Source organism: Nicotiana sylvestris, chromosome 2 (genome assembly GCF_000393655.2).
Source record: "Nicotiana sylvestris chromosome 2, ASM39365v2, whole genome shotgun sequence".
Lineage (NCBI taxonomy): Eukaryota > Viridiplantae > Streptophyta > Magnoliopsida > Solanales > Solanaceae > Nicotiana > Nicotiana sylvestris.
In genome coordinates, this window is record NC_091058.1 from 84,052,603 (window position 1) to 84,124,691 (window position 72,089).

At 40.0% G+C, this 72,089-nt stretch overlaps 3 protein-coding genes and 1 non-coding gene across 5 annotated transcripts in view; 1 reads left to right on the forward strand and 3 right to left on the reverse strand.

Annotated features, from left to right (window-relative positions):
* LOC104245000 (mitogen-activated protein kinase 7-like) overlaps window positions 1-42 on the reverse strand; it is a 3,745-nt gene extending 3,703 nt beyond the window's left edge. Inside the window, exon 1 of one of the 2 annotated variants that reach the window (XM_009800546.2) lies at window positions 1-42. This exon is cut by the window's left edge and continues 496 nt beyond it. The gene's annotated coding sequence lies outside the window, so the exon portion shown is untranslated. The other variant, XM_009800536.2, reaches the window with a different exon arrangement.
* Window positions 43-23,782: 23,740 nt separating this feature from the next.
* Window positions 23,783-24,409, forward strand: LOC138885167 (uncharacterized). Its single transcript, XM_070166074.1, has one exon. The coding sequence runs from the start codon at window positions 23,783-23,785 to the stop codon at window positions 24,407-24,409; it is 627 nt and encodes a 208-aa protein (XP_070022175.1).
* Window positions 24,410-38,799: 14,390 nt separating this feature from the next.
* Window positions 38,800-40,227, reverse strand: LOC138885168 (uncharacterized). Its single transcript, XM_070166075.1, has 3 exons — window positions 39,892-40,227; window positions 39,395-39,538; window positions 38,800-39,132 (listed from the first exon to the last, which is right to left on the reverse strand). Exons 1-3 carry the CDS (start codon window positions 40,225-40,227, stop codon window positions 38,800-38,802), a joined length of 813 nt encoding a protein of 270 aa, XP_070022176.1.
* Window positions 40,228-55,958: 15,731 nt separating this feature from the next.
* Window positions 55,959-56,030, reverse strand: TRNAH-GUG (transfer RNA histidin (anticodon GUG)). Its single transcript has one exon. It is a non-coding gene; the product is annotated as a tRNA-His (tRNA).
* Between the last annotated feature and the right edge of the window lie 16,059 nt (window positions 56,031-72,089).

The window sequence follows — 72,089 nt, forward strand, 5'->3', positions numbered from 1 at the left end:
AGCTTTCATTATTTCTTCCTAATCCTCTCTCACAATTTATATAGCACAATTTTCTTTTTCCAGCATTTCAAAATGCCTAACATTTTTATTTCTTAATAAAGCTGCCTTTTTAAAATTATTATAATATTTTTTTAATATTTTACTAATATGATATAAAATTAAGGTCTAACATCATCTCATATTTGTGAAATTTTCATCACTTTTTAAGAATTCAATTACACTATACTATTAAATTCTTAAACTATGATGTGATATTTTCCTTACTAACCAACTCATCAATATTGTGTTGATTTCTGTTTCACGATCACAAACATTAGATGTTGGTCAAATACAATGACACTAAACCAGGTGTATGGTGCATTGTTTAACTTGGGTCAAATGAGTGAGTTGGGTGAGATATTTAAGCCGTTAAGCAACTTTTAACCTAAGTGGAGTCTAATGTCTATCCTTTTGGTTGTTGTAATAATCAAAGTGAAGGGGATATGCTTATGGGAAGATGCCAAATTAAGTTGGAAAAGGGGTTGCTTTGTGGAAAATCAAAGGTCGTGGATCGATGTTTGAACAAAAAGTGGAGAGACATTCCATAATGGGAGAGTGTGTGTGCTTACGATGACGGTGCCTTAAGCTAAGGGGCATTCCGCGGCGAAATGACCCTACTATCCCCCTAGTTGGGGTGTCAATGGTTTGGTTCGGCCGGTTATTTTATAAAATTTGTACCATACCAATTTTTCGGTTATTCTATTATGTATAACCAAAATTAGACTTTTCGAAACCGTCCCAATCATGTCGATTTCTCTTCGTATCGGTACGGTTCGGTTAATTTTCGGTAATTTTTTAATATCATATAAAAATCACCAGTAAAAGTAGAATTGCAATAACATACGTTCTTTTATAGGACTTAGCAAAATTCTCTAGACATTTTTACTGTTTAAAAGGTGATGAATTAAAAAAAAAGATGGCTAGAGTATAGATCCATCAACTATTCTACAACAGCGTAAAAGAAATCAAACAAAGACAAAGAAAATATTAATCACACGAGTTGAAAGATATACCAAGCTGGGATTCATGAATAAAGTCAATCGAAGATTAAATATTCAAAAAGATAATCTAAATTATATGAAAGGAAACATATTCAATACATTGTAGTTTGCTAATCATAATCGCTAGAATACTTTGTGTCTTGCTAATAAAGATACTTGAAATAACTTAGTTTAAGTAGAGGTAGCATAATAGGTTTTAGGAATTAGTATTTTGAGTTTAATTACTTGTTGGCTTGTAATAGTTTTCATAATTCCAAGGCTCAAAGAAAATTTAATGCATTATTATTTTTAAACTTACTAAATAAATATAATTTCTACATGTAAAATTTATTCGGTACGGTTCGATATTTTTTCGATTTATTTTTATAAAATAAAAAACCTACCCTAATTATCGGTGCGGTTATATATTTATATAAAAACCTACGGTTTCTTAAAAAGAAACCTAAAAATCGGTTCGGTGCGGTACGGTTCGATCGATTTAGTCGGTTTTCGAATATCTATTGACACCCCTACCCCCTAGGGGGCCGCTGCTTTCTACTTGCAGTCGTTAATATGGCCTCTAACTCATTTCTTTTTTCTTGAGAAATATATAGTTTTAGCTGTTTCTAAAAATAATAATCGATAAAAGGTATAATTTCTTTGTATATATGTATATTGTATACGTATAATATATATTTTATACGTAACTTTTTTAGTCAAGTTTTGGGTGATCAACCAATTTTGATGCTTTACCCTTTTCTTTTTCTTTTGTTATATGGACTTACACAAGATATTATAAAATCTCGTGATTTTAAATGTGACATCTTATTTTTAAAACAATAACATACACAGATCTTATCCCTATCTTGTGAAGGTAAAGTTACTATTTCTGATAAATCCTCGGCTCAAAAGAAATATCTAAAAGCACGTTTGAAAAAAAAATTAATAGTGAAGAAGCCATGTTGAATAATGGAGACAAGAATAGTAAGAACAGTAGAGTAACAAAGCAATAAGATAATCAAAACAATGAGAATAATAATAATAATAATAATAATAATAATAATATTGTTATGGCAAATAAGGAATAGATACAATGTTCCAAACTCGAACCTCCATATCCTTTTATCTAGGGCCATGTCATGGGTAAGTTAAAGATGTGTCATGTACTGTCTAATCACATTTTCTCAATATTTTTTCAGCCCACATCTACTTCTCCTTAGACCCACAATTATCAACCTCTCACACCTCCTCACTTGGGCATCTATGCATCTCCTCTTCACATGCCCAAGCCACGTTAGCCTTGCTTCCTATTTACCCGTAAAACGGTACAGTTGAATTTGTTATGTGGTTTAAGACAAGCGAACTGATTTGATCCAAAAATAATAAATAAGCAAGACTAAAAATAAGACTTAGCGGTTAAAATCGAAGAAAATGACAAGCTTGGCTCTGAGAGCAATGCCTCCGAAGACATAAATAAAAACAATGTAAAAGAACAAATAAAGTTATCTGATTAAGCTTGAGAATAAAATATAGCATAAGTTTTGCCAAGAATTTCATGTCTTATAATGGCTGTTCAAGGTGGGAAGTTCTTGGAGGGAAGGATGTCGGGGGTCTATTTGGAAACAGCCTCTCTACCCCAGGGTAGGGGTAAGGTTTGCGTACACACTATCCTCCCAGACCCCACTAAGTAGGATTATACTGGGTTGTTGTTGTTGTTGTTGTTGTTGTTGTTGTTGTTGTTGTTGTTGTTGTTGTTGTATAATGGCTGTTCAGCCTACTATTTATAGCTATACCTAGGAAAACAAGATCCTGTGATCAAGCCCCTCTTAAATTAGGGGCCATTTGTGAATATGTAACGACATGCTATGAACGCAAATATTCTCTGCAACGGCTTCCCATTTACTTGATTTACTTTCTACTTGTCTTCGATTCTACGTGTCACGCTATTATTCGATTATTTAATATAAATCAATTTTACCCTATATAGATAGTCCACATGTTTTCCGGTGGCATATCTTTGTGTCACCGAGAAGTTGGTGAAGAACCCTATCTTGGCGGAAAATCTTCTGAGAACCTTCTGAACTGTCTCTGACGCTTGAAAGGATGTACATCTTCTCGTATTTAATACCCCGAATACATGTTGCCCCACGATTTAGAAATATTTTTGCCAATTCTCGAGTTAATCATGCCCACGATTTTTGCCGTCTATATGTCACGCCCCAACCTCGGAGAGCGCGACCAGCGCGCAACCAAGTGAACCTGGTCGAGCAAGCCTATCCAGCCTTTCCTACCTGACTTGTTCATAATCCGGAGAAGGAAACGCATCACCAATTATTAGACGTGGGAGAGATTAATTATATAAATATATAATCGTTGCTAGTTCTTTTTTACTTAAACACAATATGTCATAGTTAAGTTTCCAAAAGTACATACAGTTGATAATCTAGTGGAGAAGAGTTTCAAAATACAACGTGATCCAATAACCACCCCGACACCCATACATGACCCACATAAACATTTACGGAGCCTCTAAGGATACAAAAGACCAATATGACAATGCAGGCAACAAGGCCCTGACTATACCTCAAAATATGAAAATTTATACAAAAGAAGAACTACATAACCCCTGGGAAAAATGGGGGCTCACCAAGACTGCTGTAAGGGGAGAAAGAGAGCACCACTATCTGCGATCATCGCTATCTACGATGAAACCACCTACATCCATTTAAAGATGTAGCGCCTCCGGCAAAAGGGACGTTAGTACTGTCGAATAGTACTAGTATGTAAGGAAAACATAAATCTTGGTAGGATGAACAGGGAAACGAATAGAAGGCAGTTATACAAATCAAGAAGTACTTCATAAGATTACAAGGAAACACCAAATAAGGATCACATAGTTCCGATTCAATCTTTCCATCTCATTAGGTTAATAATCTTTAGTGCCTAGTGCCTAGTGCCACAACTCATAATGCCACTGTATTTTTACACGGAGTTTGGTCTCGGCCCGTGGCTAAGTCATCCCAAGTGAGACATATCCAAATTCACAATGATAATCAGAAATCCAACATAAATGCCACCATGTGTACAACATGGCGTCCGATTTCGGCCCGATCGGCTAAGCCATATCACTTGGGACATAACCTCTTTCAATTATTCATTTAATTCATATTTCTTTCCATCTTCCATTACATAACACAAACAACCCCATTTATTAAGTAGTTCCTGGCACTTGGACACATTTTATAATTCAAATCTTTCCCTTTATTATTTGTTCAAATAACGTCATCATTCATGTCAATGAGTGTTATCATATAAGGCATGCATACATAAGAAAAGAAAAAAAACAGCTTGGAGAACATAATCACATTTTTAAATAGCATAATTTCAGGGTAAACACTTAGAATAATTATGGAACATAAATCTTTCAACCCGACACATTAATGTACTCCATCTAGTATGATCAACTCGAAACTCACACCAATTATTCGGACATCAAGAGTTTAATACTAAGAAGAAGAGGGTTAGACATACATACCTTAATTGAGTCTTTCCCTAATTCCTACGACAAGTTTGGAACTTTTAGCACCTTCAATCTATATAACAATGTAGCACAATTGAACTCATTATTAGGAAAGTGATCATAGCCCTAGCTCACTTGAGCATTATATCAAACATTATGTGTTTGTTAGGATCTCATGCCCCCTTTTAGTGGAAGTTTTCCCCAACTCATTCCCCGTTCTTTTCTATCTTTATTTTAGCACTCCCCCACATACCTTAGGATCACATGCATGCAAGGTAATCACCCTAATACCCATGAATTACCTCGCTAATGATCCATTTTAGCTATAATATGGAATTGAGAGGTTGGGTGATAGAAGCTTACCTCTTGGAAGGGAGACCTAGGTGCCTTGATTGTTAATCTTCAAGATGTTTAGGCTAGGATTTGATGAACAGCTGATGGAGACCCACTTCCCCTCTCGTTGATCCTCCTCTCTTACTCTAATTATCAGGAAAAATGTGTTGGAAATGGCCTGGGGGTGTTTTAATGAAATGGGGGTCGGGTTTTAAATTAAAAAAATGGGTGCCCCGACACAGGTTTGTGGTCGCATGGTTATGCGGTCCGCAAAGTGACCACAAAAAGAGCCTCAGAAAGTTAGGTTTTCTGACTGAGTATGCGACCGGTATGTGGTCCGCATATTTGTTCTGCGGTTGCATAATGCATCGCAGAACTTCCCTTGGCAAAAATTCAAGGCAGATATGCGATCAACACGTGGTCCACATAGCGATTATGCGATCGCACAATTGGGCCGCATAACTGGCCTCAAAATTGGCCAACTTTCTGTTTCACTCTGCGACCATTATGCGGTCCGCAGAGTGATTATACGACCGCATAATGGGCAGCAAAAACGCGTTCTTTTTGAGAAACATTTTCCTCTAAGTCTTTAGGGTACTATTCAATCCAAAAAGTCCGAACTCGGCACCACAAAATCTCGAGTTTTGGTTAAGAATTTTTCGGGTCTTTACACTATACCTTTACTTATACTCATCATTTTACCTCTTTCACTTCCAAAACTTACATAAGTTCATCATCTTCTTTGCACTTAACCTCCTTCTACTTTCATCATTTTTCTGAATTTTCTTCAAAAAACTCCACTATCTTTTACTACCATGACTTTTTTTACTGAATCTTTCAAAAATTCTAGTCTTCTCTTTGGTGGAGGCCCGAAGAGAAATAAAGATAAAGAGGTTGATGTTAATACCGATCCTCTCACGGTGAGCACCATTATACCTAAACACCTGAGTATCATCAATTACTTCCAAGAGAAGTTCCCCTATGCATCTTCAGGGACTTGGGCCGTTAGTAGGTACCCCTCCTCCATTCGCCCTTCCAGTATTCCTTCTGTGAAGGAGGACTGCAAGTGCCCAGACCTTAACATCCTTGCTCTAGTTTTGATAGAGAGGGTTGCCTTCACCAAGGAAGGTTTTACGTATGTCTATATATACCCCTTCACCTTGGGTCTCTTTTCTTTAAGCGGATGACTCGACCCTGTGATCTTGAAGTTCTACCATCGGTAACAAGTCTGCTTGGCACAAGTAGGCCCTTCTATATGGCAAATGGTGGCTTGTCTACGCCATCTGTGGATAGTGACTAGGAAAACCCTAACCCTGGCACACATGATGAATCTCTACTCCCCCTAAATCTTCCGCAGGGGATAATAAATTTCAGTAAATGTGGTCACCACACCCTTCTCACCAGCATGGATGATGACAAAGACCGTGGATGGATGGAACAGTTTGTTATCATTGCTACCAGGGATATCATTGCGGCCACAACTCCATCTTTTCTTGAATCATGGAATAGTTCATGTAAGTTTGTAATTTATTCATCTGTTTCCTTCGTAAAAAGACTGTTTCCTGTCATTGTTGACCTCTTTGTTTCCGTTGTTTCAGCTACTCGGTGGACACCACCAAGGGTTGAAGGCCTAGACCAATGAGTTCAGAAGCTTCTAGATATTACAATGCCAAAAACCCGTTGGTGGAAAGAGATGGCCCCAAAATATGGGTAAAAGGCCAAGAACCACGGTAATTTCAGTCCTTCTTCCTTCTGCCTCCGTATGTACACAAGTAAATTTTCTAACTATATCTTTTGCTTGATTCAGGACTCCCATAGGCTCTATCACCTGCCCTGAGGTCGATGTTTTGTCTGACCCCACGGAGGCTACGAGATTGTTGCAAAGTGCTTTCGCTCGAAGCGGTGCCCTCGAATCTACTTCCAGTGGAGGCACTTCCTCTCGAAGTCCCTAGCCATAGAACAAGCAACCAAAAAGGCAACGTTCTTTCTCGGTTGGGGATAAGAATAAGAAAATAATAAAGGCCACAACCGAGCCGACCATAGTCACAATAGTTGTAAAAGATGACAGGGAAGACAGTGATGGAGAGGCTTCCCTTCAAAAGAGACAATGATCTTTATTAGCTCAACCGAATGCTTAATGAGAGAGATTAAAACCCCAACTGAAGGCGAGGTCCCAGCACTTTGGGGTGAAATGGATATATTAAAGGATGTCATTTCTCGCTTTCCGACCCCTATTTCTATTTCTGGTCCTAAGAGGTCAGACCCTGGGCTTTTTCTGCCTTCGGTCGATGAGTAACCAATAATCAAAGTTGCTCCTATTGCAGCTGCTTCTCAACCTTCAATGCCCACAACTTCACGTCCCTCTACACCAGATGCACCTTCACCACCAATACCTACTACATCTCCTCCACTGACAATAGACGCTCGACAGGAGGGTATTTCTCCTCCCCAGTCTCCTGACAAGGGTAATTTGGGGCACAATTATTTACCCCTTCTCCAGATCCCTAAGGGAGGAGGAATGCCACTCTTTCGGTTACGAAGGGGTGCCATCTGCTGTCCAGGCCGGTGGAGCTCGCCAACTACCTGAAGCCACTGGCTTCATAGAAAGAAAAGAAGAAAATACACTCTCTTTCAGGGGAATGTCTGTTGAATAATGTAATGCATAATGCAGTAACAGTATTGTACTTGCTCTCTTATTGCTTGTTTTCTACTTATCTATTGTAACGGGGTTTCTAACCTCGATATACTTTTTACAGGTCAACTTCCTTGCTTCCGAGGACCTTCAGTATTGATTCTAGATAAAGAAGGACGTGTCCCCAAACGGGATAAACTGTTGGCTGAAAGAAATCAACTCACTCTATGTCTCCTGGTGCTGGAGGCAAAAGCTGCTGAAGTGGGAGAGCTTGAGGCCCGGTTGCAGCAAAGTGAGCAAGAAGTGATAGCCCACAGCCAAGAGGCCATTCAACTGCATGCACGACTTCAAGATGCTAAGACTAAGTAGGCTGAGCTTCAAGATGTTGAGCTTGCTACCGCCGAGCGTGAGTCTTCCTCCGTTGAATAGGTGAATAACTTAGAGGCAACTTTGAGCTCCAAAACCGAGGAGGGTAGTGCAATCAAGGAGAAGAGGGCCATGTTAAAGGAGAGATTCAAGAAGATCATGGAGCAAAATTGGCTTCACATTTCTACAATCTGTGATCTCGATTCTAGTCTCATTGTCACGAAATTCGAGAGGGATGGCCTTCAGGCCGAGGTTCACAGACTTAAGGCAAAGCTCCAACACCAAGGGGATTTCCTCGTATTTGAACAGACGTATGCTATGTATCATATAAGGAGAAACACTTTGGAAGAGGCCAAAGCGGGCATCGATGATATCGATGATTACATTGCCAATGCGCGAGCCTGGAGTTAACCGTTCGAGAACGTCTCCCTGATCAGCCTGACACAACTGACTTTTCGAGCACTAGTTTTGAGTATTCGGGAACCGAGGATGAACCTAGATAGAATGATGATGAAGGACCAGGTCCCGAACCATCGGCTGATCTACTCACTTCCCCCGGGGGGCATAGAAGCCTCTTTCCCTCGAGTTCCGGTGGCGATAATGTTTAGATTTTTTTCCGTTTGTACTTTTGTATTTATGCCATTTACTTTTGCTTAAGTATTGCACAAATTTTATGATTTTTGCATCAAATTAGATAAGGCTTTGAGTGTATTTTCATGCGATAGCTTCTTGTTCCGGGCATAAACTCTTTCGGAATCAACCCTTTACTATGAAAGTTTCATAAGAGAGGGCCCTCTTATGTTTACGGTACTCTTGAATAGGACATCTCTTGTTCATTACGGTACAAGCATTTGATGTTTTATATTAACTTTCAAATGATAAAATTAACTCATTGTTTGGACATGAAAAAAATAAAAAATAAAAGGACTTTATTTTATTCCTTCTATCTTTAAAAGTATATAAGCATTCGATTGCTAAAAAAATTGCCAATACATGTGGCTAACTCGTACAACTTATTTCTACGAGGCTGGTCATGTAATCCCCGGTCCCGATGAGACATTATTGTTCCCGAATCTCGTAGTCCTAGTTCTCGTGGAATCCTTGCTGCTGCATCCAATATTATTCCCCCCCAGTGTTCATATGCGAAGTATGCAAATTGGAATATTGGAAGTCTCGCTTCAATGCCTATTTGACCATCCCATAGTGGTTTATGATTTCAATGCCTTGTCATTTAAAGGTCTTAACTTTGCTGATGACACTCCCTTCGTAATATCCATTACTACCTCGATAAAAACCTTGTTAGAAAAACCCGATTGGGAGAAAACTAGTCGAAAAAGGCTAAAACACATACTTTCAGTATAGGTAGGGTCCATCAGTAGTAGTACCTTTTGAGGTGAGCCACGTTTCAATTTCTGGGCAATTTGACTCCATCTTTATTATTCAGCTCGTATGACCCTTTGCCCGTGACAGCTAAAATTCGGCAGGGGCCTTCCCACATCGGACCTAGCTTCCCAACATTGGTTTCTTTTCTCAAAACCAAGTCTCCTACTATGAAGTAACGGAGATTGGCCCTCCAATTATTGTTTGTTTCTAACCTTTGCTTCCGAGACACCATCCTCACGAGTGCCAAGTCCCTGCATTCATTGGGCAGATCCAGCCTCACCAGCAATGCCTCATTATTTTCTTCTTCGTATGTTCAAGAAAACCGTAAGGTTGGTTCCCTTACTTCCACCGGGATCAGAGATTGCACCGTATACGAGAGAGAAAAAGTGTCTCTCCCGTGCTTGATTTTGCTGTTGTCCGGTATGCCTGGTAACTCTTCGAGCCACTTTCCTTTTGCAACTTCTAACCTCTTTTTGAGGTTTTGGATACTCACCTTATTGGTTGATTCTGCTTGTCTATTAGCGCTCAGATGGTACGGTGAGGATGTAATCCTTTTGATTTTCAAGTCTTCGAGAAACTTTGTGACTTTAGAGCCTATGAACTGTGGTCCATTTTTGCAGGCAATTTCTTTCATTATTTCGAATCGGCAGATTATGTGTTCCCACAAGAAGTCGACCACTTTGCGCTCACCGATCTTTTGGTAAGGACCTGCTTCAACCCATTTAGTGAATTAATCAGTTAAAATTAAAAGGAGACACACCTTTTTGAGACCCGATGGCAGCGGACCAACTATATCTATCCCCCATCTCATGAATGACTATAGGAATAGTACCGAATGCAGGAGTGCCAGTTGGTGCACCAACTGTGCATAGTGCTGGCACTTGTCGCATTTTTGAATGAACGTCTTTGCATCCTGTTCCACCAGGGCCAGTAGTATCCTTCCCAAACCAGCTTTAGTACCAAAAAATCTGCACCAGAATGGTTCTCGCAAATTCCTTCATGGACCGCTTTCATCACGTACTCCGCCTCCGAGGCTCCTAAACATCGGGCCAACATGCCTATGTATGATCTCCTATATAATTTCCCACCCATGAGTCAGTAATGAGCTGACTTAGTGCGTAGTGCTCGAGATGCCTTTGGGTCTTCAAGCAAATTTCCATGCCGAAAATATTCGACGAACTCATTTCTCCAGTCCTAGACTAGGTTGGTTGTGTTCACTTCACAATAGCTATCCACATCTAATCTGAATGTAGAAGTTGAACGACAGTACCAGAGTGAGATCCTTTCATCTCCTTAGATGACCCCAAATTAGCCAATGCATCTGTTTCAACATTCTCTTCTCTCGGAATATGTGTAATCGACCATTCCCTGAATCATGCAAGTAATGCCTGAACTTTACTCACATACTGCTGCATGCATTCCTCCTTTGTGTCAAAAATCCCGTAAACTTGGTTTACTACCATCTAGGAATCACATTTGATCTCAATGGACTTGGAGCCAAGTCCCCAGGCCAGTTCGAGTCGTGTAACCAAAGCCTCATACTCGGTTTCATTATTAGTTAACAGAATAATTTTAATGTTATGCCTCAAAGTTTCCCCTGAGGGTGTGATTAGAACCACCCCGAGCCCGGATCTTTTCACATTAGAAGCTCCATCCGTTAACAAGGTCTATACTCCTGATGTCATTTCCGACACCAGCATCGCTTTTTAGCAGCCATGGGCAATAACCCAAGATTTAAATCGGCCACAAATTCGGCCAAAACTTGTGATTTGATTGTAGTCCTAGGCTTGTATTCAATATCAAACTTACAAATTTTTTGCTCATTTGGCCAACCACCTTGACAACTCAGGCTTGTGAAGAACATTCTGCAAGGGGAAGGTTGTCACAACGGCTATCAGATAGCACTGAAAATAAGGCCTAAGCTTTTGGGAGGCGACTACGAGAGCTAAGGCTAGCTTTTTGAGGTGCGGATAACGAGTTTCCGCTCTTGACAATATTTTGCTAATATAATAGACAGGAAATTGCATACCTTCATCCTCCCGGGCTAGAACGACACTTACCGCTACTTCTGAGACCGCTAGATATATTAGTAATTTTTTACCTTCCCCTAGTTTTGATAGTAGCATGGGGCTTGATGGATAACGTTTCAGGTCTTTCAAGGCCTACTAACATTCCGGAGTCCATTTGAAATTTTTCTTCTTATTCAGAGGTGAGAAGAAGTGATGACACTTTTTCGAGGATCGAGAGATGAACCTACTTAAAGCGGCCAATCTTCCGGTTAACCTCTATACTTCTTTTACGCTCATTAGCTGGTCCGAAATGTCTTCGATGACTTTGATTTTATCAGGATTTACCTCAATCCCTCTTTGTGAGACCAAGAACCCTAAGAACTTGCTGGAGCCAGCCCCGAATGCACATTTTTCTGGGATGAGCTTCATGTTATGCTTCTTTAAGATATCGAAGGTGTCTTGGAGGTGCTTCAAATGATCATCTGCTTTCAAAGACTTGATTAATATGTCATATACACTTCCATTGTTTTGCTTATTTGCTTCTCGAACATCTTGTTCACGAGCCTCTAATAAGTGGCTCCGACATGTTTAAGCCCAAATGGCATCACATTATAAGAGTATGTGCTAAAGTTCATTATGAACGAAGTTTTTTACTGATCCCCTTGATTTGATTTTACCCGGAGTAGGCATCAAGGAAACTCATTAACTCGTGCCCGACCGTTTCATCGATCATTTGATTAATGTTTAGCAGGGGGAACAAGTCTTTGGGGCGTGCCTTATTTAAGTCTTTGTAATCTACGCATATTCTAAACTTGTTAATACTCTTTGTAACTACAACTACATTATCTAATCATTTAGGATATTTTACCTCTCATATTGAAAAGATATCGAGTAGTCGAGTTACCTCTTCTTTAACAAACCTGTTTTGACCTCGGCTATTAGATATTTATTTTGCCTTACCATAGGGAAGCTCGGGTGCATGCTTAGCTTGTGCACGACCACCTATAATGGGATACCTATCATATCCGAGTGTGCCCATGCAAAACAATCAACTTTAGCTTTAAGGAAATTAATAAATCCTGCCCTGAATTCGGGGTTGAGTCCGGTTACCAAGTGAAACTTTCTTTTCAAGAATTATTCAAACAAAGCCAATTTCTCGAATTCCTCTATGGTGGATTTGGTTGCGTCTGTCTCTTCCTGTACCTAAAAGTATCTTGGTACTTGGTGGGATTCTGATGACTCCTCGCATTTATTATCTTCATTTGGGATGAGAGCGGGCGTCAGTTCTTGTAATTGCTATTTGCTGAGCTCCTTCCCTTTACTACTGGAAATCGATAATTCATTCATCTCTCTTACTGCCGGTTGATCTCTTCTTATATGCTTGATTCTCTCCAGGGTCGGGAATTTCAGCAGCTGATGATATGTTGAGGGTACGGTCTTCATCTCATGTAACCATGGCCTTCTGAGGATTATATTGTAACCCATGTTACCGTCTACTACTTCAAATAAGGTGGTCTTGATTATCCCTTCAGAAGTCCTTGCCAATAGGATTTCTCCTCAGGTTGTCATATTTGCCAAGTGGAAACCAGCGAGGAGTTTTATTGCCAGAATGATGCTTCCAGTTAGCTTTGCTTATTCCAGTACTCCCTAATAGATAATGTTGACTGAGCTTCCTGGATCAACCAAAACACACTTAATTTTTAAATCTAAGACATTAAGAGAGATTACCAGGGCATCGTTATGCGATAGAAGAAGTCTGTCAGCTTCTTCCTCCGTGAAGGTGATGTCGTCTTTTGAGACTTCCCAGAATATCTTGTTATAGGTCACTTATATCTTTGTTTTCTTGGCCGCCGAGAAGGTTACACCATTGATTTTGTTCCCTCTGAAAATCAAGTTAATAGTCAACCGATGAGGGTTTTTTCCTATCTTTGAGGGCTCTATGTTATCCCGGCTGCAGCTGTAATTGTTCTTAGCCCGGTCGCTCAAGAACTCCTTGAGATGTCCTTTCTTTAACAACATAGCCACCTCTTCGCGCAGATGCCAGAAGTCCCCAATTCTGTGGCCATGAGTCCTATGAAATTTACACCATTAGTTAGGATCCCTCTGGCTAGAATTGGATCTAATTAGCTTCAGGAATCGTGCTTCTTTGATATTCCTCATCTCCGATACCAACTCCACTACATTGATGTTGAAATTGTAGTCTGATAACCTGGGTTATGTGGAATCTCGGGTCCCTGGTACTTCTTATTCTTGCAATGATATACTATTCTGGCATGGTCAGTTCTTCCATCGGGAGCGAACTTATCCGAGAAGGTTACGCCAGTTCTTCTGTAGGGAGCGAACTTATCCGGCATCTTGAACCACTTTAGAATTAACTCTGGGGTTGCTCGATTAAACGATAACTGAGTATATTTTTTTGAATCTGGGCCCTTCAAAACTAGTGGTGCAACCGAAATCTGATCCATTCGGGCGTGAAACTCTTTCGCATTCTAGTCCATTCACTCGTTCATTTCTCTCATAAATCTCATGATTTTGACTTTGAAGGGATCATTACAATTATCGTTACCAGATCCGCTTCCGCTTCCGGTCTCCCCTTCACCGTCGAAGCCGACCTTACCCCTCGGGGTATTGTTATCAAATCTTTGAGCCGTTTGACTTGCAGGAACACTGGGAGGAATAGGATCCCTACTAATTACATTGTTGGAAGCGCCTGACAATGCCTACTTCAATTTAGTGATGACCTGATCTTGCCTTGACAGACGGCCCATGATGGCTTTCTGTTTCTCTCTTAGGATCCTTACTGTTTCTGCAACGTGTTCATCTTTCGCGTCATCAGGAGTTGGCTCCCGTACATGTTGGGGTACTGTCCTCCGTAGACCGGGGTTGCCTCATCCCCCTCGTTACTAGTATCGCTGATTGAATCCTCATGTTGAGGTAGATTTTCATGTCCGTCAACATTATATGTGATGCTGACATCGTTAGCTACCATTTTTGATTTGCTAAGGAATAAAGAATCAAACAAGTTAGTAATAAACTCAAGGATCAACTCAATTACGCACCTGTCTAAGCCCTACAATGGGCACCAAACTATTTACCCGTAAAACAGTACAGTTAAATTTGTTACGTGATTTATAGACAAGCGAACTGATTTGATCCAAAAATGATAAATAAACAAGATTAAAATAAGACTTAGTGGTTAAAATCAAAAGATATTACAAGATTGGCTCCGAGAGCAATGCCTCCGAGGTCAGAAATAATAACAATGTAAAAGAGCAAATAAAGTTATCTGATTAAGCTTGAGAATGAAGTATAGCATAAGTTTTGCAAGAATTTTGTGTTTTACAATGATTGTGCAGCCTACTATTTATAGCAATACCTAGGGAAACAAGATCCTAGCATCAAACCCCTTTTAAATGACGAAAAAGGGGCCATTAGTGAATATGTAACGACAGGCTATGAATGCAAATATTCTCTACAACCGCCGCCTATTTAATGCCAAGGAATATTCTTCATTGAATGCTATCCGATGGCAAACATTTGACTTGCTCACATTGATCATGATCCCTTTGGGGTCTATTGTTGCTCTCGAACGCACATGCAAGTATACGTGGTCGACAAGTAATATAAGATTGTAAGTAGAGATATTGTACCCACAGAGACTTGTGATTAACTATTAACTAAATTAAACCAAACAATTGATCTATTCAAGCGAATCCTAACGTATGAATATTTAACTAAAATTAATCTAAAGTAACAAATAAGGAAATTAAAGAAAACAAGTTGGCGAATTATAGAGACGAATTCAATATGGGTGAATATTCCAGAGCTATGGGTTAGCTAACAATCCCGTTGAGTTTTCCACTTAAATCGTCTAATTAATTTACCTGGTTTATTGGTTGACATGGTTAATATTGCTCGTAGTCTTCTCCCGAAGTACAACTCGCCTATTCAAACTAACCTAACGCCTATATTCTTATGGAATTAGAATTAACAAGAACGCATTAATAATTCCTGTATAGTAACCAAGCAAGGCGATTATGTATATTCCTATCCTAACCGCAAATCCACCCCCTCAGAGTTAAGATCTTGCTCTACTCAATCTTATATACAATGTATAATTCCCTCTCCCGAGTTCAATCCTAGATTCGTAGATAGTATTCAATTGGTGATCAAGCAATCAAATAATTAAGCACAAGATTGAATAAATAAACCAATATGATAAAATAATAAGAACAATTCAAGTTTCAAACTACAATGTTCATGTAGCACCCAGAACTCTAGAATTAATAAACTATGAAATTAAAAGAAGAGAAGAGAAGAAAAACCAGTTAGAAGCCTCCTCCAAGCGTGGTCTGTGTTCCTCCATGTCTAAAGTCTATCCCCCTAGGTCTAAGATGTATTAAAAGTCCTCAAAATAACATTTTTATATGTAATTATATCAAGTAGGGTCGGACCCAGACGAAAACACCTTCTCCTGTGTGAAATAGGACTTCGGCTCTATAAAATTTGTACAGGCGCGCTGCACCCTGCGCTGCACCCTGCGGCGCGCTAATGGAGATTATTAGCATCCTTGCATTTTTCTTGTCAGTCCAGTTTTTATACTGTTGTGCCGTGCCTTGCAGTGCGGTAGTGCAAATTTGCGAAAATGCAAAACATGAAAGTTGGAGACCTTTCAAATAGCTTTCTCACGATATATTGTGGAGCCCAAACGGAGCTCTGAGCGGAAAGTGATTTGCATCTTATTAGATAATGCGTTGTATGCCCCCTCAATTCTTCGTTTCGTTCTTAACTATCATCCGTTGATCCCTGAACACGATCTCGAGTTAATTCCTTGGGCTTTTACTCAGACTTCAAAGCTCCAAATCACTTGAATTCATTCCATAACACCTACATAGATCGGAATCAATCCTACAAGGCATAAAACACATATTTAGTGCAAAACACTAACGATTAAAGCTCAAACTCAATTAAAGTGCAGTAAATTATAGTGTAATAAGCGACTAAAATACACAACTATAGCCTATCATCAACACCCTACACTTAAATCATTGCTCATCCTTGAGTAATCAAACTACATTTTATAAAGACACGACCTTTTTAGATAGCTCTCCTAACTCATCATACCAAGAATATTTGAAATAGACTAAGCATAAGGGTGTAACATCTTCACCTCAACGTTTGACTCACAATTACCACGCATTATTCACAACTCACCCACTTACTCTAACATAGAGGTCACTGACATTACCTTTCATTTATGAATCAAGTGCCCTCACACAACAAAAGAGAGTAGTTCCACACACAACACAAATTAAGAACAATTAGGAACTCAAGATAGAAAGAATTTACTCACTTTCAGAAATAACATTCATATGCCACAAAAGATGCACCATAGGCTTTCCCGTAGTGTACTACTATACTAATCGAGCTCATTCAGTCTAAGATCAAGTAAGATTTTATTTGGTTGTAATGTAGGCTGCAGGTCGGGTAGAATACATTAAAAAATAAGAGTAACTACACTTCCCTAAGCACTTTAATACATACACTTTAATATTGAAAACCCCACACTTATGTCAAACCATAACTCCACCTTCACATCAATATATATTAACTCCCCACTTCTTTAAGCACAAGTATATCACTAGCCACCACCATTTAGAATTATTTTTCACAACAATACAACTATTTTTTTTCTTTTCAATTCATGTGGCTCTTACTTTTTCAAAACAATGCACCTTTCTCCTTATTTCATTATTTCCACTCAAAAGCTAACCCAACCACCCCACACTTTAACTTTTACACAGTTTATAACAATTCAAGTACTCATGAGAGGTGAAAAGGTTCAAATAGATGGTTAATTCAAACAAATGGGTAAGGCTTGTAAATGTGGTTGCCAAAGAAACAGGATTATAGGCTCAAAGGGGTTAACTATGATACATAACAATTAGGTGGGTAAAATATATATATGGCTCAACAAAGAAACGCCTATATCACTTCCAAGACAGAACAAAACTACTATTTCACTTTGCAAACACACGAGGTAAGTTCTAGACATCAAATGCAAGGCACAAAATAACACAAAACCTTACACACACATGACACATAACTCACTCAGGATGGGACTCATCAAGACACTCTAGTCAAAGAAGTTAAGCAAAGTTAAGATCATACAATTTAAGGTACTTCTACAATAGTCAAAAACTGAGCCTAAGCGTCACCACCACAGTACTCTCTATTCTCAAGGAATGACAAAGTTAAAAGATATTGCTTCAATTCAAAACATAGCACAAGTTTTCCTAGTTCTAATAAAATAAAAACTAACTATACCCGGTTCAAACAAAACCCTTGGAAAAGAACCGCGGCACAAAGAAAAACCAAAGGGGAATTGCTACACTACATAAAAAAAATCTTTTTGTCCTTTTTCTTTAGACTTATATCCCTCAAGAAAACTGTCTAGGAGATCCATCGTCGGGAAAAGTCCATTTTTCTATTATTTGTTTTGACAAAAACTACTACACTAAGAACGAGTACTACAACTAAGCTAAAATAGCACAGAAACTCACCTAAACAATCTCCTAACCCCACACTTAAAATTGTGCAATGTCCTCAATGCACATTATAAATAACAAGAGGGTAAAAGAGACTCTTTGGTAGGCCAAAGGCCTAAGAATAAGCAGCTCACAGGATACTCAGACTTCTCCCAGGTATGATCCCTTGTGCGGGTACCTCACACTCAGTTTCAACCACCTGCTCGCTTTTGCACTCGCATATGGCTTTGACTCCATTCTCGTACTCCTACAAAACACAAAAATAATACTACAAAAAAAATTAACATAATTAAAAAAAATAAAATAAAAGTAAAAAGAAAAAATAGAATTGGGGTGCCTCTCAACAAGTGCTTGATTTAACGTCGCGACACGACGCCATCACTTTCACCACTTTTCCTTCCACTTTGAGGATATCAATTGCGCCCCTAATTTTGCATCAATTTTTTTGTCACGCTCTTAGGGTGGTGGTGCGAAAATAAAGGAACCAAGCAAATAATATCGCATCTTGCACTTCTTGGCTTTTAAGTGAGGGATGTCATTTTGTCTCCTCGACATCACAAATTTCAGAATATATGCACTTTGTTCCCCATCCATTGAATCCTCTATATGCTTGAATAGATCAATTCTCATGTCACCAACCAAACAGAATGTTGAAAAATGGTTTGAATGAGGTCCAATGCGCTCCAAATCTAAAAATGCTTCACTTTTGACATCCTTACTTTTGCGCACTTCGTCAACCTTGGCATTATTTTTGGTCGAATTGTTTGGATTCCTCTTTATGCTCCATAAGTTGACCAGTATCCACAAAAATTAGCTGTAGGGCATCAGACGCCTCAATCTTTTTATTCAATTGAGCCTGCAGGTCATGGATATCTGAGCCAAATTGGTCTATCTCTTGCTTGAGCTCAACTCTTTCGTCTATCAGCTTTTCTGTCATATTTGAAAGACTATCACGGAGAAACTCATGAGATTTTATCGGTTGAGCTTGTTCCTCTAGCCAAGATTGGTTTACTATATCTGCTTCTTCTAAATTATCTTTTGGTGGAAACTCGCTCTCTTCAGCCACTTCCTCCGCCACGGCCTTCATTCTCATGATTGCTGCACTAATTCTTTGTGTAGCCTTTCGATTTTCATCTTGTTGCTTGGCTACTTACCTTATCATGATATCATGTTGCTGGACTACTTGCCTCATTATGTCCATAATACGAGCCATGCTTTCTATATCCTCCACTTCCTTGCTCCTATCAAACTCATAAACATTATTAGAAACATTATAATAAGAACTCTGAGAGGGATAATAAGAATTAGGACAACCATTCCAATGACCACCTTGACCACCACACATATTGCAAAAATTCCACACATCAGATTGAGATGCACAATTTTGCCCTAAGTGTGGTCCTCCATAATATGGACAAGGATCACCAAAATAAGAATAACCAATATTCGACCAATTATCATTCCAAGATGCCATGTCAACAAAGATAGTAAATATTAACCTAAGATAAAAATTAAAAAAAAAAACTTGAATAGACAAAGAATAAAAATCTAATCTAGCAGACTAGCTAATTTCTAAGTCTCCGGCAACGGCGCCAAAAACTTGTTGCTCCCAAACGCACACGCAAGTATACGTGATCGACAAGTAATATAGGATTGTAAGTCCAGATACCGTACCAACAAGGACTTGTGATTAACTATCAACTAAATTAAACCAAACAATTAATCTATTCAAGCGAATCCTAACGTATGAATATTTAACTAAAATTAATCTAAAGTAACAAATAAGGAGATTAAAGAAAACAAGTTGGCGAATTATAGAGATGAATTCAATGTGGGTGAATATTCTAGAGCTATGGGTTAGCTAACAATCCCGTTGAGTTTTCCACTTAAATCGTCTAATTAATTTATCTGGTTTATTGGTTGACAGGTTAATATTGCTCGTAGCCTTTTCCCGAAGTACAACTCGCCTATTCAAGCTAACCAAACGCCTATATTCCTATGGAATTAGAATTAACAAGAACGCATTAATAATTCCTGTATAGTAACCAAGCAAGGCGATTAGGTATATTCCTATCCTAACCGCAAATTCGCCCCCCCTAGAGTTAAGATCTTGCTTGCTCAATCTTATATGCAATGTAGAATTCCCTCTCTCGAGTTCAATCCTAGATTCGTAGATAATATTCAATTGGTGATCAAGCAATCAAATAATTAAGCGCAAGATTGAATAAATAAACCAATATGATAAAATAATAAGAACAATTCAAGTTTCAAACTAAAACGTTCATGTAGCACCCAAAACTCTAGAATTAATAAACTATGAAATTAAAAGAAGAGAAGAGAAGAAAAACTAGTTAGAAGCCTCCTCCAAGCGTGGTGTGTGTTCCTCCACGTCTAAAGTCTGTCCCCCTAGGTCTAAGATGTGTTAAAAGTCCTCAAAATAGCGTTTTTATATGTAATTATACCAAGTAGGGTCGGGCCCAGACGAAAACACCTTCTTCTGCGCGAAATAGGACTTCGGCTCTATAAAATTTGTACAAGCGCGCCGCACCCTGCGGCGCACTAATGGAGATTATCAGCAGCCTTGCATTTTTCTTGTCAGGCCAGTTTTTACACTGCTGCGCCGCGCCTTGAGGCGAACCATGCGGTGCGATAGTGAGAATTTGCGAAAATGCAAAATATGAAAGTTGTAGCCCTTTCAAATTGCTTTCCAAAGATATATTGTGGAGCCCAAACGGAGTTCTGAGCGAAAGGTTATGTGCATTTTACTAGATAATGCGTCGTATGCCCGCTCGATTCTTCGTTTCGTTCTTAACTATCATCCATTGTTCCCCGAACACGATCCCGACTTAATTCCTTGGTCTTTTACTCAGAATTCAAAGTTCCAAATCACTTGAATTCATTCCATAACGCTTACATAGATCGGAATCACTCCTACAAGGCATAAAACACATATTTAGTGCAAAACACTAGCGATTAAAACTCAAACTCAATTAAAGTGCAGTAAATTAGAGTATAATAAGCGACAAAAATACACAATTATAGCCTAGCATCAACTATCCGATGTCAACTGCAACTGTTGTTCCCGGTACGGGTTGTTACTTGATTTACTTTCTACCTATCTTCGGTTCCACATATCACACTTCTATTCGATTATTTAATATAAACCAATTTTATCCGATACACTTTCCTCATCTCTACCACGAATAAGGCCACTCCTACCTTGTCTCGAATATCTTCGTTCCTAATCATATCTCTCCTAGTATATCCATATATTATCTTAGTATCTGTCATCTTTTGAGTATGAGAGTTCTTGATTGACCTTATTTTCAAAAGAATAATTAAAATAAAAATATTAGAATTAAAGAGTTCTGTAAATATATAAGGTATCAGTTTTTTTGGATAGATTAGAAAAAGTATGACCATCATACAAGAATGAAACGAATAAAATATGTGTCCATATATATGGAGTGAGAAGGGAAGGAGAAACCTCAAGCTAATGAAAAGAGAAACGGAAAGGTTTTTTTAAAAAGAACTGAATTTAGTCTCTTACTTGAATAATGCAAGGCAACAGTTTTAAGAGTGAGTTATCACTTAATGAACAATCCTCCGACTCGTTCCCCATTTTCTTCCATTCATATTCATGCTTGAAATCTTTTTTATTTTTTCGGTTCTATCTTTCTTAGTTGCGACTGTTCATATTCATGCTTGAAATTCATATAAATTTTGTTTTCGAAACGAAAGAAAGCATTGTCTATTGTGCACGACATATAGTTAGGTAGATCATCGTTTTATAAGGTTTGAACACTTGACTAATTTCGTTTTAGCTTCCCCATGTTGTGTGGGAAATTTAGATGAGAAAAATTATGTATATATATTGTGCATAAAAAAGTTGTTTTCGGAGGATAACCCAAAATGGAAATTTGTCAACTCCAAACAGTAGTTACATTTATAACTAAACAAAGAAAATTGTGACTTTAACTAGTAAATCAGTAAAAGTTACTGAAGTTTTACTTCCTTTACTTGGACGGCACCAACATCTTACGCAATCTCTGTTTGTACAAAACATTATTCTATTCGCGAAGAAGCATCATGATATTTATCTTTTCTGTATCCTACATGATCGAGATATTGCTAATAATAGCAATAATTCATACCTTAAAGATTTCTACTACTCCCCTAATTTCAATTTATGTGAACTCATTTGACTGAGCACGTAGTTTAAGAAAAGAGAAAAAACTTTTGAATTTATGGTGTAAAATGAGGCTAATATATCTTATGTGACTATAAATTATTGCATAAAGGTAAATTGTTTCCAAATAAAAAAGAGATCATTCTTTTTTGTATGAACTAAAAAGAAAATAACTTCACATAAATTAAAATAGAGGGAGTACTAGTTTCTATATATGGGTCGAACATTATAACCTCATAACTATTTAATCTTTGAATACCTTCACTTAAGTAACACTATTTACGTGAGACACATAATTACAATTTATATCGGTTCAGCTGCTTTCGAGTAATATTGTAGTTCACTGGTGTGACTAAATTGGTTCATATTAATTTGCTGATTGGATTTTCTCGGCAACTCATAGTGTATTGGTCTAAATTTGGGCGGCTTGATAACTGCAGATAAATCGGGTCGACCACGGCACAACAACAAAGAGTCGTCTTAAGAAGGATTATTGCCCAGGTCAAGTAAACAGAGCAAAGAAGTAACGGTAGGATAAGTTAAGAAATAGACATAAGGAATATTCCATTGAATATTCCTTATGTTGTTCTTTTTAGGGTTTCTTGGGGATATCCCTTATAAATAGGAAGAGATAAAGAACAGAGGAGGAAGGGGGGATCTTCACTTCTTGATAAGAACACATTGTAAAATGTTGACTACAAAGAATATACAAAAGTTTGTCTTATTCACTGACTATCTTGTTCAAGCACACGTTGTTTACTCTTTGTTTACAAGATCCAAAGATTCCTTATCCATCAATACCTTTCATTATTCTTCATTGCTGTTAGGAAGAAGAGTCACCCAAATCATCTAACATTTGGGTGATAAATTCCTTCGTATTACATTTATTGACATTATCTACATTTATTGTATGCTTCTATTAATATATTCATTGACAATCATTGAACATATGCTTGGCATTCATTGTTCTTGAGCACGGTCTCAACCCACTGATCCCCTTCAACCTTAGATCTAGGATTTATTATATTTAACTAGGATTCACCCTCTATCTTCTCATTAGTTGATTTAACAAAAATCTCAACACTTTTTGGTCAAACAATTTGGCGCCGTCTGTGGGGAGTTTCTAGTTAAATTTTTTAGTTTCTTCTAGATAAAAAAACGACAATGGCCATCTTTTTCTCGTCTGCACGAACTAACAATGGCAAGAAAAGGACATGAAAGACAGAAAGTAATAGTGGGCATCACTGCCAACCTCTTGAACACCATCAACGAGGGTGACAGAGAAGATGAGGAGAATGTAACACCGAGTGCTACACCCAGGCAGAGTGACTCACCTCCCCCTCATGGAAGTGAAACCGCTTCACACAAAAGGGGAGCCTCCACGTCCACAGCTGAGGAAGCGCCACCATGAGTGAAAAAATTACTGGAGGAATGGTTGACAAGTACCCTAAATAACATACTCGACAAACCCATTCAAAGGGCTAATAGGAACGTAGCACAAGCGAACATCCCGGCAATCGCCGACGAGCAACCTGCTCCCCAAACAGGTAACACTCATACCACCGTTGATGCAGGTAACGACGCACTTGCGTCCATTCTAAAGAAAATGGACGAAATGGAGAACGAGAATAAAGCGCTCTGCGACCGGATGAGGGAACATTAAGAAAGGGTTGATAAGATATCGGGCGCCCCAAAACTGTTAGCAAAACAGGACGTCTGCTGGTTCGTCGAACAACCATACAACGAGGAGGCGACCCCGCATGTCATACCCAAAACCTTCAAAATGCCACCATATTTGAAGATATACGACGGCACAACAAACGCCGAAGATCAAATCATTCATTACGTCACAGTAGTAAAAGGCAACGACCCTTCAAAAGAGCAGGTACCGTCAGTGTTGCTGAAGAAGTTCGGCGAAACCCTAATAGGAGGAGAATTAACATGGTACTCACAATTACCAGAACGATCAATAACAACGTTCGAAGAAATGGCCGACAAGTTCGTCACCGCCCATGCCGGGGCCAAAAAGGCAGAGGCCAGGGTGAATGATATATTCGCCATCAGACAATTACTTGGAAAGGGAATTAGGAACTTCCTCGCTAGATTCAACAGAGTAAGAATGAGCTTGCCAAGCGTATTAGAAGGGATGGCGGTGGCAGCTTTCCAAAATGGGCTGAACAGGAATGGGTCGAGAGCAGCCAGGAAGTTGTTGAGCAGACTTATGAAATACCCTCCCACCACTTGGGAAGAAATTCACAACGCTTATTGCGCTGAGGTGAGAGCAGACGAGGATGACCTCAATGGTCCAACCCAACGGCTAACTTCAGTCCAAACAGAGTCGAGGAAAGACCGCCACAATGATGGACGAAGAGACCATTCAGGCCCACGCCCCAACCAGGACACGCACTAACCTTATGTCAGAATGGCCATCCCACCCTCTCCTCGCCATGCCGAAGGGCCATCCAGGCCACATACAAGGACTCAGCGGAATGAAAGAGGTATGCTTCCACTCTTATCTCCTCACAATTTTTGTATTTCCCCTTCAGAAATAGTGTACGCACTAGAGAAACTCGGACCGAAGATAAAGTGGCCACAAAAGATGAAATCCGACCCAAGTACCAGAAAATTGAACATCCTCTGTGAGTTTCATCAGGAACGAGGCCACAAGACCGAAGACTGCATAGCCCTACAACAAGAAGTGGTGAACATGCTTCACCAAAGACACCTAAAGGAGCTAATGAGCGACCGAGGGAGAGTCAACTTCGGCCGTAGATGAGAACAACACCAAGGTCCTCCAAAGCCACCCTCCCCCACCCGCACCATCCAAAGGATCATCGATGGAGGCGACGAAGCGCAATCAACCACGTGATGTTCACCAACACACATAAACTGAAGTGGTTGATCACCCACGAACGGTATGACGACCTCGAAGACATTATCATCTTCGATAAGTTAGATACCTATCACACCTCCTTTTTATCCGCGCCAGCAGGGGCGTAAAAGAGTTTTTACAATTAAAGGACAAATCGAAACGGGATTTTATTTAAAGATTCAGAGTCGCCACCTGGGAGATTTATGATGTCCCAAGTCACCGGTTAAATCCCGAATCGAGGAAAAGATCGACTCTATATTACAGTCCGCGAACCAGAAATCCGAGTATGGAATTCTGTTAACCCGGGAGAAGGTGTTGGGCATTCCCGAGTTCCGTGGTTCTAGCACGGTCGCTCAACTGTCATATTCGGCTTATTTATCTGATTTTAATACATGTTGAACCTATGTGCAAATTTTAACTTTTTACCGCTTTATTATTATTTATTCAAAGAATTGCAACGTCGTGAGAATGCATCTCGAATTGCGCCACATAAATGTACCCGCAATTTTCGATACGTTCCGACTTCGTTGAGATTTGGATTTGGGTCACATAAATGTGCACCCGAGTTTAAGAAGATAACATTATTAAATACGCGCCTAAAGCGACTAGCGTATCATTATTTTGGATAGGACCGCGAAATTTTGCCAAACGGTCCATCCCGAAGTCTAAGTAATTTTACCAACACGTATAAAGGGCCCCACAGCTTGTGTATTTATGTTTATCGAGGCTCGTCTCATTCATTATTTTTTAAAAGGAATTTTCAACGTCGTGGAAATGCATCTCGAATCACGTCACAATCAATGTACCCGTGATTAGCGACACATTTCGACTTCGTTGAGATTTGGATTTGGGTCACATAAATGTGCACCTAAGTTTATGAAAATAACTTTATTAAAACATCGCTCTAAAAAGACACTACGAGTTTTTAACTTTGCGCAGCCATGGAAAATTCACTAGATGATACACCTTGATTTCTAAAAGATTAAAGTTAATTAAGGGAGGGCCATAATTGTTAGCCTGGCTAATATGGCACATCTCAAACCAATTGAAAGAGTCTGATTAATTAAAGTGAGCTTAAAGGAATTCTAATTATTTTTAGGCTAATGTTCAAACTAACTTAATAACTATTGGGTTTGTGTTAAATTGAAGCTAAGCGTTCAGCTGAAATGGCATTGGGCTGGCAGCTGGCCCAAATGAGTTGCAAGGCTATACATTCCTTATTTAATAATGGCCTTATGACTTAAACAATTATCGAAATGGCTTATTAACAGAATAATTCAGAACCAATATCAGCACAACCAAACAAATATTATATGACGTCATTCAAAATCTCAAGTTCGTTCGCCTCTGTTTTCGTCGCTTTAGACATAAGCCCTTTTTTATAACAATAACAAACTAGTATTCAAGCATGAAGAAATGGGTTGTTATATTTCCTTTTAATGAATTTTGTTGCCCAGACTCCTGGAAAGAACATGGTATAGACATAAAAAAAATAATAGAGTGTACCCTTTGTCAATTAGCAGTAAACAATAAATCACAAACATATTTCAATCAGTCACCAAGGTGGAGCCATAATAGGAATCAAGTTTCCAACTAATCCAGAAGTCCAATAAAACTTTATAACAATTGAGTTCTTCCTTAAGCCTACCAACAAACAAATACGCTAACCAATGGCTGAATACGTTCTAGTGCCAACAATCACAAAATCATCCTTTAAGTAAGCTTACTCCTAAAATACTGGTGCAGCAGTTATAACCACAAACTCTAGCTCAAATCATGTTTAGGTAAGGCACACTGACAACCTAGTAGCTCAAAGTTATAAACTAATAGCATATCAACATGAGCCTAGCAGTTCAAATTTGTAAATTAAAAGCATGTCAACATGAACATAGCAGTTTAGTTAGCTCTTAATTACAATCCGTATGTCTCCATTGTTCACATAATACAAAACACATAGCCAATCTTGACTAGGTATAATTGACTAACAATTCATCCAATTATAAACAAACAGACAGCCTACTAATGACCACAAATCTATGAATATTTCCATTTTTTGTGAACCTCAAGGAACTACATCAAAGGAGTTCGAAGCATGCACCTGGTATTGTCAATACAAGAAGAAGAAGAAGAGAGTCAGCAGCAGCAGTAGTAGCAAACAGAAATGGCAACCAGCAGTGTGGCCACAAATAGCCAGCAACTATATACTTCCCCAAGTATAGAGCAGAAGTAAAAGGAAGAAAGTTTTTTCTAATTTTAGATCCTAAACCAGACAAATAATGAAAATAGCTATTCTTTTTTCAATTTTTTCCAACTTTCAGAATTCAGTCCCCCTCCTACAGACCTCCTTCTACCCTCTTATACAGACCTGCCCTCCTTTCCCCTTACTGCCTTGCCCCCCTTTTCACTAAAAATCTGAATTATTCCACTTTAAATCCCACTAAAGAAAACTTTTCCTTATTTTCAGCCCCCCCATTCCCTTTTGTTCTCCATTAGTGTATTAATTTAAAGATACTAATATCCCACTAACAAAACACTAACATTAAAATATTATCCTAACTATTTTATTCCCAAATTACCCCGAAAACCCCTTAATATTACTGCCCCTAATACAATTATTCAACTGTATTAAAACCTTTAATTCTGAAATCTGTTCCAGCTAACAAAGATTTAAAACTAAATCTGACTAACAGCTATAACCAAACTTATTGACAGCTAAATTGAAGCTAAGGTTGAATTCCATTTGAAACAAATGAATTGAATTTAAATCACCACACAGAACTCAACAGAATCAGTTAAAATGAAACTGACAATTGAATCAAAATGCACATGAATGCAGATAACATGAATGCAGGTTCATTGTCAGCCTATTGACAATGCCCTGAAGCTAAGTGTCCATACGCAACAACCATTTGACGAGCTTATTGGTTTACAAACAAGAAAGAATTAATCGACGAGAACTAATTAACTGATTGCCTACAACAACTGATAACAATCAATCTGAAAATAGATAATCAGGTAATTTCAATCGGCATTGACAAGAACAGAGGTTTAAAATAACTAATCGACGAACTTATTCGAATCGATTACACAGCCTATAACTATTCACAACAAAGAACATAAACAAAATTGACCAAATAAAAAGGTCTGATGGAGAAGGAAATAACAATTGACAAAACTGAAAAATTAATATAACCATACTAAATACATAAACAGACACTTAAAACATCAGAAAAATAGAATAAAAGAAAAAAGGAAAAATACCTTAGATAGAACAAAGAACAGACCGACTTGAATCGACTCAAATTTGAACTTCTTTTGAGGTCAAACGGACCTTAATCGATTGTTCTCAACTGAGAACACTTCGACTAAGGTCAGTTAAACACTCAAAACCTCTTAAAAATTCGGACAGAAACCAGTTTTGGTTTTTCTAGGGTTTTGTTTGTTTCGATTTGGGGTTCGAGTGTTTCTAGCCAGATTCGAACGGGACCAAAGTTATTTATGGTATGAGGGAGGTCTGGGGGTTGCCTGGTATGAATTTGGGGTTGGTTGGTGTAGGTTTCCGTTTGGCTCGAATCTTCAAATGAAGATTCGGGAAGATGGGGGAAGATTCGAACCAAACGAGTAACATATTTGGAACGGGGGTGGTCAGATGGTCTTATGGTGTTAAGGTGGTGGCCGGCGGCGTTGATGCCGCCGGGTTTCAGGCGACGGGGTAAGGTGGCGGCTAAGGTTAGCCCTAGTTCGTATCTGAGTTGAGAGACGATGAACAGGGAAGAAAGGGGGGGGTGTTTGGTTTGGGGGGCTAGGGTAGGTATTAGGCTTATATAGTGGAGGGGGGGTTGATCTTGGCCGTTGGATCAAGCACGATCAACGGCCTGGATCAACTCACTTAACTGAACGGTGTCGTTCGGTTTAAGTTGGGAAATGAGTTGGCTCAGGGGTGAAGTGGATCGGGTCGTGGTGAGGCCTTGAGGCCGTTGGATCAAAGAAAATGGATGGCTCGGATTAAGCACTTGAAACGGTGTCGTTTCAAACCAAGCCAGGGCTACACTGGACCGTTTGATTTGTTCGATCAGCGGCTCAGATTGAAGACGCCTAAACGACGTCGTTTAGGTTATCTGAGAGATCAGGCATAATGGACTAGGTCATTGCATTGCATTTGGGCCTGATTTTGGCCTGGCCCAATCCGACTCAGCTAATTATTTTAACTCTTTTCTTTTCCTTCTTTTAATTAACAATTAACAACAACTCTAGAAATAAATTGTAAAATAAAATTGATCTAAAAAAATATTAATTAACCCTTAACAACAAATAACACATAATTTAAAACATTTAATTAAAAATAAAATCACACAATGACACATTTAAATGACAAAATTACAACAATTATATATTTTTTGTGATTTTCCTTCTTTTAAAACCAAATTATGGTTTAATTAATTCCTAATTGTAAGAAATAAAAATCCTAAGTGCACATGCCACATATTTTTTATTATTTCAATTAATTATAACAGGATAAACATTCACAGACAAAAACACAAATAATTATCCAAAAATGCCACGCAAATCCTAAAAATTGTACACCAAGAAAATTTTGTTTTATTTTTTGATTTCTTTTGGAGTAGTTTTCGTGAAGCAAAAATCACGTGCTCACAATACCCATGGTTTGATTTTTCCTCACTTTGATGCTCTTGCATTACTTTACATATTTTAAGATACTGACTTAAAAAGAATAATGGTGGACGACGGAAGCGGCGCGTGTATTATCCACCCCCGAGTTCTTGCACAAATGAGACTCGAGGACAAGATAGTACCATGCTGCATAACACTAACAATTTTTAACAATGCAGTTGAGCGAACCTCAGGAGAGACAATGCTACCCGTTCTGGCCGGGGGTGTCACCCTAGAGACAACATTCGATGTCATGAACCAGGACACAACTTACAACGCCATCATAGGGAGACCATGGATATACTCCATGTGGTCCATCCCGTCCAGCCTGTACCAAATAATCAAGTTCCCTACTCCGTGGGGGATATTCAGAATCCGAGGCGAATAGCGCATAGCTAAAGAATGCTACTGCATCGCCCAAGATTGTACATACACCAAATAGTTAAATGGAATAGTCTTGTAAGCATAGCAATTACCAAAGTTGGGGCCCGAACTCAATGAACAAAAAGTCGTCATCAAGGACCCCAACATCGTGGAAGCCGCAGGGTCAACGATAGAAGATCTCGACCCCGTCCAACTAGACAATAGAAACAACAACAAAAACACTTACATAGGCCACAAACTCTCAGAACCAGGTAAATTCCATAAGTTTTTAATTGACAACGCGTATCTGTTTGATTTCTCCCATGCAGATATGTCAGGTATCTCGAAAGACGGTGCCACACACAAGTTGAACGTCGACCCACTCTACCCTCCAGTATGACAAGTAAGAAGAAAATTCAACACCGTAATCAACGAAGCCGTTAGTGATGAGGCAGATAAACTACTCGCTAATAGCTCCATCCGAGAGTTAAAATACCCCCAATGGGTCGCTAACGTAGTCATGGTGAAAAAGAAAAATGGAAAGTGGCGGATGTGCGTGGATTTCACGGATCTAAACAAGGCCTGCCCAAAAGACTCCTTTCTATTACCTCACATCCATCAACTCATCGACGCAACGGCAGGGCACGAGTTGTTCAGCTTCTTGGACGCCTACTCAGGTTACAACCATATTCTCATAGAGGAGAAGGGCCAGGAAAAGACTACTTTCTTCGCCCATCAGGGGACATACTGTTACAGACTCATGCCATTCGGGTTGAAGAACGTAGGGGCGACTTATCAAAGGCTGGTGTATACGGCTAAAATCGGACAGTCCAATTTTGGGGTCATCATGGCATTCCGTAGCTTGTTGCCAGAAGGCTTGAGGCACAGCTCGAGGTTTGATGAACCAGAATGCTCGAGGCACAGCTCAACCTTGGGGCAGTACAAATCGGTGGCTATGATGAACGAGTGGGAGATTCCCAAGGCGAGTGATTAGAGCTGACCAAGTCCATAAGAATAGTACAAGCCGTACCGTGGCATTAAATGGCTGTACCAGCCGTATATCCTTGTAATAAATGCATCTGTACTATGTTGGGATTCCCCTCTGATATAAAGGGGACCCCTATTATTTTTTGCACACATGATATTGATTAGAAGAACATTCTCTGCTTTCTAACTTAAACACTCTTTATTGTCTTTCCTCAAGATTTATTACTTACATTTATTGTTCTTCATTTACTACTCATCATTGATAATAAAGAGATCTCATTAAATCTCTCAGAATTGTTAAGTTCTTCATCGGCCGTCCATAATCTAATGATTAGCTCTACCCCGAGGCCCCGTATAGTCTAGCTCAAGACCCTGACTCTCGGCCACTCAGTTTGCATAACGTACTATTTTTCAGGCTCTTATCTTATTTTCTAGCCTCTCACTTAGAATCTACTGCTTAACAACTAGCATAAAAATAAATCACGTGTTTTTATAACTACAAAATCAAATCTAATTGTTATTACCATTTTTGAGATAAACAATTTGGCGCTCACTGTGGGGCTAAAAATAATAGTGATTTTTTCGTGCTGGTTTACCAAAAATACAAGTTATTCTTCACAGTTTTTCTTGTCCAAGAGTCTTTGATTTCAGGTCAAAATGTCTAACTCAGTGAATGAACACGAAAACAACAGTCCTGAGGACCATGTAGAGAATGGTGTAGCTGTTCCAGGTATTAGTGTGCCACCACGAAGCCCTGAGGATGCACTAGAACCAATTCCCATGCATGTGGTCTCACACAACGTCCAACACGTCGATGTATGCTCCCACACTAACAGGAGTATACGCCAAGAAAACCAACAAGAAGCTTAGGAAATCCCAGCGCGAGGGGAACAGGAGGTTAGCCTTCATGTTATTTTTGAGATGTTACAGGTACAACAGCTGGCGATTGCTCAACTGCAAAGCCACCAAAAAACTCTCGAGCGGAAAAGGTACCAGAAAGATCGAGTAACAACGGGTCAGCAGTCGACCCCGCTATTATGAAGATGCTCGAGGACCTCACAAAGAGGATTGAATTGGGTGAAAAGATGATAGAAGCTAATGACAAAAAGGTGGAGACCTACAATTCAAGGGTCGACCAGATCCCGGGCGCACCCTCGATCCAGAAGGGTGTTTATTCAAAGAAATTCGTACAAAAGCCATTCCCGTCGAGTGCGGCTCCAAGATCTATCCCGGAGAAATTCAGAATGCCCTATCTCCCGAAGTACAAAAGGACCTCGGATCCCAACGAGCACGTCACTGCTTACACTTGTGCCATAAAAGGGAAATGACCTGAAGGACGACGAAATTGAATCCGCTCTGTTAAAGAAATCTGGGGAAATGCTTTCAAAAGGGGCCATTATGTGGTATCACAACCTATCGCCAAACTCGATAGACTCATTTTCCATGTCAGTAGATTCTTTTATAAAGGCACATGTTGGTGCCATCAAGGTTGCTACAAGGAATTCCGACGTCTTCAAAATCAAACAAAGAGAAAATGAGATGTTGCTGGAATTTGTATCTCGCTTCCAAATGGAGCAAATGGAATTACCACTAGTCTCCGATGACTGGGCAGTACAACCCTTCACCCAAGGTTTGAACAAACGAAGCTCGGTAACTTCAAAACAACTAAAGCAGAACTTGGTTGAGTATCCCGCCGTGACTTGGTCGGATGTCCACAACCGATATCAGTCGAAGATTAGGGTTGAGGACAACCAACTAGGAGCCCCATCGGGCTCAGTATATCCTAGCAGGCTCCTGGCAAAGGAGCCAAAGCCAAACAAGGAAAGGTAACAACCATACACTGAAGATCGAAGAAATGACCCAAGGCATAACATACGCCAAAACGACCGAAGGACAGATCAAGGTCAGAATCCTTGGAGACTCGTAAACAGAGCCGTATTTGAGAGATACACAGGGCCAACCGAGGCACCCCGATTATCTGAGTACAACTTCAACGTTGATGTTTCGGACATCGTATCAGCCATAGGTTAAATCAAAGACACCAGGTGGCTAAGGTCCGTACAATCTGATCTGTTGTAGAGGAACCCTAACCTGGTGTGGGAATTCCACGGCACACATAATCATAGGACCGAAGATTGCAGACAACTTCGAGAAAAAGTAGCCCGACTACTTAGCAAAGGGCACCTCCGAGAGTTCCTCAGCGACTGAGCCAAAAGTCAATTTCGAAAAAGAGAGGCGAACATGAAAAATGAAACAGAAGAACCACAACATGTCATCCACATGATTGTTCGGGGAGTCGACATCCCACATGAACCCACTATCAAAAGAACAAAAATATCTATCACCAGGGAAAAGCGAAATCGAGGTTACATACCCCAGGACACTCTCACATTCAGCGACGAGGACATCGAGTCCCTATATCAGCCTTATAACGACGCATTGGTAATTTCTTTTCTTGTGAATACATTTCAAATTAAATGTGTACTTGTGGATCCAGGTAGCTCGACCAACATTATCAGGTCGAAGGTGGTGGAACAGCTCGGACTACTCGACCAGATCGTGCCCGCCTCTCGAGTCCTCAACGGATTCAACATGGCGAGCGAGATAACTAAATGGGAAGTCACCCTTTCGGTCAACGTGGCTGGAACAACCCAAAATGCCAAGTTTCATGTCATCGAAGGAGACATAAGATAAAATGCCTTGCTCGGAAGGCCATGGATACACTGCATGAGAGCAGTACCATCAACCCTTCATCAAATGATGAAGTTTCCAATAAAGGATTGAATAAAAATGGTATACGGGGAGAAACATGCTGCAAGAGAGATGTTTGTAGTGCACGATGTGGCACCAACATCGACACCTTCAATATCGAAGGAGCCAAAGGATAAACAAACAACGAAGTACCAATCACAAGCTACATCTTCGGCTGCACCCGAGTGAACGAACAAGGGACCGTATCGCGTCCCTGGAGCAAGTAGTGAAAGCATATCAAGGCTCAAAACGCCATTACAACTAAGGTATAACCACCTCCCTTTTTATTTACGTATTACACTAACCTGTGTCCAGGCGTCCAGTTAGAAGAATCGAAGTACACTCCAGCTTAAAGACCTTAGGTTTTAAAGCGTGCATTGCACTCTTTTGCTTCGATCGGATTTTAACCCAAGAAGGGTTGTACCGGCAAGGTTTTTAACGAGGCAACATCTATACACTACCTAAGGAGGACTCAACAAGTATTCAAGGCTTCTCTTTAACCCACCTTGAATACTGGGGGGAATCCCCCTGGGAGATCATCTCCTCGGAGAAATCAAGACGAGCCCCAAAGAGAGTTTCAATAGAAAAATGATGTATCGGGTCAAACGATCGAGAGAACCATGTCCGCATAGAATAATTGAACCCTCAACGGCGAGAACATGTATACTTGTACCAAGTAATCAAGGAATATTTTTTGATTTTTTTACCATCAAAAGACTATGCGCTTCAAAGAAGTTTGCTTTTTTTACAAGAAATGGCCCCAGATCCACTCGAAGCCATAAGACCTCCGGGCTGGAAAACTTCGAGCTCATAAGCCCTCAATAAGGCAAAATCAAAAAACGGCTCCAGATCCAAGAACTTTCGATGTTTCAGGGGCTGTCGCCCCATCGAGCTATCAAAAATTCGAGGCCATAAGACCCCGTGCGGGAAACCTCGAGCTCGTAAGACCTCCATGAGGCATCTTCAATGCTATAAGACCTCCGGGCGTGCCCAAATCTGTAAGACCTCAAGCCAGGCATGATCTATACTTGTAACAAGTAGCCTACATGTAAGACCTCAAGCAAGGCATGAATTATACTTGTACCAAGCAACTTATCTGTAAGACCTCAAGCAAGGCATGTTTAAATTTATAAGACCTTACAAAAGGCATAATCCTGATCTTAAAGTTAAGGCTATATATTCGAACTTGTAAGACCCCTAAAAAGGCATACCCTCGATATAGACACCGAAGCTACTTTACTCGGGGACCAAAAGGCTAAGGCCAAATACAATGACTACGGTCACAAGGATGTACCAGCCAAACTAACGCGACTCGGGGATGCCCGACCGTTGCTATAAAATCACAGGCCTTCAATTACTTCAAAATACTTTGAAAAGAAACGGTTAATCAGGCTACCCTCGGCATAAGCAAAAAAGCTTCGATCATATCAGCTCAAACAACAAAAAGCTTCGAAACAATTCAGTCCGAACCGTCGAAGAGTCGGACGAACTTAAAAACTTCAACGAGGGAAAAATAAAGCCTATACTAGAGGTCGTACCGACCCTACGCGTAAGAGCTACTGCCGCCAACTTAAACTAAAGGTCATACCGACCCTATGTGTAAGAGCCATTGCCGCCATCTTAAACTAAGGGTCGTACCGACCCAACGCTTAAGAGCCACTACCGCTATCTTAAATTAAAAGGTCGTACCGACCCAATATGTAAGAACCACTATCGCCAGCTTAAATCAAAAGGTCGTACCAACCCAGTGTGTAAGAGCCATTATCGCCAGCTTAGATTAAAGGTCATACCGACCAAATGCGCAAAAGGCTACGGGCCAGCATAACAAGCCTCAGGGCCAATTTGTAAACCTAAGGGTTTTTTACTCGAAGGCCAATTCACCTGGCTAATCATTGACAAACGTCGAAATACAAGACGAAGAAAGACACACACAAGCAAATGGAAATGAATGAAAAATGAAACCGAAAGGCTTCCTTATACATATATATATATATATATATATGTGTGTGTGTGAAATAATGCAAGGCTACATTTGCAATGCTCTCTGAGAGCCCTATACACAAAATTAGAAAAGAATAGCCTATTCTACTTTCTCCTTGGGGTCTGAGGCCCCGTCGGCCTCTCCCTCATTATCTTCGGCAACAGATACGAGGAACTTGGCGTCATTTCATCTGCCTTGGCCTGCTCATTCTCTTCTGAGAGATCGAAGCCTCTAGCATGGATTTCATCGAGCGTTTCCCTCCGGGACTTGCACCGGGCATAATCATTGCTTCTGTTCTCCCAATCGGAAGCCCCTCTCAACTCAGCCCGAGCATTGGCAACATGTTTTAAATAAATAGCCACTTTCTTGTCAGCCTTAGCCCGAATCTCTTCAGCTTTAGCCCGGATGTCCACGACCTCGGCTTTCATCTTCAAAAGGTCGGACTCGACCCTTGCAATCCTACTCGTCTGGACCGAGCTACTTTCACAGGCGTTCCAGAGCTGTACCTCGAGGGCTGAAACCTTGGCCAGAGCATTCTTCTTGGCCGCAATTTGGGCATCTATCTGAGCCCTTAGCTCGTTGCACTTATACTTGGCCTGGCCAACCTCGCCCCAAAGGCATTCCAGATCCTCTATCTTGCTCTGCAACTGAAGAATCAAAATATTAATCTCTGAGGATAGAACAAGAAGCATGCATTCCCTCGGAGCAAAGGTTACCTGTTTCTCGAGGTAGCTTTCGTAGTTCAGTATTTGATTTGCCTCGTACCGAAGGTGCCTCAATTCTTTTCCCCTTTTATCACAAAGAAGCCTAAGGGATTTCTCCCCATCTAAGGCTTTCTTCAACCTGTCTTGACAGTGGAGCAGCTCGGACTTAAGCTTGTCAAAGGCCTATGAAAAGGGAGCTCAATGAGAAAATGAAAATGTAAAATCAAAAAACCAACAAAGTCAACCAAAGCTCACCATACAGCAAAGTCGTTGAGCCTCCTCAAAAGTTGAGCGTGCATCTACTAGCCTGGTCTCACCGACCCCAGTTGAACCAACCTCGGTGGGGACATGGTCGCTCAAGACCCTGCTTGATTTAGGCAGCCCCTAGCCTCGAACATCCCTCGAAGTACCTTCGACAGGAGATGAAGACGACAACAAAACACCTATATCCCTCGAAGTACCTTCGATGGGAAAAGAAGACAAAAACAAAATGCTTGTATCCCTTGAAGTACCTTCGACGGGAAGAGAAGATAGCGGCAAAGGAGGAGCCACTCTTCCGAGGCTAGAAACCTCGGGTGCTGCAAGCTCAGCCGATAATCTCCTGTGAGCCTCTGAGCAGGGCTTGCCTCGCTATGAGCATCTTCGTCATTCGAAGATTCCTTCCGTTTGTTATCAATCCTTGGCCCCGAAGCCGACGATCCTTCCTCCTTTCCAAGGGGGCACGGTCTCATCTCGGTAAATTCTATAATGTCTATGGTGGCAGAGTTAATACACATAAAAGAAAGTACTTTTCAAAAAAAAAATAGGTCACGCAGCCCGTACTGTGGTGTTTGGCCTCCCATCTACCTTTGGACAGATCTCGCCACTTACGCTCATCGAAAGTTGAGCAAGGTGCCATTTTCCGAGTCCAATCCGCCAGATCAGAGACCTCGTATGGCAACCATAGGATCGCTATAGAGAAGGAAAGGAAAACATCTTTATGGAGCCTGCCCCCACCATAAACAAAATGATAAAAGCACAAGTGTACCACTTACGTGTGAAATTCCATTTCTTGAGAAATGGCAGGAACCCTGCTGTTATAATGTCAACGGTCTGCGCTCGAACGAATCAACTTATCTACCCTCAGTCCTTGTCTTCTTCAGTACTAGCAATAAAGGGCCGGGTGGATCGACTTCGTAGAGCAATCAGTCCTCGATAATGTAAGGGCCGGTACAATCTAACAAGGTGGCCGAGGGTAAACTCGAGCCCAACTTTATCCGCAAAGTACTTTATCATCAACACTATCCTCCAAAATGATGGGTGAACCTGTGAAGGGTAACCCGATAGTTTCTGTTAAACTCGAGCACGGCTCTATCAAGAGGACCCAACATAAAGGGGTACGTGTATACGTTCAAAACCCCTCTACATGAGTCATGATGCTCTCTTCCATGGAAGGTGACCGCAATACCACCTTTTCTCCCCATCCACACTCTCTCCTAACTGCCTTGAAGTGTTACTCTCCTATTGATAAGATAAACCTCGATGCATGTTCCTTATGGCCCTGAATGTTAGGTAGTCTCTCTAATGAAAAGTCCCTCCTCGAGACAAAGCACCTCAAGGTTAGCTCATCGAACACCGGCGGTGTACCACCGACCGAGTGGGAAATAGAGGCAGAACTCTCCTCCTCTTGGTGGACAAATTTGGGCATAGCAGGCATAACTATGGTGAAACAAGAAGAAGGAGATGAAAACTCAAATGAAATCTTTGAACTAAAGTGATGGAAGCACTGATGCAAGGAGGAAAATCTCTACAAAAATAGCAAAGTCCTCAAATAAGAGGAAAGTAAGCTCATATATAGAGCAAGCATCGACTGCCCGCCTAACCTAAAGGCCAATTACATCTGACCATGTCATTGCCACTTTTGGGGAAGTGTACCGGTGGGACCATCCTGGTCACTTCGCAATCGTGCCATACGAATGACGCCGTCATACGGCATTCGCGAGGTCAAGATTCTCGTATCAATCCAGCCTCGAGATGGTGCCCGATCTTAAGGATCTCTATCGTTATAACTATAGGCTCTATGGGGCCATCCATATCAATCTAAGCCTCGAGATGGTGCCCGATCTTGAGGAACTCTATCAAAATAAAAATAAGCTCTCAAGGGCTATCAACATCGATCTAGCCTCGAGATAGTACCCGATCTCGAGGATCTCTGCCACTACAAAATAGGCCCCAGAAGAGCTAATGGTCAAGCCTCGTGATGGTGTCCAATCTCGAGGATCTCGGTTACTCCGAGTATGGGCTCTAAAAGAGCCGACATAAAGATTCAACAGACTAGATTTACATAAGCACTAGAAAATAAATTGGAAGACTTAGAATAAAAGGATCTCTTTTGCATTCCCAAAAATTCATTTACAGAATGTGTCTCAAAACTCCCCAAGGAGCCCATACACAAAAGGAATAAATGAAGAAGCAGAAAGGACGGCGTGAGACTATTCCTCACCCTCACTACCATTTGAATCACTTCCAGAGTCCTCATCTGAAGTAGTTGAAGGCGTTGATCTCTCCACAATGATTCTGGCTTTCTCGATCTCATAAAGGAGATCGATTTTTTCGGCGTTTGCTTCCTCGAGGGCCTGCCTCCGAGCTCGCAGACGAGCATAAGCAATATCCCAAGCCAACTTCTGCTCGGCCTTCTCAGATATCTCCCTGGCTCGAGCATTTGCAGTAGCGGCATCCTTTTTGTATGAGGACGCATCTTCAACAGCTATAGCCTTGGCTATAGATAGTGCAGCGACTTCCTTCTGAGCATTTCGAAGAAGTTCCTAGGTCAAGGTCAACTCACGACATAGAAGGTCCTTTTCTAAGGTCACGACCGCATTCTGCCTCTTCAACTCGAGGATCTCCGCATCCTTGGCCGCGACCTCTTCCCATAGTTGCCCCACTAGGGCATCATTTTACCCAATCTGCGAAGGTGAAATAACATCATGAATATCAAGTTATGAGAATAAAATAATGAGCACATGAATGCGGTGTTACTTGCTCGGCAAAGCTGGTCCTTTCTTGGTGCACCCCCTCCAGGCTTACCCGAAGCTCACCCAACTCCTCTTCCTTTCGGGTGGAGGAAGCCTCCGACTTATTTAGCTTAGAGGTGAGATTCTCAAGTTCCTTCTCACGGCATGAAAGCTCATCTTGGAGCTTATAGAAGACATGGTCATACAACTTCTTAACCTACAACAAAAAAAGAAAAGTTGAGAAGGCAAGGTAAAAACTTGAAGCGCAAATGGTATATCGAGAATATTACTTGCTGTTTTGAAGCTTCTTAGCCTCCTAGAGAGTGATGGGGGCATCGCGGTCTGTGTCCATGTCCATGTCGAAGAAGTAGTCCCCGAGCATATCTTTCTCTCTATGAGAGGCCCCCACACCGGCAATACCCATATTTTGGGCATCCCTAATTTCCCCCGGTGAAAACGAAGGGCCCAATTTAAAGCCACCCAGGCATCAATTTTTGTAAGGATCTCTTCTCGACCCTGAGAGGCTTAAGGTTCAGGCCCTCCAGAATTGACAGCCAAGGTTTCACTAACACGAACTGTGCCATGTCTGACTTGAAGCTCGGGGACTGCACTCGAACCCTCTTCGAGGGTCTCCTCAGTACGAGTTAGGTCTATATCGACCATTACCGGCTCAGATACCATGTGCCCAGTAGCTTGTGGATCATCCGCACCCCATCTTGCCCTTTGTTCCAAAGGGCGATCATCATCATCATCACCTTCATTTTCAGTATGGGGACTTGGCATAGCATTCGAAGCCGAGACCGTGGCGTCGATCTTAATTGAAGACTCGGTCAAAGCTTCCTTCTTCCTCTTCTTACCATTGCTGGGTTTTGAGGTTCCTTCTTCACCAGCGGCAGCCGGTATCATCGACACACCCTTACCGAGGCCTACATAAGCATAATGTATTAAACTCATCACCACGAAGAATACTCAAAAGAAATTTGGCAACGACAGTAAGAAGTACTTACCATGGTTCTTATCCTGCCACCGAGTCTTGGCCAAATCACACCAAGAACGCCCACTATAAGGAAAGGCAAAGTCTAGCTGTCTAATCCACCTTGAAAGGTTCTAAACCGCAGTGAGGTGCCAAACGGTGGCTGCATAGTCAAAAGAAGATCATTTCATAAGGGGAAAGAAGGGGCAATAAAACAAACTCAAAGTACGGACACTTACGCTGCATATTCCATTCCTCCGGGAATGGCATCCTATCAGCCGGGATAATGTCTGATGTCCTCACTCTTACAAACCAGCTCATCCACCCCCGGTCCTTATCCTCATCGATACTCGAAAAGAATGTCTTCGCAGATCGAGGATGAAGCTTGATCAAACCTTGGTAGAAACGAGGGCTTTACAACCTAACCAGGTGATCGAGGGTGAAGGTCATTCCTTCGATCTTATTGGAAAAATATCAGAGCATGTAAACATTCCTCCAAATATAAGGATAGATTTGACTGAGTGTCACTCAGTACTTTCGGCAAAAATCAAGAATCACCGGATCGATCTTCGGGGAAGAAGGATCTACGGGACCTAGAGTGAATGGATATGTATATACGCTGAGGAAGCCAGCTTTGTATTCTACTATGCTTTCCTCGGGCTTGGGGATCTCTACTTAAACTGCCGCCCCCCATCGGTAGTCTTTCTTCACTCTCTACGTATCGGTCACTACACTGATGTACCGAGATACGAGCTCGCATCGGCCTGGGGTAGAAGGGGGATTTTCGATGGCAAAATCAGAAACTATATCGAAGTGGTCGGGGGTATATTGCTCAACAGTCGGAGGTATTTTCGGTTTGCCCTTGGATGGGCGTGATGAGGAAGCGGCACCCTCTTTCTGAGGTACCGTTCTAGAGGTTCTAGCCATAATTTTAGAAAAGGTTTCTAAGGTAGAGGATGAAGAAGTAAGCACAGAAAGAAGATGGGTGCAAGAAGAAGTGAACTTAGCCCTAAAAACTTGATGTTGTAAAAGTGTGAATGGAAAAACAAGTTGAAGTATTTATTGAAGCCATTTGGGCAATGTTTGAGGAGCGGAAAGGTCGAACCAATGACGGTTCGTGGGCTTCTCGATAATCATGTTGATAGCGAACTTTGTGCAGCCTTTGAGTTATGGCATTTAATGCTCTGATGAACTGATGTCATAATGGGAGTATCGAATAAGTAAGAATTCAAGACCATTTCTTATCATTTTACTCTAAGAAACGTGGGGACTATCTGTATACGGCTAAAATCGGAGAGTCTGATTTTGGGGTCATCATGGCATTTCGTAGCTTGTTGCCAGAAGGCTCGAGGCACAGCTCGAGATTTGATGAACCAGAATGCTTGAGGCAGAGCTCAACCTCGGGGCAGTACAAATCGGTGGCTATGATGAATGAGTGGGAGATTCCCAAGGCGAGTGATTAGAGCTGACCAAGTCCATAAGAATAGTATAAGCCCATACTGTGGTATTAAATGGTTGTACCAACCGCATATCTTTATAATTAATGCATTTGTACTATTTTGGGATTCCCCCTCCTATATAAAGGGGACCCTTGTTATTTTTTGCACACATGATATTGAATACAAGAACATTCTCTGCTCTCTAACTTAAACACTCTCGATTGTCTTTCCTCAAGATTTATTACTCACATTTATTGCGTTTCATTTATTGTTCTTCATTTACTACTCATCATTGATCATAAAGAGCTCTCATTAAAGCTCTCAGAACTGTTAAGTTCTTCATCAGCCGTCCATAGTCTAATGCTTAGCTTGAACCCGAGGCCCCGTATAGTTTAGCTCGAGACCCTGACTCTCGGCCACTCGGTTTGCATAGCGTACAATTTTCAGGCTCTTATCTTATTTTCTAGCCTCTCACTTAGCATCTACTGCTTAACAACTAGCATAAAAATAAATCACGCATTTTTAGAACCACAAAATCAAATCTAATTGTTATTACCATTTTCGAGGTAAATAGCTGGTCCCCAAGATATTCAAAGACCAACTCGGTAAAATAATGGAAGTTTACATAGACGATATATTGGTCAAGTCAAAAAGGAAGGAAGACCACATCAACCACCTGAAGGAAGCCTTTGGTATACTAAGGCAATACGATATGAAGCTAAACCCCGAAAAGTATGCCTTCGATGTAACCTCAGGCAAGTTCGTTGGCTTTTTGGTGTCACAAAGAGGCATCGAGGTCAATCCCAACCAGATCAAAGCCATCGAGAGAATACCCGAAGTATTGACCAACAAGATGCAGGTACAAAAACTGATAGGCCGTATAGTTGCCCTGTCGAGGTTCATCTCATGATCCTCTAACAGATGCCACAAATTCTTCAATGTGCTTAAAAAGGACAATGGGCTCCAGTGGAATTCAGAATGCATCGAGGCCTTAAGAGAACTAAAGGCATACTTGTCCTCTCCCCTGCTACTAGCCAAAGCAGAACTCGGTGAGCGCCTTCTGATATACTTGGTCGTATCAGAGGTTGCAGTAAGTGTAGTACTAGTCGGACAAAAACAAAGGTACGTAATCTCCAATCTATTACATTAGCAAAACCCTGGTCGACCCGAAATAAGGTACGCCCACCTCGAAAAATTGGCCCTGACATTGGTTATAGCTTCATGAAAGCTTAGACCCTATTTTCAATGCCACCCCATATCGGTGGTGACGACCTTCCCCCTAAGGAGTATCCTACATAAACCCAAACTGTCGGGGAGATTGGCCAAGTGGGCCATAGAATTGAGCGAGCACGATATAACATATCAGCCCCAAGCTGCGATAAAATCGCAGGTACTTGCCGACTTCGTCACCGATTTTAGTGCCAAAATAATGCCCGAGGTCGAGCAGGAAACTTCTTGTACCTCTCCCAGGTTATCCGACCTATGGGTCCTATACACCGATGGTGCTTCCAATGCATCAGGATCAGGACTGGGACTCATACTTGAGGTCCCAACAGGCGAGTCATCTTCCAATCCATACGGTGCCCCGATATGACTAACAATGAGGCCGAGTATGAGGCCGTAATTGCAAGACTAAATCTAGCTCTCAAATATGGAGCACGACGAGTCGTACTCAGATGCAACTCACAACTCGTTGTCAACCAAGTTACAGGGACTTTCCAAATCAAAGAATAGAGGCTACAATGGTACCAGACAGAAATTCATAAATTGCTACCAAAATTCGACGAATGTCGACTCGAACAGATACCTCAAGCATAAAATATCGAGGCAGATGGCCTCGCCAAGTTAGCAGCAGCCACCAAAAACATTACAAGAGAAAACGTGGTCACCCTCATCCACTTGTCAATAGACCAACTTGAGGTACACTCTGTAAATTTGACTTGGGACTGGCGCAATCGTATTATAGCATATTTGCAGGACGGAGTACTCCCATTAGACAAAAAGGAAGCTAAAAAGCTTCGAATGCAGGCGGCCAGGTACAACATCATAAACCACGATCTATACAAAAGAAAGTTTTGAGGCCCTTTGGCGAAATGCTTAGGGCAGAGCCAAACAAGACACGTCCTCGAGGAAGTATACGAAGGCCACTATGGTGCCCATACTGGAAACTGAGCCCTCATCAGATGCCTCATTCGAGCGGGTTATTATTGGCCCATAATGAAGAAGGAAGCCGCCGACTACGTCAAGAAGTGCGAGCAGTGCTAGAAATACGCTCTTATGATACACCAAGCAGGCGAGCACCTCTACTCGGTTACATCGCCATGGCTGTTCATCAAATGGGGAATGGACATTGTCGGACTGCTTCTAGCAGGGCGAGGTAATATACGATTTCTTTTGGTTTTAACTAACTATTTTTCCAAGTGGGTAGAAGCAGGTGCGTTCGCCAAATACGCAAACAGGAAGCTATCACATTCATATGGAGAAACATCATATGCCACTTTGGCATCCCCAAGGAAATCAGCTGTGACAACGGACCCCAATTCACCATAAAAAATGGCCTCCGAATTCTTCAAAAAATGGCACATCAAGCAAATATTCTCCATGCCATATCACCCTGCCGGTAATGGCCAGACCAAATCCTCCAACAAAAAAATACTAAATATCTTGAAAAAAAAGCTTGAGGACGCCAAGGGACTATGGCCGAAATTGCTACCAGAAGTACTGTGGGCATACCGCACCATGCCAAAAATAAGCACAGGAGAAACGCTATATTCACTATTCTATAAGACTAACGCCATGGTACCAGTTGAGGTCGGGGAACCTAGTTTGAGATACTCCAATGAAAGAGGACCAACCAATGACAAGAACAGGAAACAAGACCTCGACGAAGCAGATGAGCGAAGAGACATGGCTTACATAAGAATAATAGTCCAAAAACAGTGACCAGAATGGTACTACAACAAAAAGGCCACAGTACGACCACTCAAAGTCGGAGACTATGTACTCAAGGCTAAAACACAGGCGAGCAAAGATTCAAGAGAATGTATAGTAGAAACGAATTGGGACGGGCCATACAAAATCACGACAGTAGCAAACAAAGGATCATTCCAACTAGAAACAATGGAGGGAAAGCTACTACAAAAAAATTGGAACGTCGCCCACCTCAAATACATCAACTTCTGAAAACGAACGCCCTCCAAGTCGTACTCTTTTTCCCTTGCCCGAGTTTTGTCACAATCGGGTTTTCTCAGGGAGGTTTTTAATGAGGCGACGAAGGGGATGCCTCGAAGTTCAAGTATAATTCATCGCCCCTCCTGCTGACTACTTCTCCAGGTCGAACGATGAAAGGACTAGCTATACTGGAACTTCTCCAATATATGTATGGAACAAACAGAAACATGTAATATTCTCCAATGAATGAAATAAAGCAGCATCTTTGCATAACTTCACCAAGTCACTTTACATTTTACATTCGACCTCGCTCGAATCACTCTACATTCAACCTCGCTCAAATTGCTCTACACTTGACCTCGCTCACATTACTGTTGCGCCCCCTTTTTTCTCGCGAAATAGGGTTTATGACATTGACAACTCTTTTAACGGGTATTAAAAGAGAAGAGTCGCCACCTAATGATTAAAGTGCATTAGGACACTAAAAAGAGTTTGATTTAGGAAAACCAGAGATTGGGTAAGGGCTTGAAATTATCCCGAAGGGAAGGTGTTAGGCACCACTCAGGATCCACTAGTGTGGTTCCCGACCATACTATAATTGTCACTTTAAGTAAGCAAATAAGAGTTTCAAATATGAGGGGTTTTCACATAATGGTTGCAAATAGATAAAATTAAAAGAAGTGAAAGGCAAGCTGAAATTTGAGAAAAACGGTTTAAAATTTTGAAAGGTAAACAACGAAATAAACAAGTAAAGGGAAGGGGGTCCTAGGTTTATAACTAAAATGGATCACCCCATACAATTTCCGATAATTGCTCCTCGACGAGGGGTTACACGTGACATTATCGCGTAGTTATCATATCCATAGCTACCCTTTCCCCACCCCGATAGGGTATTAAAGTGCAGAATAGTCTTGTTTACTTATTGCATGCTATTACCTACCCAAGACTATCAGCCCCGGAGGTGCTTGGGACTACTAATCCTATAATGGTGGAAAAGTTGGCTGATTTGTGGTTTCAAAAGGTAAAAATACTAAGGCGACAAATAAAAACACGTATAACAAGTATTGGGGAAAACACATAAAGAGGTATGGCTCAAATAAACCTCCTCAAATCAAAGAAAGCATATATTTTAGCATGTCTTACACGTACTGATTAGGGTCTGATTATAACTTAAAAGGCTAAAGCAGGCTGATTTATCACATATTTTCAGATAAGAAGTCCGAACTAGACCTGCCCGCTGGTTGTAATTAACAAAAAAACTAGTGCAGTCATAACTTTTATCCTAAGGCTTGCCTAAGTGTTAGAAGAAACCTATAGGCATGATATCTACTGGTTTCATAAAAGATGAAGTGTACTGATTTTCGAAGAGGTCGTCAGTTATTCAGGGTAGACGAGTTTTGACAAAAGATTTTGCAGATGTTAGACAATGATATTGCCTATATTAGACTTATAGGTGAATGAAAACGTTTCATACTGGGTTGTTATTGACTTTAAAAACATTGTTATTGACATGCAGAAATCTTATAGGCAAGTCATCTATATGCAGTTAGTTATTTAACTCCTATAAACAGGTTTGCCTAATGACAGATGCACACGCAAATTGCAGGAAGTCCTATAGGCGTATTATCTATATGATATGCAGAATTCAGAAATGACTTATGGATATGGTCTCTATATAATATAGAAATGCAGAAACCTATAGACATGGTCTCTATATAATGCAGAAGTGTAGAAACCTATAGATCATGATCCAAAGCCTTTCTCTCATCTTTGGATGTGTCAGAGTTCCCTAAGAGCCTCATATGGACTCCGGGCAGTGCTCACACCCAAATGTTACCAGATTAAGAACATAGTGCAGTGTGGAAGGGTCAACCCTCAAGTGTCCAAGTTCATAGGGAACTCAAGATCCCAAGGCAGGGCTCACAAGAGGGGGGCAGAACCTAGAAGCTAGGAGAGAGTGCAAGTGCAGAAGTGAAATTTTGAAAGGGGAAAGGGGGGAAAAGGGAACAACTTAAAAATCAATGCATATAGGGGTATAGAGGAGTATGGAATTTGCAAGAACACAAGAGAAGCAAGCTGATGGGCATACTCAGCAATGAGATATGCTGGCACACCCTCCAACCTATTAGAGGTTAGGGTCTCACTAGTTCAGAACTCAAGTCATGAGGAACAACTCATGTTGCCATGCCCTAAGTCACCACTTACAAATACATAGGGATAATGGGGAAGGGAGCAAAGATTCACAGTAGAAACAGCCAGTAGAACATAGGCATATTAAGTTAAATATTGAACTCTACATAAGCAGTAAGGTAGCCATAGATATAAGAACTTTAAGTAAACACATGGGGTGATGCTGAAACTAAAATTAGGATATACCAGTTTCAGAGAAAACAAACAAAGAGAAAGCAGTAGTTTTGTAAAGCCAAAGTGCAAACGAGCAATCAGAATGTTATGAGTTTAGAAGAGAATTGTGAAGTCTGAAGTGTAGAAGTATTGAATTGAAGGTGTCCTAAAGTGCAGAAGGGTCGTGCCCTTTTATAGTGCAGAAAGCAAGTAGAAATAGGTAAAAAAAATAGTTTGGAAATCAATAACACAAGGTCTCCCTTTAATTAAGGGATTCTAATTTCAAACGGGCAAAATAATTAAGGAAAATGGTCAATCAAACACTTTTCCAGAGCAGTACAAGAGGGGTAAATATATAGAGGTTTATTTAAGGACAAAGTCTTGATAGTACATGGTTTGTGCCAATAAGTTAAGGAAATCAGTTAACAGCTAGTAAATCAGAAATTGAGGATTTCGTATGAATGAACCAGGTCAGAAAGATGGGAAGGATTTCGACTTAAGGAAAATCAGTACCAATCAATTAAACTTATTAAAAGGAATTCTGAGTCAATCACAAGTTGGAAAACCATTTTGAAGAAAGATTCCTCATATATAAAAGCACACAGACACGTTAAACATGAAGAAATTTGTCATGCTATTCAATAGAAGAGTCTAGTGTAGGAGAATCAGAATTGTGTGCAAACAAAAGAAGTTCACACTTAGTTCATAGACCCAGAAATAAGTCTGAAAGAGTCAAGGGTCCTCAAACAGAACCCTAGTTTGATCATATGATCAAACTCGGAGGAAACCCCCAAATTCTAGGGTTTCCGACTCGAGTCAAATACAGAGATGAGGAGGCAACAGGCTCAGAGATTTCTTTTCAGAATCTCATGAGAAGACAAGCAAATACAAGTAACATTCAAAGCAGACAGAGTGTAGGAGCATAATGAGAGAACAGTCACGATAGTAAAAAAATGTGTTTAAGACAACCTTTTAGAAGGGACTCAAACATAGTTCAGTAGAAGGCAAACAAAACTTAAGAACTCAGTAGGAAATACATACAGTAGAAGAACACAAAAATACTGGAAAAACATAGCAAAAGTTCATATAGAAAAATACAATAAGATAAACATGCGAGCATGGTACAAAACACGGTAGAAAAACAAAGCACAGAAGAACATGTATAGCATAAGAAAGCAGTAGAAGCACATGCGTGACAAATACACACAAAGAAAGGAAAAGAAGAGTCGGAGAAACATTTTAAGCTTTTTCAGAAACCCTATATCGGAAAGAAGTAATTTTTTGAAAGAAAAATTGGGGAAACCGTTTAAAAACTCAAGTAGAGCACATATATAGAACAGATCTAAGAAAAAATCAGAGAAAACCTCGAATAGCTTAGGGTTTCAGGGGAACCCTAAAACGAGAAAGGCTTTGAAAAGGTTCGATCTGAGTCGGAGAGGTTAGAACCATGCTCAAAATATCATTGTACGCCAGAGCAAAACCGGCAAGGGCCATAGAACCTTGGATCTGTAGAGATCTGAACGGACACCTTCGAGGTCAGATCTAGGACCTTCGAATACCAAGTGTATGAGAGCAGAGGGAGATGAGTTTAGGCCATCCATGGCTTGAGATGTCATGGATTCCGGTGAGCTTGAGGTAGAAGACAGCGAGAGAGGCTAGGGTTTCGAGGGGGTTCGAGAGAGTTTGAGAGGAGAGGGATTTTAGAGGAGACTGATAGAAGAGAATGAGGGGATTAGGGTAGTCATTGGGGAATTAAAAAGGTAAGGAATGATCGTGGTTGTTGATCAAAATGATCAACGACCTGGATTAAAGAGAGGGTCGGGCAGATCGGATAAGCGGGTCCGGGGTCGGGCTAAATTGAAATTGGGCTGGGTAATTTGGGATTTGAAATTGGGTTATTTGGTGGATCAATTTGTGCTATAATTGAAACAAAATGGGGCTATATTTTAAATAGCTAATTTTTCCCTTTTTATTTTATAAAAAATAGTAACATGATTTCTGAAAATAAATTAAAGGTACTAAATTAATTATAATATATAGATATTATATTAAAAATGTTGAAACCAATTTTATAATTATACGAGCAATTAAATCTTAAAATAGGCTAAAATTGTAATTAAATGCAATTTACCTTTTAAAATACTAAATAAATTTACAAAAATGTGCAAAAATTACCTTAGTTATATTTTGGTATAAATATGAGAATAAAATAAATTATTCACCAAAATGATGATTTTGGAAATAATTATTAGTTTTTATACTCCTAAAATAGAGCAATAAATTAATTTAAAAATCTTTTAAAATTAGGAAAAATACTAAAACGTTTGGATATATCTATATATGCATATATATGATATTTTGAAAGTCTTTTGCATATATAAAATATACAGGAAAAAATTGGGTAACAACAATTACTCTACACTCGACCTCGCTCGAATTACTCTACACTCGACCTCGCTCGAATTACTCTACACACGACCTCGCTCGAATTACTCTACACTCGACCTCGCTCAAATTACTCTACACTCGACCTCGCTCTAATTACTCTACATTCGACCTTACTCGAATTACTCTACATTCGACCTCGCTCAAATTATTTGATTTTCGACCTCATCAAACCTCGATCTCATCCAAGCTAATTAATACTCGACCTCAAGTCAGTCTATGTTCGACTCAACTAATATCAAACATATACAAATAGCCGAAAAATCAAGGGTTTCCCCACATAGCAAAAAAAAAGAGGAAAAGTGAACGAGAATCCAGAACTACATAGTAAAAAGGGAATTGTTCCATTTCAATTATCGGATTACAATACTTTTTACAAAGGGCTCAAGGATGCCCTGACAAAAATAGCAAAGCAAAAAAAAAAAACTAAGTACAACAGCTTCATGCAACATCATCCCCATCAGCATACTCATCATCATACCAAGGATCAGAGGCATCCGCGGCGTCGTCATCCTCATCCCCGCTAGGCGTACTAAGGTCATAACCACAAGTTTCATGGGTTGCACGTGCCTTGACACGGACGCCCTCAAGCTCTGCTTCAGAAACACTCCCTGCAGCCTTTAAAGATTTGTACACGTCAAGTTGAGCCACGGCATGGACCCACATCTCATACAAATCCCGCAGTACACAGGGATCGGCAAAGTATGAGATATAGACGGCTGTGACTGCCATCGAATCTCCTCAACCCTCAAGATAATGACTTGCTCGTTTAACCCGGACAACTCCGCCTCCAAACCCTGGATCTGTTCTTCCAACCTTGCCATCTTAAGCGCCAATGTCTCCACCTCATTAGCCTGCTCGGACCTGCAAACACGGAGGGCGTATTCTAGGGCCGCCGCTTCAGCCATAACGTCCATTTTGCCTTTCTCGGCACGACTCAATTCTTCGACCTTGGCACTTAGCTCACCCCTCAGATCAACAACCCTTGCCTCCCTCTTCCCGAGTTCAGCCGTTAGGGATGCCACCTGCGTCTGAAGGTCAGCGTTCTCATCTATTACCCCCTTACTCACCTCGAGCTCGTCCTCTTTGGCCTTTAGCGCTGCCTCAAGCTTGCTATACCTACTGATGGCCCTCATAAGCTCATCGTTCCTCTCCGTTAGCTCTTCATCTTTCTTCGTCAGCTCATCCTCTTTCTATTTGAGCCCATCACGAAGCGACTAAAATTTGCCATCCCGGCTAAGGAAGTCAGCCATTGTTCGGTGCTTAGTACGATACTCCTTGTACTTTGAGGTCATCTTCTTAAAAATGGTCGTTCTTCACTCCTCCCACCGTTCACACTCAATCCCCATAATAAGAGTCTGACATGCAAAAGAAAGGAGTCAGTGTAAGCATATTGCACATACGAAACGAATCCTAACATAGAAAAACACTTACTCGCAGAGCCATGCTGGATATACCCAATGATAGGTCTGCATCATTCATCGCCTGTAGTGCTGGGTTCTCAAAAGCCACGCACAGGGGAGCAAAGGCCGGCGCCACCCATTCTAAGTTGGACAAAAAATCGTAGTCCACGGGAATGACTATATGTTGTTTAGGACTCTCCGTCCTTAACTCCTAACGCGTATTCCTCTCCAGGAAGGCTCCTACCTTCTCAGGGTCGATGTCCGATCCAGAGTTGTCGTCCCCCGCAGGGATGACTCTACTTCCCCCGACCGCCAATGAGGATCCACCTTCTGCGGTCCGTGTAAGCTCTCCACTACCACAAACCCCCTCAACCACAGAGGGTCTCCTCTATATGACGATATCTGTCGTGGAAACGGCCTCTACGTTTTGTGCAAGCATAAATTTCTCTTCCAAAGCAATGAATTTTTCCGACTCAACGTCAGCGACATGGACCTCCCAGTTTCCACCCTTTGCCTTTTACTAGACGGTATCTCCTCGCCATTAGATAGTTCATCCACAAGATGAAAGATGGGCTGGGAAGAGATCTCATCTCGCACAACAACAGTTTGAGGGGCAGAGACCCTCGTTGACGGAACTTGAGTCCAACCTCCTCGAGCGGACTCAGCTAAGGTAAATTGCATTCCAGCCTATGCGACAGCTTGATGAAATGCAGGGACTGAAGCCTTTGCCTTCTTGGAAACTCGCCGACCTGGCACCAAAGGGAGTTCGCATCAAAAAGCGATAGTGAACCGCAATAAGTTAGAAGATGGAAATAATAGTTACTAGAAGGGGTCTTGGGCCCAAAATGCTTGTGAAAGGACGCCCAGTTGCGAATTCCCACGGTGTGTGGTAACACACGAGCCACTCAATCTTCAGTGTAAAAACGGGAAAAGGTTCACGCCTCTCAGCTGAAAACAAGAAGGCCGCAAATGAGTCGATAATGAAAGAAAGAAAATAACGAGCATACAGTAAGATACTTACGATTGTAGTTCCATTGTTCGGGAAACCCAGTCGGATTCGCCACTAGGTGCTCAGTCTTGATGAAGAAGTACTTGTTCCAGAACCACTGGTTCATTTTATCGTCCATCTCGGCCACCAACCCTTTCATCCCATGATGCTACATGTGTATCAACGTAAATTTATAAAAGCTGGGCAAAAATAGATGCAACAGGTGACGAAACCTCACAGCCGGCCAATTTTGCGTACTCCAGCATCAAAAACACTTTGTACAAATAAGGGGAGAGCTGCGCCGGGAAGATATTGTAAAATCGGCAAAACTCCTCCGCTAATAGGGGAGAGGGAGAGAATAACCAATTAAGAATGGGTAAACGTAGAAAGCACAGTATCCGGGTCGGTGAATCTCTATGATGTCGCCCCCGTCCTGAACAATTTTGACATGAGGAGGAATGCGATATTTAGACCGGAGGTCGGCCATTTGAGGCGGTCTCGTCTTAGAAAGCTTCTGAGCAGGAGCAGGAGCAGGTTCCTTTGGGAAGTCACGTTTGACCAAAGGGTTCTTGGGGACTACCTCCTCTACAACGGGGAATCTCTCCTCCTCTCCAATCATGAATTCCTCACTGCCGGGAGGAAGGGCCACCGGCAAAAGAGTGGCATGGGAGACCTCATCGTGAATATGAGGGGATTTTGACATATTTTCGTAGCGAAACGTGGGCAACAAAATCTGAAGAAGATATTAACTGGGTAAGAAGTCAGGGACTAGAGATGAACATGCTGCAAGGAATCAAAAATAGAGATCGAAGAAGAAGATCAAAGAAGAACGATGCACATGCGAAATGAGAAACGATGAAAATTTTCAAAAAAGAAACCCCCTCATCTATTTATAGGGTTTGGTGGCACCAGAATCAAAGCAATGGACCGTTAATGGCACTAATGTTGAAGCGATAGAAGCACAGACACTGCAACGGGAAGACGCGTAATGATGATGAGTGTGGCCATGACGTCACCCCACGTTAGCCACACCAACCGCAGCCCCGCTGGCCATGTCGTTTTTTCGACCTTGGCCGATTCGACTCAACCAACACGACCAAATTTCTCCTAAATGGATGCAGACCGGGTCCGTTTATCGGGGAAGTGCAAGATCACGACTTCAATAAGTGGAGAGACTAGTTGTATTGGTTTAAATTTGGGCGGCTTGATAACTGCATATAAACAGGGTCGACCACGGCACAACGGCGAGGAGTCGTCTTAAGAAGGATTATTGCCCAAGTCAAGTAAACGGAGCAAAGAATTAACGGTAGAATATGTTTAGAAATAGACATAAGGAATATTCCATTGGATATTCCTTATGTTGTACTTTTTAGGGTTTCTTGGGGATATCCCTTATAAATATGAAGAAATAAAGAACAGGGGGGATCTTCACTTCTTGATAAGAGCACATTGTAAAAGGTTGACTACAAAGAATATACAAAAGTTTGTCTTGTTCACTGACTATCTTGTTCAAGCACACGTTGTTTACTCTTTGTTTACAAGATCCAAAGATTCATTAACCATCAATACCTTTCATTATTCCTCGTTGTTGTCAGGAAAAAAGAGTCACCCAAGTCATCTAACATTTTGGGTGATAAACTCTTCCTTATTACATTTATTGTCATTATCTACATTTATTGCATGCTTCTATTACTATATTCATTGACAATTATTGAACATATGCTTGTCATTCATTGTTCTTGAGCACGGTCTTAACCTACTAATCCCCTTCAACCTTAGATCTAGAATTTATTATATTTAACTAGGATTCATCCTCTATTTTCTCATTAATTGATTTAACAAAAAACTCAATTTTGGACAAACACATAGCTTTCCTTGAATTGACTATAATCGAACCTATTGAAACAAGTGCAGGAAATCAGCCTAAATTCATTTAACAGAGATATAAAAATAGGACAGCTTGAGACCACTTAATTTGGATCTTTCAATTCTTCTCAACTTTGCAACTTACTCAATAAAAACTTGGCAACTAAGGAGGAAGTAGGTATATTCAATTGTATTTCTACCTCACAATTAATCAAGGAAAACTTGGACAATTCTTCTTTCAATTTTGGTGTAGTTCAATTGACGCTAAACTAAGTTTCTCATTCAAATGCCGCCCTTTAATTACAATTTATTAGTCACTGTTTGTGGGATTGAGACCTCATAGAGCCCATCCTCTGCTTAATGGATAACATCACCAATCCACATACGACTAATGATTTGACTACCGTCCAACAGCTCTACCACCAAGTTTTTCCTTTCTTATTTCATGTAATTATTCTGAGGCATCGGGCAGTATCGAGGAAAATATTACTATTTCGTGTCTACATTATCTGTTTTTAAAAGTTTTTATACGCATAGTAAGAAAGATATTTCACATTCTTAATCATTAGAATATTTGTGTAATTTGTCCTTGTATGTCTCATCCAATCAACATGATTCCACCAATTAAGTGCACATTTTAAATAAATGACTTCTTATTTATAGCAAAACATCAAATATTTTGGAACAATTTGTCAAATTGAGACTGGAAGGAGTATATATGAGCTTACATCTACTCTCAATTATATTAATAAGAAGCTACTTTCTTTTATCTTATATTTTTGTTAAATGGATTTTATGCTACTGCGATTTTATCACTTCATCCTCCTAGTTATATCATTTCATCAGTAACCAACGGGAGAAATTCAAAAATAGCCAAATTTACAAGTGATCATTCAAAAATAGTCGCAGTTTCAAAAATAATCGAAATTTAGTTACTTTTCATGTAAAGATAAGTTCGAACGAAAACACTGTTCAAAATCCGAAAAAATACTCCAGCATAATATAATGGAGTTCTAGTATATTATACCGGTCCAGCATAATATACTGGAGTGTGGAGCACCGGTGCTCCAGTCTCCAGTATATTATACTGGAGCCAGCAAAGTATACCGGTCCAGCATAATATGCTGGAAGTTCATACACAGGTGCACCGAACTCCAGTATATTATGCTGGACCGGTCTCTGTTGCAGTAAAATAGTAGTTATTTTTCAATGATTTGACAAACACTGACTATTTTTGAATGACCAGTCCGAAAACTGGCTAGACCATGCTATTTTCACGTAACCAACATTACAATTACGGCCCATTATTCTAAATTAATATCGGGTCATGCAATTGACTTATTATTCCAAATTAACATTTCTGGTATTTTTTCCCCTCCTAACACCCATGCACCTGACCACCGCATGACCCTCCATTAGATTATTTGTTTTATATATTTAAACTAAAATTGTCAAACTAAAAAGAAAAAAGAAAAAGGAACGGAAATTCCAGCTTTAACATCCTTCTTCCTGATACGTTAGAAGAAATACCAGTAACCAGCTATAGGAAAATAGGGGAAAATATGAATATAGTACTAGCTAGTACCACGAAAGTATAATACCACTAAGCACTGATCAAATTTTAATATATTTTAAAATGATAAAGAGAAAATTAAACATCTTCAGCTAATATTTATACTAAATTTCTTCGACAAAGGTCAACCCCCTTTGCCAATCACAGGTTAAATAGTTGTCATTGTTAATGTATTTTCAATAAGACAAGATTGACATAATATAATAAATTAATAAATTCTGGATTAGAATCCTTTCAAAAGGAAAAAGAAAAACGAGAAAAGATGATAAGATTGTTTATAGGGATGTACAAAGGAAACTAACAAATCGCACTAACTCGATAATCCGAGTCAAACCGAGAAAAAAAATCCGACTATGATTTAGTTTGATGTTAGAAAAAAAAACCCGAACATAACTGGTTTGATAAAAAAGAACTATTGACTCCAAAAAAAAAGGAGTGTGGCTGCTGGGATTCGAGCCCAGGTCTCCACGGCCACAACGTGGAATTCTCACCACTAAACTACAGCCACATAATGTTTGCTAATCTAGAATTCTTTTTTATATTATATGAAGAGAGTTTTAATAAACCATTTTAGTTAGCTCCACTACTAGAACGTACAAAGAAATTTGCATTAAGAAAAATATTACTATAATTTTTAAATAAGGTATTTGGCTAAGCTTATAAGCACATCATAATTTATTTACTTGTCTGGTAATTAAGCACCTAAAGTGCTTATAAGTCAAGAAACGAAAATCAACCAAAAGTCATAAGTTGATCATTCTCAACTTATTGTTTTTCAGCTTATAAGCACCTATAGTTTGACCAAGAATTTTATTATTTTATTTTCTTAATTTTTTTCTTTTTCTCAAAATACCTATCCCAAAAAAAAGCCTCCTACTTTTTTCTCTATTCCATATTCGTCATTCCTTCTTTTTTTCTTTACAAATATACTTTTAAATTATTATCTTTGTAAAATTTTAAGGATATTTTAGTTATTTTGATAAAAGAACAACTATCAATATTTTCACCAAATAAATCAATTTATTATCAAATTCAATAATTCTACCAAAATATATAATTGCTTATTTATAAGGGAAAAGGGCCAAATATATCCCTCTACTTTCGAATATTGTCTACATTTAACCTCTGTTATACTATCCGGCAAAATTTTGCCCTATCGTTATACTATCCGATCAAATTTAACCCTACCATCAACAAACTTTTAAAACTTACCCCTTGATCTATTAAGTAATACAAATCTCCCCATTTCTTTTTTTGTTTAAATCACGTGTTGTTCTTCTTGCTCCACTATTTTCAGAAATTACTATTGCTATGAATGCTAAAGGTACTAGACTATATAAATTATTCATGGATATTTTCAATTACCAATGCACCCACTTCTCTTATAGGTTTGGTATTGGTTTAAAACTATTTATTTTTCAATGATATACACACCGTAAAATTCATTGGGTCTATTTATTGTGTATTATATGCAGCTGATCATCATGTATGTACATGTATATTCATATATATTTTGTTATTGTCTGGTTGGTATAGAGCTCGATCGACTAACTTAAGAGTGCACAATACATAGGCATTTGATTAAAGTAAAATTGAATTCGACAATATAAAGTCTCCAAGGAACTTTAACTTCTATCACTAATACTTGCAAAGTCTCCATACCTTTGGTGCAACGAATTCATTAAAGTTGCGATTTGTAAATACTTTTAAAATTTAGACAAGCTACCTAATTTAGATTTTTCAATTTACTATAATTTATTTACTAACCGTTGTATTATTTTAATAATTCTTTCTTTTATTTTTTTTTTCAATTAAGAAAGCTGGTAAAAGCTAATTATTTCAAAAATATTGGATCAAGAAGAAGAATAAGTGACTTCATTAAAATGATTTGGGAGATTTGGGTCACCTGACGGACTGAGGGGTAAAGTTTAAAAGTTTGCTGATGGTAGGGGTAAATTCGTCCGGATAATATAACGGCAGGGATAAATTTAACCGGATAGTATAACAAAGGTTAAATGTAGACAATATCTAAAAGTAAAGGAGTATATTTGACCCTTTTCCCTATTCCTTATTTATAAAATCATTTTCATCTCTAAAAATATTTTCAACACTTAAAACCTACTCCATTTGTCATTTGCAATCAGCTAAGCCAAACATGTTAGAAACTGAGGACATTCCTTGATAAGAAGAAACTAAAAATGAAAATTAAACAGAGCTCTGAAATATTTGCTAGTAGCTAGATGTGGGTGACAAGTGTATGGGTCCAAATTTGACCAATCACGATGATGAGTACGACGAATGATAGGGTCTCCTTGACCTGATGTCCTGTGGGAGACGACCTTAAGGCAAACAAGAGACCATATAACCCTTGTAATAATACAGGCCCATTAGGGAATATTAGGAATATTCCTGCGAATATTCCTTGTAACGTGTCTTTGACAATTTAGAAGGGTTTCGCTCTTTGTATATATAGAGGACAGTAACCTTGTAAAAAGGGGATCCCAAAAATACTGGTGATAATATTACTTATGAATGAGAAGATTTGACAAAAATTAGATCGGCAAAGATGTCTTATTACCCGTCTTCTCCTTATCTATTTTTTCTTCTAGAGATTATTATACTTAGCTGAAATTTACCTCTTCATCTTTGATTGATTTGTTCAAAAAGATTTCAGAGTCAAACAACAACCTCTGTCCAAAAGTAAATGGATAATGATTGTAATGGTTAAACTTGCATTATTCAAGCACTCCAATGATTGTTGAATATATAACATTTTTGTATTTAAATAATTGGACCATAATGCGTACAACTAGGATTCCATTTCTTGTCTACAACCCCGAGGGAATTAGAACTCACTAGGCATACTATAAACCATAAAGTACTTGGAGTATATATATCATATCTAGATTACTGGGATTTCTTTTTCTTATTTTGCAAAGCACACCCTTCAAAAAAGAAAAACAGTACAAAAGATTCTTGGAATATTTATTTACATGTCTCATATGATTGGGCGCTTTAGCATAATAAACATGTCTCTGGGTTCTATATATGTAATTATATTTCAGCAAGTTGTGGGTCTATACATTGTGAACTTCATCAAATAAGTCACTAACATGTTTCTTGGTTTTATGTATTTCAGTCTAAACTAGTATTTTCAGCAAGTTAATTAAGTGGGTTAATAACATGAAGTTCATCAATATATGCGGAATATTTCAATCGATAATTTTGTCCATCTTATTGTGTTTGGTTTGTACTTTTCCTTCATTAGTATATGCATCCTTTTCTCTTAAAATATATAGAAAAGTAGATGGGATTGTTCAGCAATGAGGCCAAATGAGAACATGCCAAAATATAGAGGACAAGATATTGCCCATTATTTCATATCTGGTAATTGATTATTCCTTATACCTTTTTCATCTGACGTTTGCCTTGGTGGGGTTGATTTTGGACGCAGGCCCTTTATGCGAACACGCCTTCAATAATACCCTACTTTTTCATAAAACAATCCATCATTTTCAGCTGTGCATATGACAACTATGTAAAAGTCCTTACATTGGGTAGATGGGGTTGGACTGTCACAGTGATATTATGAAATCAATTCTTATTTCGCATTCCTTGTAGATAAATTTCATCCATAATACAATAGGCAATCATTTCTAACTGCATGTTTAGTATTTTGAAGAAAATATGGACTTAATAATAACTGTCAAGTTAATAGTAAGGGCGTAATAATTATGCTATTGCTCCCTTTCTGTTGTTTGTGGCCATCCCAAACTTTAATGAGTACTATGAAGGAGTCAGTACTCAAATGATTCGTATATCGATTAACTTTTCAGATATATCAACTATTTGAGGATTTGTTTTAAGTTAGTAACGTGTTTTATCAATTCAAGACAGAACACTTTCGCAAAAAGTAAACCAAAAAAAAGTTCAACAAGTAAAATCACACACATATATAGGCCATAATCTACTATATTAAGATGCATTGCACGTGAAAAACAAGCTCAATTAATAGTACAGCAGAAGTTCCTAGCAGGATTTCAAACTTATGTTTGGAATGCTAGATTCTAAATTAATAATATGTATATATTTAATGAAAATTTTAAGACAAATACATGATTTGAACCAAAACTACTGGGTTCGGCCAGACCTGTAGCCGACATTGTGGCTCCACCTCTGAATTTTGGCTATAATTAAGTAGTTCTCCCGGCCTTTCACAAGTGAACACTAAAAACAAAATCTAATAATATTACGTTGTTTTGCCATAAATAAACACTAGCCCAAAAACTGAAAATTTAAGCGTTATCGTACTATTACACAACTAATTGGTAAGTACAAAATCTGTCAGCACCTAAGATTGTATACAGTGGATGGAACTTTGAATAAAGACAAGTAGAGAATCGAAATATAACTTTAACATATATATATATGTGTAACCAGAGACATCTGCTAGCTATATTGATCCACCGGTTCAATCTAGGCACGGTATCATAAAGAACGACTATAAAATTCTTACAACGAAAAAACTCTGCAATTACTGCAATATGCTTGCACAGACTGGTAATTGAGATTGTCGGTAGCAGTAACAAATTTTCTAGTGGTGTTCGGGTATATAGGGTGGGACGTATTTACTGTTAAGAGCGTCCTATTATATTTTTAGGAAATAAGTTGTCATCTCTTTATATGGTATTGGACAATTTTCATCTCATAAATTACCTTTTGGGTTGAGTTATGCCCAAAATTCATTTTCCTAACATAGTATCATGAACTACCTTTACTAACCAAATCCAGTTTCTGTCCGATTCCAGGACGATACAGTAGCGCATCTGAGCTCAATTTTTTTTTTTTAAAAAAGGATAGGTCGCTTCTACATAGGGTAAAATCGATTTACATTAAATACTCGAATGACAGAGTGACACGTGAAATCGGGGACAGACGGAAAAAGAAGTAGGTGGAAACCGAGATCAGGGGCAACAACTTCGGTTAGCATCGAGTAGACCCCGAAGAGGACATTGTCAACGAGGGAAAACAAATATTTGCCACCAGATGACATTCAATGAAGAATATTCCTCAGTATTATATATACATCCGTTACAGAGAATTTTGTCATTCATGACCTGCCGTTCCATATTCATCAATGACCCACATTATTGTCATTTAAGAGGGGCTTCATCCTAGAACCTTATTCTCTAGGTATAACTATAAATAGTGGCTTCAAAAACCATTGTGGGACACGAAAACTCTGACAAACTTGTGTTGCACATCATTCAAGCTAAATAAAACTTCATTTTCTGTCTAACGATATTCTTATTGCTGTCTTCGGAAGCCTTGCTCCCAGAACAAAGTTGTCTGCTATTTTATCTCGATTTCAACGCTAAATCTTGCATTTTATTTAATTTATCTATTATTTTGGGATCAAATCGATTCGCTTGTCTATAAACCATGCTATAAATTCAACAACGCGGATGGAATAGGTCCAGTTCCTCCCTGTGCTCCCGCGAATCAAACAGTATAAAGGGTTGATAACAACAACCCAAGGGGTGAGGTTGGCTTCGACGGGGCTGAAGGGATCAATAGTGGATCTGGTAACAACAATAGTAATGATCCCTTCAAAATCGAGCTCATACGGTTTATGAGGAAAATAAATGCCCGAATGGACCAAATTCCAGGTGCACCGCCAGTGTTGAAGGGACCAGACTCAAAGAAATACACCTAGTTGTCGTTCAAACCTAGCGCGACACCAGAGTTAATTCCGAAGTGGTTCGAAATGCCAGATGTACTATAATGGGACTTCAGACCCGCATGAGCACATCAACACCTATACAACGGTGGTGAAAGGAAACGACATGGCTCCACACGAGATTGAGTCGGTCCTGCTGAAGAAGTTTGGAGAAACCCTTACAAAAGGGGCCTTGACATGGTACTCACTCTTATCCGAACATTCAATAAATTCCTTTGAGATGCTTGCAGACTCTTTCATCAAGGCTTATGCAGGGTCCAGGAAGGTACATGCTCGAAAGGCGGACATATACAAAATTACACAAGAAGAGTCTGAATTGCTGCGTGAGTTTGTGACCATGTTTCAGAAAAAAAGGATGCTACTACCGGCTGTGCCAGACGAATGGGAGCTAAGACATTTACTAAAGGGCTGAACCCGGGAAGCTCCGATGCCTCCCGAAAACTACAAGAAAGCATGCTCGAGTTCCAGCCAACTACATGGGCAAATGTCTATAACCGTTACAAATCAAAGACAAGGATAGAAGATGATCAGCTTGGATTCCTGGCATCAATCAAGGGTCGACATTGAGAAAAGAACAAGGATAAGTCGTAGGATGATTTTGATGCAGATCGGCGATTTTCTAAGGGCCAGTTTTTGCCTTATAAGAGGGCTAAAAGACGTGCTCGAGGGTTCCGATCTGCGGATATGTTTGCTTCCGACAGAGGAACTAACCGTGACCGGAATAACATGTCATTGCAAGATAAAGAGGTATCGAGTTCCCGGGATTCCACCTATCCCAGGCTGTCCGACTACAATTTCAATGTCAGTGTAGTGGAGCTGGTATCGGTGATGAGGAACATCAAGGTAGCACGGTTCCCAAGGTTGGTGAGATCTGATCCCAGCTAGAGGAATCCTAATCTATGGTGCAAGTATCATAGGATTAACAGCCACCGGACTGGGGACTGTCGAAATCTGCATGACGAGGTGGCAACAATGTTGAAAAACGACCATCTTGGAGAGTTCTTAAGCGACCGGGCTAAAAACAATTACAGGCGCAACCGGGACAACGCATCACCCTAGAAGATAGGTGAAGACCCTTCCCTGCAAGCCATTAACATGATTTTCGGGGAAAATGAGATCAACAGTATAACCTTCTCGGCAGCAAAAAGATAAAAGTATTGGTGACTCATAGCAAGAGACTTCAGTAAGTCGCCGAGGACAACATCACCTTCATAGAAGAGGACGACGATGGACTTCGATTGCCGCATAACGATGCCCTGGTAATTTCTCTTAATGTTCTAGATTTTATAATTAAACGTGTTTTGGTAGATCTAGGAAGTTCAGCAAATATCATTCAATGGAAAGTGCTGGAGCAAGCCAAGCTAACCGGAAGCATCATTCCGGCAACCAAGCTCCTCTCCAGGTTCAACTTGGCAAGTGTGACAATCCGAGCGGAGATCTTGCTTCCCACTAACGCCAAAGGGGTCATGAAGACTAACTTGTTTGAAGTATTAGATGGCAACAAGGGTTACAACATAATTCTTGATAGACTATGGCTACACGAGATGAAGGTCGTAACATCAACATACCCTTCTGAAATTCCCAACTCCAAAAGGAATCAAACAAATAAGAAGAGATCAACCGGCAGCAAGGGAGATGAAAGCGGTCCTGGTTTCTAGCAGTAAAGGGAAGGAACATGCGGCATAAAAATTACAAGAACTGATGCTCACGCCTGAACCAAACGAAGACGACAAAGGGGATGAGTCGTCGAAATCCCACCAGGTACCAAGGTATTGTCATGTATTGGAAGAAACGGACATGACCAAATCCACGACAAAAGAACTCAAGCAAGTTGCATAGTTCGAAAAGTTTCTAGAGAGGAAGTTCCACTTAGGGATAGGACTAAACCCCGAGCTCAGATAAGGTTAATAATATTTCTTAAAACTAACATTGATTGTTTTGCATAGTTGCACACGAATATAACAGATATCCCGCTAGAGGTGTCCGTGCATAAGTTTATCCTGGACCCTAGCATCCCTCCGCTAAGGCAAAAGAAGTGCCGAATTGCCGAGGTCAGAAACATGTTTGTCAAAGAAGAGGTAACTCGATTGCTCGATACCAGTTCAGTCCGGGAGCTAAAGTATCCCGACTGGTTAGCTAACATAGTAGTAGTTCCATAATAGAATAATAAATTCTGCATGTGCATAGATTATAAGGATCTAGATAAGGCATGCCCAAAAGACTCATTCCCATTGCCAAACATTGATCAAATGATTGATGCAACGACCGGACATGAGTTGATGAGTTTTCTTGATGCCTATTCCGAGTACAACCAAATCAAGATAAACCTAGAGGATTAGGAAAAACATTGTTCATAACGAACTTTGGCTCATATTGCTATAATGTGATGCCCTTCGGGCTTAAGAACGTCGGAGCCACTTATCAGAGGCTCGTGAACAAAATGTCTGAAAAGTAAATATGGAAAACAATTAAAGTTTATATAGATGATATGCTAGTTAAGTCTTTGAATGATGGTTACCATTTGAAACACCTCTAGGAAACCTTTGACATCCTACGGAAGCATAACATGAAATTTAACCCCAAAAATTATGCTTTCGGAGTCAGCTCCTGTAAATTTTTGGATTTCTTGGTGTCACAAAGGGGGATCAAAGTCAATTTAGACAAGATTAAAGCCATCGAGGACATTCCAAACCAACTGACAAATGTGAAAGAAGTCTCAAGACTAAACGGAAGATTGACTGATCTAAGTAGGTTCATTTATCGGTCTTCAAAAAAATACTATCACATCTTCTTGTTTCTGAAGAAGAAGACAACTTCGAATATTCTCCAGAATGCCAATAGGCTCTAAAAGACCTGAAAAGGTATATATCAAGCCCTCCGTTACTATTAAAACCGGAGGAAGCCGAACAGTTGCTAATATACTTAGCGGTCTTGGAGGTAGCGGTAAGTGCCGCTCTAGTCCGAGAAGACGAAGGTATGCAATCTCGTATCTATTACATTAGCAAAATTTTATCGGGAGAGGAAACTCATTATCCACACATCAAAAAATTGTCCTTAGCTCTCGTATTCGGCGCTCGAAAGCTTAGGCCTTCTTTCAATGCCACCCGATAGTCATGGTGGCAACTTTTCCCCTATGAAATGTCCTTCACAAACCTAAGTTGTCAGATCTACTGTCCAAATGAGCAGTCGAAATTAGTGAATTTGATATCAAATATAAACCTATGACTACGATCAAATCACAAGTTTTGGCCAACTTTTTGGTTGATTTCAATCCCGAGCTGCTGCCCTTGGCCACATAGGAAGCGGTGATGGTGTCAGAAACGACATTAGGAGTTTGGACCTTGTTCACCGATGGAGCTTCCAACATGAAGGGGACCGAGCTCGGGGTAGTTTAAATCAAGCCCTTGGGAGAAGTCCTGAGGCAGGCCATAAAAATTGTTCTTGACTAACAATGAAGCCGAGTATGAGGCTTTGATTGTAGGACTTGAACTGGCACGAGGACTAGACTCCGAAGTCATTGAAATTAAATGTGATTCCCAATTGGTGGTAAATAAAGTATATAGAATCTTCGACACCAAGGAGGAACATTCAGCAATATATGGTAAAAATTCAAACTCGACTCGAACGGTTTAGGGAATGGTCAATTACTCACATCCCAAGAGAAGAAAACGCAGAAGCGGATGCATTGGCCACTTGGTCTAGGAATGGAGAAATGAAATCATCGACTACCTTGAGCACAACAAGCTGCCTGAAGACCCAAAGGAATCCCGGGCACTCCGTACCAAAGCAGCTTGTTACAGCTTCTAAGGAGGATAGTTATACATAAGGTCATTCCAAGGCCCATTTACCCGCTGCTTAGGAGCCTTCGAGGCTAATTATTTCATGAGAGAGGTTCACGAAGGAATTTGTGGAAATTATTCGGGCGCTGATTTGTTGGAGCTAAAACTAGTTAGGACGGGATACTGCTGGCCCCAGATGGAACAAGACACTACAATGTTCATTCAGTAATGTGACAAGTGTCAACGCCATGCACCATTAGTACACCAACACTGTAGAATTGATGCATTCGGTATTATCCCCATGGACATTCATGAAATGAGGGATAGATATAGTTGGGCCATTACCACTAGCCCCCGAGAAGGTATGATTCCTTTTAATTTTAATTAATTATTTCACAAAGTGGGTTGAAGCAGGTCTTTACCAAAAAATCGGCGAGCACAAAGTGGTCGATTTCCTTTGGAAGAATATAGTTTGCCGGTTCAGAATACTGAAGGAGATTGCCTGCGACAACGGGCCATAGTGCATAGGCTCAAAGGTCACAAAATTACTTGAAGACTTACATATCAAAAGAATCACATCTTTGCCATACCATCCGAGGGAAAATGAGCAAGCGAAATAAAAAATAAGACGATTATTCAAAATCTCAAAAAGAGATTGGAAGCAACCAAAAACAAGTGGCCCAAAGAGTTACAAGGAGTGTTATGGGCATACCGGACGACAACTAAGTCAAGCATGGGAGAGACACCTTTCTCTCTCGTATAGGGGTCAGAAGCTCTAATCCCTATGGAAGTAGGAGAACCGACCTTGAGGTATTTTCTGATAGGCAAAGAAACAAACAACGAAGTATTGCTAGTCAAATTGGAGATGCTTGACAATTGCAGGAACTTGACGTATATAAGGATGGTGGCCCAGAAAAAAGAATGGAAAGATACTATAATCGAAAAGCCAATCTTCATTATTTCAAAGTGGGAGACATGGTTTTAAGAAAGGTGACTCAAAACGCACGGGAGTTCAACACAGGGAAGTTGTGTCCGACATGGAAAGCCCCTAACCTGGTTTCAGCTGTCATCGAGAAAGGATCATATGAACTAGAAAATCAAGATGGAGTCAAATTGACAAGAAACTGGAATGTGACCCACCTCAAAAGGTATTATTGTCGATGAGCACCGCTTGTACTGAAAGTATGTGCTGCACTCTTTTTCCCTTCATCCAGTTTTTTCCCAATTAGGTTTCTCTGGCAAGGTTTTTAGCAAGGCAGTAATGAAAAGCATACTACGAAGGAAACACCATCACTAAAAATAAGATCTTTAAACGACAAGGCATCGAAACGACAAACCATTGTGAGACGGTTAAATAGTCTTTAACTAAGCATCGAAACAACAAACCACTGCGACAAGGCATTTACAAGTACTTTCCCTACAAGCCATTGAGGGTACGCTAGATGTTCACCAATCCAGCTACTCCCAGAGTTGAGGATGATGAGATCCAGTTAGAGAAGACTGAGGGCGGTGACGCTGTTGTAGACACAAAGATGTCCAAAGCGACATAGGGAGTTTTCTTCACTCTTACCCTTCCTTACTCTTATTTTGTTAAGTATTTGGGGCAATGCTTATTTTTATTCGGGAGGGGGGGGGGGTAGAGTTTACTTGATCTATTTGGATGATATTGAGACATTTTGTTTGTAATAACTGACAATATTTTCTTTTTTTTTCTCTCCTTATTCTGTATATATTCTCTCATTTCTCTCATGATGTATATATTCTCTATTTTCCTCTCTCGTTATGTATATTCGTTAAGCTTTCAGTAGTTTGCTTTGTAGCTTCTTTGTTTTGTTTTCTTATTAGTTAGTGTTTAATTTAGCAGCTTCTTTTTAATTAATAACTTATTTTTATGTTTTAGTGGACAATAAGCCTTTGGTTTTCTTAATGTCACGGTTCTTTCCAAAGGTAGTTTTTGTGTGAACCGGGTGACTCTTCCCAACGATGGATGGCGTGACAAACTTCTTAAGGGATTGGGTCCGTCTTTGGTTTCTAGGTAGTAATAATGAATAAAAAGACCTAATAAAGTCAAACTCAAAGAGACAAACATACTTCATTTGACACCAACACATTTCACTACGTGCTTATGGTTAGAGACAAGGATTCTTTTAAAAGGGAAATAGCTCTAGTAAGTGACTTTGTGACTTTTGTGTTGACTTTGATACCGTTGAGTGGTCGACCATAGTGATCTTCAATCTTGAATCTGGTCGTTGTGGGCCCTCGACTCTATACTCTTTAACAATCTAGTTGCGTAAGGGGTGAGATGCTTTGTTTCTAGTCCGAGTATTTGTGTGGAAGGTCTAGAACTTGCTCCGAATGTGTTTTAAGGCAAAATCGTAAGTTTTGCTTGGCTTGAGAAGTGATTTTAGGCTTTTCTTGGCCCGTTTGAGTTTTATATTGCCTACCAATGATGTCATCCCTAGTCAAGCCTTTCGAGCCTTTAGCCTTTCTCATTTGGAAGCCATGTTACAAGCTTTTATCCATTCTATAGTGACCCTCTCTTGGCACACGAGCTTTCCTTAACACTCATGTGAAACAATTGTCTAAAAACATAAGTTTAGTGGAGATACGAGGAAATTAAAGGTATTAAGGTGCAAAAAGAGTGAAAGAAATGTCGAGAAGAAAAGGCAAAGAAAAGAAAAGAACAAAAAGAAGAATGCAAAAAGTGAATAAATGAAAGAGTTGAAGGGATTCAAAGAAAGGAAATGAGCCCAAACATGGAGAAATATGAATGAAATGATCAATAAAGAGTGATGTTAAGCCTCTCTAGTCCTCCAAGTAAAAGAAAGTGCCTCAAGGAATCGGTAAAGTGTGAGCCGAGAATTGAAATATGGAGTGCTTAAGGAAGGTATAACCACTTATCCATATTGTATCAATTCCTAATCCAAAAGCCTTTATTACATCCCGAAAGAAGTCCTACTTGATTTCGATCCGAGTGAGCTACATTAGTGGTGATTTACATAAGGGACAAACTTATGGTACCAGAAGCCGTACTTGTGACATTCTCTTGAGAGAGATGAGTGAACCTTTCGTAAATGTTTGAATTGAGTGCTAAATTCTTAAGTGAGTTTGGCAAATGGAGAGTAGGGGAGGAGGTGTTTGAGATCCACCATGACCTACAAGATAGAGCGAAAGTCGTTGATGAGCTAAGTCAACCCTTGAAGCTCAAATAATGTCACAATAGAGCTATATTTGCATAAATGGTTAACTTATTGCCTTGTCAATAATGCATGAGTGGTGTGGGTAATTGTTGGTCCCAATTGAGGTGTGAATGATTCACTCGTGGCTGGTTATAATGTCCTTTAACTTTTAGAGGTGAAAACTATTTTATTTGCTTGAGGACAAGCAAAGACTTAAGTTTGGAAGAGTTGATAAGTAGGGATTTTGACTACTTATTAGTGCCTTTTAGCTTTTGTTTTAGTCTAAAAGTATTTAATTGTATTCCCGAAAACTGATGAAATGTACTTAATTGCAGGAATACTGGAAGATGAACTTCCACAATGAAATCCAACTCAAGAAGGAGTAATCTGAACTCAAGGACACAAAAGGCACAGAAGCTCAGAAGTGCGGACCAAAGAATATTATCTGCGGCCACAGATTATGAAGAAAAATTTAGTAGAGAATGATGCAAAGTGCGGTCCGCACATGAATTTTGCAACCACAAAAGCTAGGCCAGGAGCAAAGTTTATAGAATGTGCATTCTAAGTCCATCAAGAGTACAGATCGCACAAGAATTATACGGCCATAGAAGAAGTGTTATGCGGCCGCAGATGTAGAAGTGCGAACCGCAGAAGAGCAAGATGCGGCAACAGTTACAAATCAGCGGACCGTAGAAAGAGTGCCTTACACCCGCATATTAGAATTATGTGACCGCAGACTTCCAATCCTAACAAGTTGAAGAATTATGCGGACCACAATTGTGCGGCCGCAAACCTCCCAAAGGGTATTTTTGTCCGAAATTTCCAGCCATGTATAAATAGACGAGTTTCACATTTTTAGGTTAACGTTTGACATCAGCAGCTACAGTAGCCGTTTCTCTTTACTTCCTTTAGTAGTTTTTTTTATATTTTGGGTTGTTTTAACATAGATTTTGTCATTTTTGATTTTACAATATGAGTTTAATTAGCATCTCTTCTTCTATTTCTTCAATTCCAAGCATGATTAGTTAGATTTTTACTTGGTTGTGACCCAACCCTAATGTGTAAACCTTATAGGTGGTTACGTTTATGCTTGTTTATGAATGGGTGTGTGTTATTTATCTTGGTTTATGCTTTATTTGTGGAATTAGTGGTTGCAAACTTTAATTCATGCCTATTTGACTTAGTCTCTTCTTGAGAAAGAGGGACCTAGTCTAGTTTAACCTAGCTAACAAGGAATTGGGTCAATTAAGAAATTGACTAACCCAATTAAAGGGTTCAAGCTAGAGATAGTAACAACCCGACTTGAGCTCTTATCAACCGCTTTGGTAGATACACATTTGGTCTTGACAAAGCCAAATTGGGCAAAACCACTCTCCGACCGAGAGGTATTGAGTGGGCAACATAGTGTTGTGAGATATAATACACCCTAGTCAATAAAATGAGCGTAAAAGTTTTTATCCTATTAGGCAAACACCTAGGTTGTGGTCACAACCCTAGACCTTTTACAAAATTTGAAAAATAACAAAATAATTTCCTAGTTTCATTTCTTAACTTTACAATCTTAGTTCAAAATAGACATAGAAACAACTCCAATTTGTGGAAGTGCAAATTGAGATAGTTCAAACTCATACTCTACAATGTATACTCCTAACTCCCACATATAGCTCCTTGTAGAATTCGACTCCGACTCTTTGTTGGGTATTATTATTGCGATCGACCATTTCATAACCTTGATTTGAGGTGTGAATTGGACGAGATTAGTATGGATAGCGTGGAAGGAGATGAAGCTGATGGTTTTGTGGGTTGAGAAGAAATTGCGGCGGACGCAATGCTGTTTGTTGGTTGCTCACCAATCGAAGGCAGAAGAGGACCAGTACTCGGCCTCAAAGTACCGGAATCAGCAACTGGGACCGGAGAGGGAGAATTGGCCTTCTCCACCAAGTCAAATTCTCCCCTGAGCGCTTCGTCCTTGGTTGGGGTTATAAGCTCTTCAGATAGAGCATTCTGTTGAGTTGATGAAGGTCATTGCCTCCTTTGTAGGGAATCCCCTTCATCGCTAGCTTCCCCATCATCATCAACAACCATAGCGGTTGTGGCTGCCTTGGAAGCAGCTTTCTATACTTTTTTATTCTTGCCCTCGGCCGAGGAAGAACGATGCCTTTTTGGTTGCTTGCTCTCCGGTCAGGGACTCCGAAGCGCTTGCACCGGAAGTAAATCTGATGGCGCCTATTCGAGTGAGAGCCTCCTTTAACAGCCTTGCAGCCTCTATAGAATCAACCAAAATGTCATCCTTAGGGATGGTAACAAAGCCTTGAAGGAGACCTAAATCCAACAAAAAAGTAAGGTTAACCAGTTTTCTTATGTACAAAGATGAAACGAAGGCAGAATCGGTTTTACGAGTCAACTTACCATGATTCTTGGCCCTCTATCCATATTTGGGGGCCAACTCTTTCCACTGTCAGGTCTCAGGCGTGGTGATGTCCAGAATCTTCTGAACCCACCGGTCCAAGCCTTTAAACTTGGTATCGGTGGCACAACTCCAAAATCAATGGGTCAAGTCCTTCACTCAAAGAAAATGCACCCAAGTAAATTGGTACGTATAAACATACGTGAAGTCCTTCTTAGAAATAGTTACTCGCTCCACCAAATCGGGAGCAATTACATTAAAGTTGTGATAGTCACAATCCTCCTTCACAGTAGGAATATTGGAAGGATGGATAGAAGAAGGGAATTTGCCAACAACGCCCAAGTACGGGAATTTGAAGAAGGGAACTTCTCTTCAAAGTCCTTGGTTGTGTTGAGATATTTATGGATGATGGGGCTCACCGTATAGGGGTCAGCATCAATGTCGATTTCCTTGACTTTGCTCTCCTTAGGACCCTCACAGAGAAGACTGTAGTTCTTAAAAGAGTTAGTGAAAGAAGCCATTAATAGTAGAAAGTGATTAGAGTTTTTTGAAGAAGATTAAAGAAGGATGAAATCAGAAAAGAGTTGAATGAAAAGAAGTTGAGAGATTATGAAAAGTTGTTAAGTCTATAAGAAGAAGAATGAGGCGTATAAGTTAAGGAATAAGTGGCTAAAATCGTGGCCATGATTACCTCGAGAACCGGCAAAAATATTGCTAAATTGTGGAGTAACACGTTTTCGAGGTATTAAATGCAAAGATACATGCATTTTATCAAGCGTTAGAAACTTTGCAAAAAAGTTCAGAAAATTTTTCGCCAAAAAGGGGATCTTCACCAACTTCCAGGTGACACAAAGGTGTGCCCCTGGAAAACGAGGGACTATTTGTATAAGGTAAAATCGATTCATATTAAATACTCGAATAACAGAGTAACATGTGGAACCGAGAACAAACGGAAAACGAAGTAGGAGGAAACCGAGTTCAAAGGCAACAACTTCGGTTGGCATCGAGTAGACCCGAAGAGAACATTGTCAACGAGGGCAAACAAATATTTTTCACCAGATGACATTCAATGAATAATATTCCTTAGTATTAAATATACATCCATTACAGAGAATTTTGGCATTCATGACCAACCGTTAGATATTCATCAATGGCCCCTATAATTGTCATTTAAGAGGGGCTTGATCCTAGAACCTTATTCCCTAGGTATAACTATAAATATTTACTTCAAAAACCATTGTGGGACAAGAGAATTCTAATAAACTTGTACTACACATAATTCCAAGCTAAATAATACTTTATTTTCTATCTAACGATATTCTTATTACTGTTTTCGGAAGCCCTGCTCTCGGAACCAAGTGGTCTGCTATTTTATCTCAATTTCAATGCTAAGTCTTGTATTTTATTTAATTTATTTATTATTTTGGGATAAAATTGATTCGTTTGTATATAAACTACGCTA

What these genes read in the sequence shown, in the direction of transcription:
- LOC138885168 (XM_070166075.1), bottom strand. Translation starts at nt 40,227, where the DNA reads ATGATACCGGCTGCCGCTGGTGAAGAAGGAACCTCAAAACCCAGCAAT. An exon ending in TCAGACATGGCACAGTTCGT is followed by an intron (nt 39,539 to 39,891) that starts GTTAGTGAAACC and finishes TTTTTGTTGTAG; the next exon opens with GTTAAGAAGTTGTATGACCA. An exon ending in AGGAGTTGGGTGAGCTTCGG is followed by an intron (nt 39,133 to 39,394) that starts GTAAGCCTGGAG and finishes ACCTTGACCTAG; the next exon opens with GAACTTCTTCGAAATGCTCA.
- LOC138885167 (XM_070166074.1), top strand. Translation starts at nt 23,783, where the DNA reads ATGCCACCATATTTGAAGATATACGACGGCACAACAAACGCCGAAGAT.